Source organism: Quercus lobata, chromosome 3, assembly GCF_001633185.2.
Source record: "Quercus lobata isolate SW786 chromosome 3, ValleyOak3.0 Primary Assembly, whole genome shotgun sequence".
NCBI classification, from domain to species: Eukaryota; Viridiplantae; Streptophyta; class Magnoliopsida; order Fagales; family Fagaceae; genus Quercus; species Quercus lobata.
In genome coordinates, this window is record NC_044906.1 from 55,515,849 (window position 1) to 55,587,937 (window position 72,089).

At 35.4% G+C, this 72,089-nt stretch overlaps 1 protein-coding gene and 1 pseudogene across 2 annotated transcripts; both read right to left on the bottom strand.

Moving 5' to 3' along the window:
- Positions 1-27,748: 27,748 nt before the first annotated feature.
- On the bottom strand, positions 27,749-29,257 carry LOC115978940 (annotated as a pseudogene). Its single transcript, XR_004088897.1, has one exon. The product of XR_004088897.1 is annotated as a stemmadenine O-acetyltransferase-like (transcript).
- A 5,668-nt stretch (positions 29,258-34,925) lies between these two features.
- On the bottom strand, positions 34,926-36,245 carry LOC115981097 (stemmadenine O-acetyltransferase-like). The gene has a single exon (XM_031103283.1). It carries the CDS (start codon positions 36,231-36,233, stop codon positions 34,926-34,928), a length of 1,308 nt encoding a protein of 435 aa, XP_030959143.1. The 5' UTR covers positions 36,234-36,245.
- Positions 36,246-72,089: the final 35,844 nt, after the last annotated feature.

Sequence of the window (72,089 nt, forward strand, 5' to 3'; positions counted from 1 at the left end):
CGGCCAAACACCCTCCGATGGCAAAGTTAGTCTCTCACAGGAATGGAATTCCAACTTTTTGGGAGTCAAGTCTCAGAATGTTCTTACCTTCATTTGGTTTAGACCGGTCCTTTATATAGAGACCCTGGGGACGGTTATTTGTCCAATAACTTCCCCAAGATTTGTGGAAGTCAATGAGTCCGGAGATAACTTCCTCAACGGCTACTAAAGTTGTAACCGCTAACGGAAGTTAACTCATTTGAGGAATTCATGGCGATAGTTACGGGTTTAGTAACCGTTCCAAAGAGTCGGAAGTTTCCTAAGTGTTGCGTGTTCGTTCGTCCATTGTATGACGATTTGGTCGTCCTTGGACATCTGATAATCGTCCATGGACGACCTTTATGGACGAGTTTGTCGTCCATGGGAGTCTTCATTGTTCAAGAGCGATATTATCGTCCATGAACATCTTTTCTTCTTCTTGGGTGATTCTTGATCTTGCTTGCTCTATTGGCTCTGGAGGATCCTTATGGACGAACTGGAGTTGGACTAATTTTTCACTATCCCATCAGTTGCCCCTTTGTTTAATGTGTGTTTATGTGATTTTAACAAAATTTTACTTTTTTGTGAGCCACGTGTCGCAAAGCTGTTGGTTGGCCAGTCGTGTCGATCTCGTTTCCCAAAGGAACCGCCACGTGTCAATTTTTGAGTGGCGCGTGTTGTTTCACTGACCCTGTTTCTGGGGCCTATAAATAGTGCATTCTCTTTCATGCCCCTCACTTTCCTCTCGTTTTCCTTTCTGCCATCTCGTCCAAGAGCCTTGTCTAGCTCTCCTCCTAGTTCTATCAGGTATTTCCTCTTTCGTTTTAGGCTTTCATCTTAAATCTTTCTACATTTCAACCATGTCTTCGTCTAGTAGTTTAGAGAAGGAGATAGACGAGTACCAGGACGATTCTTATAGGAGTGAGGGTAGTGATGAAAGTAGTGTAGGTAGCTCGTCCTGTAGCGATTCCTCAGACGAGCATTATTCGTCTGGGGTTCCTGGCATTCCCTTGGAAGAATTTCAGGAACTACAACGTAGGATGGCTTCTGGATCTAGGGCTAGCTTGTCCAGACAGCCACCTAGTCCTCCTCAAGACGAGGAAGAGGACGAGGAGGATGTCATTTATAGTTGTGCCCCAGAGGTAGCATCCACCTTAGACGCTGCCAAGTTAAAAACTCTTATAGATAGATACCAGATTCCTAGAGAGCTTAACCCTCGTCTACCCAAGGCGGGAGAATGGTGTTGTTCTCCTTCCTCTGGTTTAAGGGTATACACTTCCTACCTTTTAGCTGGCCTTAGGTTTCCTCTAAATTCCTTCTGCAAAGACCTCTTCCAAAGGTCGGGTATTGGACCTAACCAACTCAACCCCAATGGTTGGAGGACGATAGTCGCCATGCAAGTGCTATGGCGTGAGGCACTGGAAGGGAACTGTCCAATTATGGTGGACAAGTTCCTTTATTGTTATAAGCCCTTGGAGATAAAGAAATCTGCTGGTTTTTACCAATTCTTGTCCAGGGGCTCTTATTACAGTTTAATAAAGGGTCGTAGCTCATCTGACTAGCTCTGGAAAAAAGAATTTTTTACTATTTCTGGAAATTGGGCTGGGGACCCAGCTGATGTGGGTAATCCCCCCTTCACACCTTTTACCAGCTCTCTAGGTCGTCCTCATCCTGAGGTTATGTTTCCTTTCCATTTTATTTTTTTTTCTTTACATGTTTTCTATCTTTCAATCGTCCAACTCTTTCTCTTGGTGATGCAGCTGTTGTCCGTTCACTTTTGGACAAATTTTACTTGGATCAGATAGATGAGGTTTGTACCTTCCCTGGGAGAACTTTTCACTATTTGGTCACTTTCAGTCATCTAGCAGCTTGGGGGCTTGGCCGAGTACCTACTGCTGAAAATCTCAGTCACGAAGAGACTACCCGCCGAAGTAAGTATTGTCCACTTTATTTCATTTAAAAAAAAAAAAAATTAATTTTCCTTGTCGCAGGGATAACTACAATGAGGGAAAAAAAAAAGAAAAGAAAAAACAATAACTAGTGGGGACGAGGATGTTATTGCACCCCTAACTGCACCACCAACCGTCCAAGTGACTTCCGTCCAGGCAGGGAAGAGAAAGTCCAAGTCGATATCTAGTGCCGTGGACCTGGATGACCTTTCAAGTCATCGAGGCCCCAAGAAGCAAAAGCCTGGTAAGACTTCTCTTCCCAAGGTTCCCAAATTCACACCTTCGACGGTGAACCTGGACAACCCTCCGATGGATGTGGAGCCTATCCAAATAGTCCATCCCGTCCAGACTGATCCTCCTCCCCCTCCAGTCAAAGCTTCTCGCAAGCCTAATTCATCAGAGCCATCTAATCGTCCTTCCAACGTGGTTCTGGACGAGGGCTATGCATGGAGGACGTTCAAAGGAATCGTCACTGAGCATGAAGTCAATGAATGCTACAACATGTCAGTGAAAGAATTTGAACGTTCTGGCATCCATGACCTTTTTAAGGTAAGTCTTTCCCTCGTCCTTGCGTGTCAATTTTTTTTTTTTTTTTTTTTGAATAGGATGTCTAACTCCCCTTTGTCCATACGCAGGCTATGTCAAAATTTTATACAGCAACCTGCCAGGCTAAGGAGCTCGCTACAGAGGCTAAGACTGCTAAGGACAAAGCTAAGGAGCTGAACAATGAGATTTTGCTAAAAAAGGGGGAGGTCCTTAAGTTGACTGAAGATTTTAATCGTCTATAAGAAAGTGAGACGAAGCTGAAGAATGATGTGGAAGAGCTTAAAGCTGATAATATAGAAAAAGATACTCGTATCGTCTATCTCGAAGGACAAGTCTCTGAGTTTGTCTCGTCCTTAGAGAAAGCACGTGAAGAAGCCATAGCAACCTTCAAGAAGTCTGACGAGTACAAGAATCGTCTAGACAGCCACCATGTAGCTGGCTATGAGGATTTTCGTGCTGACGCTAAGGAAACATATCCTGACTTGGACTTTGATTCTTTCAAGCTTCCACTTGCTAATGAAAGCTCCTTGCTGCAGACGAGTTCTGAGGACGTCAACATAATGGACGATGCTAACAATGAAGTGACTCAAGACGACCCCAAGACTAGCTTACCCAAGTGATTACATTTTCCTTAGAAAATTTATTTTACTTTTATTTGGAAGTGCTCGTTGTTTTAGGCTTTGTCCTTGCTTCTTTTATTCAAGTTTATCCAAGTACAATTATCTCTTCTAAGATTATGGACGAGTCTTATATACAATCAGTTATATTTTCATAACTTTTAAGGGTTTTTTGGACGTGGGTCTTCCACCCTTCTTTAAATTCTATGAACAAATGAATATTTTCTATTTCACCTTCCATTGTGTTTGAATACATACATTTCCAGCTTTATATATGAAATTTATTTTCATTATTCGTATCATTTTTATGGCTGTGCGGTTCGTCCACTCAGGAAATCAGTTTGCCTCATCTTGAGTATATGGGTAAATTTCTTATTACATCACCGAAATAGAGCAAATTGAATCCTTTAGCTATCAAGTGCAGTTCGTCTATGAATGACGTTCTTCTTGGCTAGCTTTTATTCGTTATTCAAATTTATGGATGATCATATTTCCGTCCTTGATAAAACTGTTCCCAGCAATTTCTCGTCCATGCATTGGATTTTTATGCTGGTTAGATTCGTTTATGGGCTTGTGCTTTTGCACAATCTTTGTTCGTCCATGTTTTGCACGATCATTTCTCAGGTTTCATCTCGTCTTAAACTTTAGACGGATATACCTTATTTTATTTTTCCTTTAAGGAAAGCTTATGGATGATACATCCTTGCGTCCAAGGATTTCATTCGTCCATGCTTGTTTGCTTCTTTGTGGATCACTCTGAATGAATATACAAAAATAAAGGATTCCCATACAATATACTTGAAAATACATCATACATATATATTTGAAAATCCAAACTTATGCAAACATTCGTCCACAGGAATGGCACATGCTTGAGAGCTAGTGCCTTAGGGAATTAAAAATACACACCAACTCATCCATGAATAGCACAAAAGTGAATACACTAATGTACTTTATAGGGGATTATTGAAATACTTAAAACACATAGTAGTAGTAAACAAACAAACACGAGAATACTTCCACTCGTCCAGGTATCTCGTCCTTGGCCACTTTCGTCCAAAGTCAGCACTTATTGATGGTATTTCCTTAAGTGCTCAACATTCCAAGGGTGTTCTAGCCTCCGTCCATCCAAAGCTTCCAAATAGTAGGATCCTTGCCTCTTGTAGTTGATAACCCTATAAGGTCCTTCCCAATTTGGCCCCAGTTTCCCGTAGGCCGGGTTTCTTGTTACCAAGGTAACCCTCTTTAGGACGAGATCCCCAATATTGAAGCGCCTGGGCTTCACCATGGCATCATATTGTTTTGCCATAAGATTTTTGTCCCTTGCTGTTCTCTGTTCTGCATCCATCCTCACCTCATCCATAAGGTCAAGGTTAAGACGGAGCTGTCTATGGTTTTCTTTAGCTTGATACTTCCTCACCCTGTGGCTGGCCATATGTACTTCTGCCAGTATAACTGCCTCACTTCCATAGGCTAGTTTAAAAGGAGTTTCCCCTGTGGGAGTTCTTACTGTCGTTCTGTAAGCCCACAAAACACCCAGTAACTCATTCGGCCATACTCCCTTTGCCCCTTCAAGCCAAGTCTTGATGATCTTCAAAAAGTATCAGTTTGCTACTTTTGCCTAGCCATTGGCCTGTGGGTGGGAGGGTGAGGAGTAATGGTTCCTGATTCCAAGCTGTTCACAAAATTCCCTGAAAGCTGTGTTGTCGAATTGTCGTCCATTGTCAGACACTAGTACCCTAGGTACCCCAAATTTGCATACAATGTTCTTCTAGATGAAGTTCTTGACATTCTGTTGTGTAATTTTTGCCAAGGGTTTGGCTTCCACCCATTTTGTGAAGTAATCTATTCCTACCACCAAAAACTTCATTTGCCAAGTTCCAGTTGGAAAGGGCCCCAAAATATCCAGTCCCTATTGCGTGAAAGGCCAAGGGGCCATCATTGGCGTAAGATACTCTCTTGGCTGTCTAGGAATGTTACTGAAGTGCTGACATTGATCACATACCTTAGCATATGCCTTAGAATCATCTTGGATGGTTGGCCAATAGAATCCATTACGGATGACTTTATGGATGAGTGATCTGGCTTTTGAATGGTTACCACATGCTCCTTCATGAACCTCCCTCAACATGTAATTTGCCTCGTTCAGAGCCAAAAAACTTAGGAGAGGCTCGGAAATACCTCTTTTGTATAACACTTCGTCTATAAGGATATACCTGGCTGATTTAACCCTGAGCTTCCTGGCTTTGTCCTTCTCCTCTGGAAGCCTTCCGTCCTTCAAGTATGACACTATTGGGGTCATCCAATTTTCATCACCCTCTATTTGCAGCATTTCTGGAAGGTCTATACTCGGCATGTATTGTACTGCATCCAACTCGTCCATTGCTTCATTCGCGGAGGCTTCCTTTGCCAGAGTATCTGCTTCCACATTCTCTTCCCTTGGGATTTGAATGAAATCAGCTTCTTTGAATTTCTTCACAAGGCATACTACCTTCTTTAAATATCTCTTCATTCTGTCTTCCTTGGTTTCACATGTCCCATTTACTTGGCCTATGACCAACTGAGAGTCTCCCAAGACAAGTATTGAGTCTGCTTCTATAGATTTAGCCAACTCCAACCCCTTTAAGAGGGCTTCATACTCCACTTCATTATTAGTAGTTTGGTATTGTAAACGAACCTTGTACTTTAATTTGTCTTCTTCTGGTGACTGCAAAACAACTCCTATACTTCCAGCATGCAGTGTAGATGATCCATCTACATGGACGACCCATTTTTTATTGTCCTCTCTTTCGCCTAAATCCTTATAACTTGGAGTGAACTCTGTAATGAAATCTGCTAGGGCTTGGGCCTTTATTGCATTTCTCGGTTAGTACCGAATGTCAAATTCACTAAGTTCTACCGCCCATTGAATCAGTCGTCCTGCAGTTTCTAGCTTGTTCATTGCCTTCTTAAGCGGATGGTCCGTCATGACATTGATGACATGAACTTGGAAGTAATATCTTAACTTTCTAGAAGCTGTTATCAGTGCAAAAGCCAACTTCTCTATCAGTGGGTACCTTCCTTCTGCTCCTCTTAGTGCTCGGCTAGTGTAGTACACGGGTTTTTGCACTTTTCCTTCCTCCCTGATTAGCGCTGAACTTATGGCATGTGGAGACACTGCTAAGTACAAATACAATTCCTCTCCTTGCACGGACGGACTTAATAATGGAGCTGTAGTGAGATAGTCCTTCAGATCTTGGAAGGCCTTTTGACATTTGTCCGTCCATTTGAATGCCTTTCTGAGGACTTTAAAGAAAGGTAAACATTTGTCTGTGGCTTTCGAAACAAACCTGTTCAAAGCAGCAACTCGCCCAGTGAGGGATTGGACTTCCTTGATATTCTTCGGTGGTTCCATGTCCAATATGGCTTGGATCTTGTTTGGATTTGCTTCAATTCCTCTTTACGAAACCATGAATCCCAGAAAATTTCCCGATGATACTCTGAATGCACATTTACTTGGGTTCAATTTCATCTTATATCGCCTAAGTGTTTCAAAGGTCTCTTGTAGATCTTCCAAGTGGCTTCCCTCGTCTAGGCTCTTCACAAGCATGTCGTCGACATAGCCCTCTACATTCCGCCCTATCTGTGGATGGAACATGTGATTAACCAACCTTTGATAAGTTGCCCCTGCGTTTTTTAGACCAAAGGGCATTACCTTATAACAAAACAAATCTTGACTGGTAATAAAGGAGGTCTTTTCCTGGTCAACTTCATCCATCTTTATCTGATTATATCCTGAGAAGGCGTCCATGAAGCTCAACAACTGATGGCTAGCTGTAGAGTTCACCAATTGATCAATGCATGGCAAAGGATAACTATCCTTAGGGCAAGCCTTGTTCAAATCAGTGAAATCTACGCACATTCTCCACTTGCCATTTGCTTTCTTCACCATCACCACATTGGCTAACCAATCCGGGTAATAGACTTCCTTAATAAATTGTGTTGTGGTCAGTTTCCGAACCTCTTCCTTGATTGCCTTATCTCGCTCGGGAGCGAACACCCTCCATTTCTTACAAAAAGGTTTAGAAAAGGGGTACACATTCAATCGATGAGTGATTACACTTGGAATCGATTCCTGGCATGTCGTTATGACTCCATGAAAAAACATCGATACTCTTTCTCAGGAACTGGATGAGGTCTTTTCCTACCTTCTCCTTCATAACTGTTCCAATTTTGGTGAATTTCTCGGGATCATCTTCTTGCAAAAGAACATTTTCCAGCACTTCCGTGGGCTCTGCAACAACCCTTCTTTCCTCAATACTCATTGTCTGCACCTGCTCATCCAAAGCCATCATGGCTAAATAACATTCTCTAGCTGCTAACTGATCTCCTTGTGCTTGTCCTATCCTGTACTCCGAAGGGAATTTGACTGATAGATGGTAGGTAGATGTTATCGCCTTCCAACTGTTCAGAGTTGGTCTTCCAATAATAGCATTGTATGAGGATGAACAATCCACCACGAGGAAATTGACTTCCCTAGTTATCTGCTGCGGGTATGATCCCACCACTACAGGTAATGTAATGGTGCCTACAGGTTACACCTTCATTCCTCCGAACCCTATCAATGGTGAGCACACTGGATGAAGTTGATCCCGCCTAAGCCTCATCTGTTGGAAGGAAGGGTAGTACAATATATCTGCTGAGCTTCCATTGTCAACTAACACTCTCTTGGTTGTATAATCTGCAATAAGCAGAGTAATGACAATTGCATCGTCATGTGGGTGATGGATCCTTTCAGCATCTTTGTGGTGAATGAAATAGCCGGCTTGTCCATTGATCTCATCCTTGGTGATCGTCTAGAGAGTTGGATGTTTTGCACCACTTTGAGATACGTCTTCTTTGACTTGGAAGATTGCCCCGTCGAGGTTCCTCCTATGATAATCCTTATCTCTCCTAGTGGGGGCCGGGACGATTCCTCCATTTTTCCCTTTAACTTCTCATCTTTATGATCCCTTCCAATGAAGTGCCTCAGCTTTCCTTGGCTAATAAGATTCTCGATTTGCTGCTTCAGGTCATAACATTCATCCGTGTCATGCCCATGGTCCCTATGGAAGCGACAATATTTATTCTTATTGCGCTTATTGAGATCTCCTTTCATCTTCTCTGGCCATTTTAGAGAAGGGTCATCTTTGATTTGCATGAGCACCTGATCAAGTGGAGCGTTTAGGGGCGTGTAGTTCTGACTTCTTCCTAAGGGACCCGTCTTCCTATTATCTCACTCCTTCTTATCTTCTGTCTATCCCTTCTTTGGACGAGGGCCTTGTTCTGAGTGGCATGCTGGGTGCACTTCCATCCTTTCAGTTCTTTTCCTCTTCTTGGCTATGATCGCATCTTCTGCATTCATAAAGTTCTGAGCCGAATGGACGAGCTTAGCCATGGATTGAGGCTCCTTCTCATATAGCTTGTGGATAAATAGATCAGAATTAATTCCATTATGGAAGGCCGCTAATAGAAGCTTGTCGTCTACCTCGTCCACACTCAGGGCTTCTTTGTTGAAGCGAGTGATGAATGACCGTAGGCTCTTATTCTCCCCTTGCTCTATGGTCAACAAGCTGGACGAGGAACGCTTGTATCTCTGTCCCCCAATGAAATTGTTAACAAACAACTTGCTCAACTCTTCGAAAGAACTTACAGAATTTGGGAGTATTTTGCTGAACCAGACTCATGCCGGACCTTTAAGGGTGGTAGGGAAGGCTCTACACATGATTTCATCAGGGACCCCTTGAAGGTGCATCGTTGTCTTGAAAGTAGCAATGTGATCAAATGGGTCACGCGTTCCATCATACGAATCCAGATAAGGCAGCTTGAACTTTGATGGTAGAGGGTGACCGTTGATGGAAGCCTTAAAGGGGGAATCAGTTCTGTGGACCAAATCTTCTATAGGATTCATCCTCCTCATGTTCTCTTTCATTTCCTTCATGACTTTCTTCATTTGGTCCATCTCTTCTTTCAAGTGTGGTACCGTTCGTGAAGTGGTGCCTCTTAACTGACTTCCAATTTCAGTATTTTCTCTATCATCATGACCCTGTGTTTGTCCTCCTCCTTCACATTCCTCACGTGTCTGCCTTATCTGATTAATCTCCATTCTTAACTCTTGGTTTTGGCGAGTCAACTCCGCCATTGCAGCCGCCATAGATTGCACATGTTGGACAAACGATGTCTGCATGACTGGTGCAGATTAGCGATTGCATTGGGGATCACTTGAAGCGCCTCTGCTTCCCCGATGGCCTGGGCTAGTAGCCCTCGATCTGGTCTTGACCATCCAACATTTTGTCATGGAAAAGAAAAATGCAAAACAATCTTCATTCCCACAGACGGCGCCAACTGATATCGCTTGGAATCAGTAGGTTGAACGCTCTAACTTCGGTGGGCTACTGAACTGTGGAAGGCCTACAAAAGTAAACACACTATCCAAAGGGGATCGGAGAAGATTGGCCAAACACCCTCCGATGGCAAAGTTAGTCTCTCACAGGAATGGAATTCCAAATTTTTGGGAGTCAAGTCTCAGAATGTTCTTACCTTCATTTGGTTCAAACCGGTCCTTTATATAGAGACCCTGGGGACGGTTATTTGTCCAATAACTTCCCCAAGATTTGTGGAAGTCAATGAGTCCGGAGATAACTTCCTCAACGGCTACTAAAGTTGTAACCGCTAACGGAAGTTAACTCATTCGAGGATTTCATGGCGATAGTTACAGGTTTAGTAACCGTTCCAAAGAGTCGAAAGTTTCCTAAGTGTTGCGTGTTCGTCCGTCCATTGTATGATGATTTGGTCGTCCCTAGACATTTGATAATCGTCCATGACGAGTTTGTCGTCCATGGGAGACTTCATTGTTCAAGAGCGATATTATCGTCCATGAACATCTTTTCTTCTTCTTGGGTGATTCTTGATCTTGCTTGCTCTATTGGCTCTGGACGATCCTTATGGACGAATTGGAGTTGGAATAATTTTTCACTATCCCATCAGTTTTAACATGAATGCCAATTTTTATGCCAATCGGATATAATTTACCCTTGATCTATAAACTCATCTTTTATGCATTATTTTTAACCACTAAAACTTGAATCTAGACAATTGATTGATGACATTGCTTTTAATCATTGATCTCCTTACAACTTTGTAAGCATAAAAATAAATGAGGATACTGTAATCTAATAGTAGATTTGTCAAAATTCTTATTAAATTAAGAAATATAGGGTTGGACTCGAGTTACACCTGATGTAACTATAAAAAATGTTACACCACCCAGAAATTTATTATTGAATTCATATTTTGGAAATCCAATTGTTAGATTATATGTTCTATATGTTCTTAACATGCGTGCCAATTTTCATGCCAATCGGATGTAATTTACAGTTTGTTCTACAAACTCATCTTTTATGCATTATTTTAAAATACAAAAACTTGAGTTTAGACAATTGATTGGTGACATGCCTATTAATCTTTGATTACCTATAAATTTTTTAACCATGAAAAATGTATGAAGATAATTAATCTAACGTAGATTTGTTAAAATTCACATCGAATTAAGAAATATTGGGTTGGGTTCAAGTTACACCTAATGTAACTCTAAAAAATTTTACACCATCCAATAACTTATTATTGAATTTGTTTTTTGAAAATCAAACCATTGGATTACATGTTGTATATGGTCTTAAAATGCATGCCAATTTTCATGCCGATTCGATGTAACTTCCCATTTTATGTATAAACTCATATTTTATTCATTATTTTAAACTACTAAAACTTGAATCTAGGCAATTGATTGATGACATGACTATTAATCTTTGATCAAAATTTTGTAAGCATGAAAAATATATGAAGATAATGTAATCTAACAGTAGATTTGTCAAAATTCACATCGAATTAAGAAACATAGGGTTGGGTTCCAGTTACACCTGACGTAACTCTAAAAAATGTTACAACAACCAATAACTTATTAATGAATTAATATTTTGTTAATCCAACCGTTGGATTACATGCTCTATGTGGCCTTAACGTGCATGCCAATTTTCATGCCAATCGGATGTAATTTACAATTGAATCTAGAAAAATGATTGATGAGATTGCTATTAATTTTTGATCACATTGAAATTTTGTAAGTATGAAAATATATGAAGATAATGTAATTTAATGGTAGATTTGTCAAAATTCATATCAAATTAAGAAATATGGGGTTGGATTTGAGTTACACCTGATGTAACTCTAAAAAATGTTACACCACCCAGTAACATATTATTGAATTCATATTTTGGAAATCCAATCGTTAGATTACATGTTCTATTTGTGTTTAACATGGGTGCCAATTTTCATGCCAATCGGATGTAATTTACCGCTTGTTCTAACAACTCGTCTTTTTTGCATTATTTTAAAGTACAAAAACTTTAATTTAGACAATTGATTGATGACATGCCTATTAATCTTTGATCAACTTGAAATTTTGTAACCATGAAAAATGTATGAAGTTAATTTAATCTAACGGTAGATTTGTCAAAATTCACATCGAATTAAGAAATATTGTGTTAGGTTCAAGTTACACCTAACTTAACTCTAAAAAATGTTACACCTCCCAATAACTTATTATTGAATTTATATTTTTAAAATCCAACCATTTGATTATATGTTGTATATGGTCTTAACATGCATGCCAATTTTCATGCCAATCAGATGTAACTTCCCATTTTATTTATAAACTCATATTTAATTCAATATTTTAAACAACTAAAACTTGAATCTAGACAATTGATTGATGACATAACTATTAATTTTTAATCAAAATTTTGTAAGCATGAAAAATATATGAAGATAATGTAATTTAACGGTAGATTTATCAAAATTCACATCGAATTAAGAAATATAGGGTTGAGTTCTAGTTACACCTGACGTAACTTTAAAAAATGTTGCATCACCCAATAACTTATTATTGAATTCATATTTTGAAAATTCAACTATTTGATTACATATTCTATGTGGTCTTAACATGCACGCCAATTTTTGATCACCTTGAAATTTTGTAAGCATGAAAGTATATGATGATAATGTAATTTAACGGTAGATTTGTCAAAATTCATACCAAATTAAGAAATATAAGATTGTGTTCAAGTTACACTTGATGTAACTCAAAAAAATGTTACCCCACACAGTAACTTATTATTGAATTCATATTTTGGAAATCCAATTATTAGGTTACATATTCTATATGTTCTTAACGTGCGTGCTAATTTTCATGCCAATCAGATGTAATTTACCATTTCTTCTACAAACTCATCTTTTGTGCATTATTTTAAAGTACAAAATCTTGAATTTAGACAATTGATTAATGACATGCCAATTAATCTTTGATCACCTTAAAATTTTGTAACCATGAAAAATGTATTAAGATAATTTAATTTAACTGTAGATTTGTCAAAATTCATATCGAATTAAGAAATATTGGTTTGGATTCAAGTTACACCTAACGTAACTCTAAAAAATATTACACCACATAGTAACTTATTATTGAATTCATATTTTGGAAATCTAATCATTAGATTACATGTTCTATATGTTTTTAACATGCGTGCCAATTTTCATGCCAATCGGATGTAATTTACCATTTGTTATACAAACTCATCTTTTATGCATTATTTTAAAGTATAAAATCTTGAATTTAGACAATTCATTGATGACGTGCCTATTAATCTTTGATCAATTTGAAATTTTGTAACCATGAAAAATGTATGAAGATAATTTAATTTAACGGTAGATTTGTCAAAATTCACATCGATTTAAGAAATATAGGGTTGAGTTTAAGTTACACCTAACTTAACTCTAAAAAATGTTACACCACCCTATAATTTGTTATTTAATTTATATTTTGAAAATTCAACTGTTGGATTACATGTTCTATATGGTCTTAACATGCATGCCAATTTTCATTCCAATCGGATGTAATTTCCCATTTTATCTAAAAACTCATATTTTATGCATTAATTTAAACTACTAAAACTTGAATCTAGACAATTGATCGATGTCATGACTATTAATCTTTGATCATCTTGAAATTTTGTAAGTATGAAAAATATATGAAGATAATGTAATCTAACGGTAAATTTGTCAAAATTCACATCGAGTTAAGAAGTATAGAGTTGGGTTCGAGTTACATCTGATCTAACTCTAGACAATGTTACACCACCCAATAACTTATTATTGAATTCATATTTTGAAAATCCAACTGTTGGATTACATGTTCTATATGTTCTTAACATGCATGCCAATTGGATGTAATTTACCGTTTAATTTATAGACTCATCTTTTATGCATTATTTTAAACTATAAAAGTTTGAATTTAAACAATTGATTGATGACTTGGCAATTAATATTTGATCACCTAGAAATTTTATAAGTGTGGAAAATGTATGAAGATGATGTAATCTAACAGCAGATTTATCAAAATTCACATAGAATTAAGAAATATAGAGTTGGGTTAAAGTTACATGTGATATAATTGTAAAAAATATTACATCATCTAATAACTTTTTATTGAAATTATATTTTGAAAATCCAATCGTTGGATTACATGTTTTATATGGTCTTAATATGCATACCAAATTTTATGCCAATCATATGTAATTTATCATTTGATCTATAAACTCATTTTTTATGCATTATTTTAATGGGAAGAAATTTTTATTCACTTTTGAGAGAGAGAGTACAGAAGGCTGAAATCCTTGAATTTTAGGCTATCATTTTGAAGTTGAAAGTTCTATAATTTTTTTTATGGATACAATTGTTTAGAAAATAAGGACAGACCTTTCTTATATCGAATGTATATAAAAGGATTTTTTTTAGACCGTAAACAAAACGTTCATCTAAGAAATACAAAGTGCTATATGTTTATATGCTTCTTTTTATTTTTCTTTGAATTTTAGAATAACTTTTATCTCTAAAAAAAATTAATATTTTAATGAATTTTTGAGAAGGTCAATCGTGGCTCTCGCAAATAATTTAATGTTAGTAAGGGCATATTTTTAACCCACACAAAAAAATAAACTTTTTACAAGAGATTTTTATTATTCCTCGGAAATAATATGGTGGGAACATTTCCCTCCCTAAATTTTGACATTTTAATGATTATTTGTGAAGGTCGATCCTAGCCCTTGCAAATAATTTAGTATTAGTGACGGATTTTTTTAATTGTCACAAATAATATACTTTTTGCGAGAGATTTTAATTGTTCCTCGCAAATAATATAGAGGGAAAATTTCTCTTCAAAATATTAGTATTTGTGATGGCTATAACACATAATTGCAACAGCTTTTCTTGTTGGTTACAAATATTTCACATTTTACTAAGTATTTGCGAGGGCTTTATTTTGCCATCGCAAATAAGATTTTTTGAGAGGGCTTTTTAGGTCCGTAAAAAATTCTTGGTTGCTAGAGCATACACAAAGACCAAATTATTTGCGAGAGCCATGATTGAACTTCGCAAAAAATCATTAAAATATTAATTTTTGGGCTTTTTGTGTATGCAGTACTCCAATGTTTATTTCTCATGCACTCACAATCACCAAAAGTTACTTAACTACAAACTCAAATGATCTAAAACAATAGCAATATTTATAAATAGATAATGGATATAGTGATAACTTCCAATTGGCATGCAAATTCTAAATTTTGTATTAAGATCATTAGAATTATATTCGAGATTATACCACCATATTTGCAACCACAGCATACTTGAATCTCAGCGTAGGACTTGCAGTGAAAAATAAGAGGGAATGCATCTTCAAGGATGGTGAAAATTTAGAAAAACAACTAGTAGATGTCCACTACAAACGTTGAAGGACACAAAAATCGACGAGAGACTGGCTTGAATATGTGCCAAATATATAAACGAGCAAGAAGAGTTATAAAAAAAAAAGAAAAAAAAAGAAAAAGAAAAAAAAGAGGGTAGATGACAAGTCTTTCCATATATGGTAATGCGAACACACAATCAGTACTTATGTGCGTTACATTTTTTTAAAGATTTGTTTCCCATAATTGAGGCTCGATTTGCATTGGCTTAGCCAGATTGCTCTGTCTTCGACAAAGTTCAAGCATACACAAAGACCAAGTTTGGTGAAGTTCAATGGTTTTAAGCTCGAAATTGACATTGCGTTAAGCTTTATGACCATTTGGTTCACCTTAGACCTAAAGCAAGTCCCCAAAGACCAAGAGCACCTTGAAGACAAATTTTTTACAAAATAGAAAATATTTACGTAGTATAAACTGGTTTTCTCTACAAAATCACTGTTTTACCCTTTGTGGTGCCTGGTGGGGAGATACCTTTGAGAGCTTTCTTGAGTAATTAATATAATATATAGAAGCATACTTTAACCTAAAAGACCTAAGCCCAATGGGTAGGTGATCAATTCTGTTATATTAACTACTCATTCTTCTTATTATTATTCAATATAGGACTTTACTCACACGTGTATACCCAACAATCTCCTCCTCACATGTGAGTCTCTACCTCTTTGTGGGCTTCAAGATCTCTCATTAGGCCATGAACAAGTCCTAGTTGCTTCCTCTTGCCTAATGGGCTTTTTTCTTCAAAAGTGCATCATCCATGGGCCTCCACATGTCAACCCCACATGTTTTTATCCTCCATGCATGGGAAATCTCGCACCTCATCGTTGCCTAGCATCATTGGCAATAATACTCCTTTGTAGGACCTTTTCCAAGATCGTTTATGTAGCCTTTATGGGTTTGCTTGGTGCAATATATTGTTCACATTTTAATTGCGAAAGGGACCCATCTTGCTCCATTTGCGAAAGGGCTTCAATTACATACACCCCGTTCCCACTCCAACTGTGAAAGGAACCTTGATAATCTTGCCACCTTTACCCCACACCACTATGAGCTCTGATACCACTTGTTGGGGAGATAAATACTTTGGGGAGCTTCCTTGAGTAATTAATGTAACATATAGAGACACAGTTTAACCCAAAAGGCTTAAGCCTAATGGGTATGTGTTTAATAATGTTATATTAACTATTCATTCTTCTTATCATTATTCAATGTGAGATTTCACTTACATGTATACACCCAAAAATATATTGTTCGAAAATTGCCTCAAATTCCAATTGTGACTTGTAAATTCAATTAGGTTTCCTAATTGAAGAAGGAAAAATTAATTTGGGTTTCCTTTATGGCGAAGAAATGACTATTTCTTGGTGTAGAAGGAAAGTCTATTCTCTTGTGTGAAAGGAAAGACTAATCCTTGGTGTGGAAGAAAAGTCTATTCCATATTAAAGAAGTAATGTATTCCTAGTTCAAGAGGGAATAAGAAAAAAGTCTTATAAATGGACAATGCTACAAAGAATTTGATAGTTTTGGACCAAGGGTCCTCCTTGTGGGTAGAGGGATAATAAAGTGTGAAACCAAGAGAGAAAAAGTGGATTTTCACTTGGGAATAACCAAGGAGGAGAGAGAAAAAGGTTGCCGCCTTTAAGAAGATAGCTAAGGAGGAAAGAGCAAAGGGTTGCCGCCTTCGAGGAGACAACCAAGGAGGAGAGAGTAATGTGTTGCCGCATTTGAGAAGATAGTTAAGGAGGAGAGAGGAAAGTGTTACCACCTTCAACACACAAAGAGAGTGTGTGTGAGAGCAAATAATAATAAGAAAAATTTTCTTTAGCAATGAGACATAAAGAGAGTGTATGTGAGAGCAAAGAAAAATAAAAGCCTTTTTTTTAGTCGTGAGATATACACAAGAGATATTGTAATAGATTTGAGAATAGTGAAATTAATTCGAAATTTGTCCCATGGTTTTTTTCCTTCAAGGAGAAAAGGATTTTCCATGTAAATATTTGTGTCCTTGTGTGCAATTGCTATTTGAGATTGATAATATTGGTGGATAATATTATTCGGGACCTAACAGTGGTATTAGAGCTAAGGTTAGAGTAGAATCGATGGTTGGAGAAGAAGGCAAGACTTCAGGAATCAAAAAGTTTGATGGAATAGACTTTGGATATTGGAGGATGTAGATTGAAGATTATCTCTATAGGAAGAAGTTGCATCTGCCTCTTTGGGGAAAAAACTTGATACTATGAAGGATGAAAAATGTAACCTTCTCGATAGACAAGTATTGGGAGTTATTCGATTAACTCTATCAACATCAGTTGCGTACAATGTTGTGTAAGAAAAGACCAACAATGGTATTTAAACTTGATTGATTTAGTGGATGACTCTTTATGTGAATTATGATGGAAGAGACGGGATTGCTTTGATTAAGGTGGAGCTTTTCCAAGAGGAAAAGAATGCTACTTGATTAAGGGGGAGCTATCCCAAGAGGAAAGAAGACAATTGATGGAACTTGAGTTAAGGTGGAGATTGTTGGGAAATTTCTTCAAATTCCAATTGTGACTTGGAAAGTCAATTAAGTTTCCTATTGAAGAAAAATTAATTTGGGTTTCCTTTGTGTGGAAGGAAGGACTATTCCTTGGTGAAGAAGGAAAGTTTATTCCCTTGTGTGAATGGAAAGACTATTCCTTGGTGTGGAAGGTAAGTTTATTCCTTATTAAAGAAGTAATGTATTCGTAGTTCAAGAAAGATTAGGAAAAGAGTCTTATAAATAGACAATACTATAAAAAATTTGATGGTTTTGGCTCAAGAGTCCTCCCTATAGGGAGAGGGAAAATAGAGCATGAAATCAAGAGAGAAAAAAAAGATTTTCGCTTGGGAGTAACCAAGGAGGAGATAGCAAAGGGTTGCCGCCTTCAAGAAGATAGCTAAGGAGGAGAGAGCAAATGATTGCCACCTTCGAGAAGATAACCAAGGAGGAGAGAGCAAATGGTTGCCACCTTTGAGAAGATAACTAAGAATGAGAGAGTAAAGTGTTGTCATCTTCGAGAAGATAGTCAAGGAGGAGAGAGCAAGGGTTGTCGTTTTCGAGAAGATAACCAAGGAGTAGAGAGTAAAGTATTGCCGCCTTTGAGAAGATAATCAAGGAAGAGAGAGCAAAGTGTTGCCGCCTTTGAGGAAATATAACCAAGAAGGAGAGAGCAAAGGGTTGCTGTCTTCGATGAGAATGTCAAGGAAGAGAGAGTAAAGTGTTACTGCCTTTGACATACAAAGAAAGTGTGCGTGAGAGCAAAGAAAAACAAGAAGGTTTTTATTTAGCCATGAGACACAGAGTGTATATGATAGAAAAGAAAAATAAGAGAGATTTTTCTTCAGTCGTGAGACATACAAAAGAGATATTGTAATTGATTTGAGAATAATGAAATTGATTTGGAATTTGTCCCATAGTTTTTCCTTTTAAAGAGAAAGGGTTTTTCACGTAAATATTTGTGTTCTTGTGTACGATTGCTATTTTAGATTTATAATATTAGTGGATAATTATTTAGGACCCAACAGTGCCTAGGTTTCTAGAAATTAAGTTGACTAACCATTCACACCGACCGGTTGTCAAATCATTAAATTTCATGAAAATATTTTGAGAACGTTAATTTCCACCATATTGGACTGAAAATTAGGCCATGTTTTATATTGCAGTAAATTCATCGTGAAGAGGGTGAAATTCTCTTTGATTAGATAATTCTCATGTCAAAATCGGCTTTGAATATGGTAAGATATTAGAAAATCAATTTATTGGTTAGATACATAATCTTTCCCTTTTTTTCGATTAAACGTGGAAAATGTGCAACATTAGTTTGAGGTGGTCAAGTAGGATTAAACAACATCGAGTTTAAGAAAATGATGTATCGTTGGGAAGTGTATGAAAATTTGAAGGGCCATGAACATGAAAATTCCAAGAGATTTTTTTCAAAGTAATGAAAGCAAGAAAAGTGGAATTTTTGCTCAAACACTGTCAACAATTGTTTTTATTAAATCTCGAATTAGCACTATTCATTATAATTTTCCGTTGAATAACATCATATAAGGGATAGTTAAGTGGAAAATAAATAAATTAAAGTGGTTTAGAATTAGATTATGGGCCTGTATTGCATTAGCACAATTATAAAAGAGCTTTAAGTACTTTAAAGCTCTCTAATTTACTGTTCATATTTTATAAATCTACAATTTTAGAGCATTATTTCCTATAATTTTTCGGACTCTCAAAACATTAAAAGTTTTCTTAGTTAACGCTTTTTATCGCTATTATTTTAGAACAAAAAAGCTATACTTCCTAGGTCAACATAAGATCGACACTATAAGTTTTTTTTTCATTGTTTCTAAACAAAGAGTTATATTTCTTCAATCAATATATAACTTTCGTGTAAGGTTGAATTTAATCAACCATCTTATTGGATTTATTCCATGCCAAATTTGCTTGTATTTCAGCATTTAGTAACCTTGTATTTAGGTGGGTTTGTTGTAAGGGTAGTGAGTGAGATAGAGTGTTGATTGCTCAAGAGTGTGCAAGAAAACAAAGACTCGCAGCTTGATCTCGCGGGTGACTCGCGGCAGATGCAGCATACGTGCCAAACATGCCAGAAGGTGAATAGTCATGCTAGCTGGAGCACTACAGGACAAAACAGGACAACTTGCCATACGATTATCTCGCGATTGGGTCTCGCGACTCAGTCAAGTCGCGAGGCCAAGCCGCGAGCCACCCCTATTTTGAAAAACCTGACTTTTCACATTCTCCTCTCACCCCAGTATAAATACCCCTAATACCCACAAATGAAAGAGAGCTTCCAGAGAGAATTTTGAGAGAGAAACCCTAGAGTAAAACAAGATTGATTCACCTACAATCTATACATTAGAGTCTTTTCAAATTCCTCAACTCTCTTCCTCTCCATTGTCAAACCCTTGAGAGGCATTTTACCAAAACCTTGTTCTCACCATATTCATTACTGTGAGAGGGCTGTTTGGTGTTCTGGGAAGCAGTTAGGAAGGAACCAATCTACATTAGTTGATACTACGGTCTAGTAGCGGAATCCAAGAAGTTAGAAAAGAAAAAGGTTCGGCATAACCTCGTTGGAGCAAGAAACTTGGAGGGCTTAGGTGCACTGGGTAGATTAGTCTTGGAGGGTCTATTGCTGTCCATGTATCCCAACTACATTTTCTAGTGGATTGTTTACTGCTTGGAGGGCGGTGGAGAGGTTTTACACTGAGAGTTTCGGTTTCCTCTTCGATAACACATCGTGTGTTGTCTTTGTGTTTGCATCTTCCTTCCCTTTTATCTTTGCCTTTTATTATCTACTGTGGGTTGTGATTTTAATTTGGCTTAGATAGTTTTTCCAATTCTATATTATAGCTTTTGTTCATTTTCCGCACACTAGTTGTTTGACATAAAGCTTGAATTGGTTAATTTGTAATTTGGGGGTCTAAACGTTCAAGGGTGTTTATACACATATTTGAACTTTCATTTGGTATCAGAGCGGGTACACTTCTAGTGGTTTCATTACCATTGTATGATCCTTGACTCCCTATTGAGATGGATCAGTCTCAATCCCTAAATGCACCTCCATATTTTGATGATAGTAATTATGCTTTTTGGAAGGTTCGCATGAAAGCTTTTCTGTGTTCCATTGATGAATTTGTTTGGGATGCTGTTGAGATAGGTTTGACCAGGCCTGAGGAAGCCAAATCTACATGGGATAAGGCAGCACTCGCTACATCTAATGCTAACAGTAAAGCACTCAATGCTATTTTCTGTGGTGTGTCTCCAGATGAATTTCACAGGATCTTTCACATTACCGTTGCTAAAGAAGCATGGGAGATATTGGAGACCACTTACGAAGGCACGAAGAAAGTAAAAGACACCAAGCTGCAGATGCTAACCACTCGGTTTGAGGAGTTAAAAATGAGTGAGGATGAGTCCTTTGACTTTTTCTATAGCAAGCTGAATGAGGTGATTATAAGCAAGTTCAATTTGGGAGAGAAAACGAAGGATTCTAAAATTGTAAGGAAGATCCTTCGATCATTGCCAGAAAGTTTTCGTGCTAAAGTGACAGCGATTGAAGAGAGCAAGGACCTTGATGACATCAAAGTCCAGGAGCTGGTTGGTTCTCTTCAGACTTATGAGATGTCGCTGCCCAATCAACGGAAGAGTAAATCTCTTACTCTTAAGATCATTAATGAGAAGGTGGAAGACCATGACTCATCGGGAGAAGATGTGGTTGACAAAGATGTCGCATACCTTGTAAAACATTTCCGAAAATTCTTGAAATTAAAAAATAATGGCAAATTTGGTGATAAAAGAAAATTTCAAAGTTCAGGAAGGGAGAAAAGAGATTTCAAAAAGAAAGATGGAAAAGAATCCCAATCTACACAAGGTGTCACTTGTTTCGAATGTAATGGGTATGGACACTTTAAGAAAGAATGTCCGAATTATTTGAAATCGAAAGGCAAAGTGTATGCCACGACATTGAGTGACTCGGATTCATCCGACTCAGATTTTGAAGAAAGCTGTGATGGAGAGGGGAACTATTCAGCTTTTATGACTATTGCCCATGTTGAGTCTTTAAACGAGTTGAATCTGCTTGTACGAGACCTTGGAGAACATAGTGATGAAGAATCACTGAGAGTTGTTGAAGAATCAGATGCTGAAGAAGATGAAAGCACATCCAATCTTCAAGAGAATTATAACTCACCCCTGGAGAAGTCGGGTGAGTACACAAGGGTGGCCAAGGCAGCTGTGAGAAAAATGAAGAAGGCAGAGGAGGATTATAAAAGTCTCCTAATCCGATATAGGGAGGCCAAATGTGAGATAGAAACACTGAATGGTGAGTTGTCAGAAGCTTACACAAAAGTGAGATTTCTTGAGCAAAAGGTTATGCAAGCGAATGCTAAAATAGAGAGGGTCACCACCAAGAAGCTAGATGATGTTATTTCATCTCAAAAGAGCTTTTCAGACAAATCCGAATTGGGATATATCAGAGGAAGTAGCTCATCTGGAAATGTTACTAAAGAAGTGAAGTTTATAAAGGCCAAAGAATCAGCTGATGTTGGTCCTACTGCTGAGAAGCCCAAGATAGAGGAGAAGAGAAATGTGGGGAACGAACGGTTGTTGAATTCACGTAATCAATCTGTGGGCAGGTCTGAATCTCGAGCCAAGTCTCATCCATGACCACAAAGAGGTCCTAGATCAAATTATGTGTGTCATCATTGCGGACTTCAAGGGCATACTCGACCAAATTGTCAAAAGCTGAGAGCAAAGAATAGTGCAACTCCTCAAAGGTCACGAGGACCTAGAAATGATAGAAGAAATTGGGCAGGTGAACCATCAAGAGATCAAAATGGTGATCCCGGAATGATGAACGTGATGAAGATGATTGGTGCATTCACCAACTGCTTGGAAAGCTTCACACGAAGGTTTGAAAGCCCTAACTCCCGTACCCAATCCTATGAGGAAATCACCCCAAACGCAAGTGACGTGTGGCTGAAAAAGGGTACTCATGCATAAGCATTACAACATGTCTATGCATTAATACTTCCTATGCTTTGTGACGATGTTTGATTGTTTGCTTGTTGTTTATGTTGATGGTTGTTTGTTTGTCTATTTGTGCATACTTTTGGTTTTCTTTTTGTTTTTGATCTATTTTTTCTTCTTGTGTCAAAAATCCAAAAATCACATAAAAATTAGAAAATCAAAAAGTTTGATTGACATAGTTGAGTTTTGTCTCAAAACTTGTTTTACCTTGTACCTTTGTGCTAATGGCTTTGTGCATTTTCAAGCATAGCTTGTTTCTTTGCACTCTTATCATTGTGCGAGAAATCTTGAAATCTATGTGATTGTTGTAAATAGATCTTCAATCTTGTCATGAATGATGAGTGAATGGTTATGTTGATCTTGAGACATGCATAGACTTGTGTTTATATATCTTCCCACTCTTTATTTTTTGTTTTTGCTAAAAAGAGCTCACCAAATGTAAATCTCCAAATGAAAAGAGATATTGAGCTGCAAAAGCCTGTCGCACATACTAGTATTCGACTAGGAAAAAGGGAAAGCGACCAAAAATTAAAGTGAATGTTTATTCAAAAAGCCAAAGGCTAGTTCATTAAAGTGAAATATCAAATATCACTCTCACAATGAGAGGTGATTGTCTCAAAAGGATCAAAAAGATCAATTGTTATGATTGAAAATGGAGTCAAATGTAAAGCTCCAAGTTATGCTATCAAGTTCTGTGGGAGGTCATATATGCATATTTCTATAATTGAGATGAATCAAATGATCTAGTGCTAATTGTGTATGCCTTGGTTGAATTGATCATTGAAGCTTCACATTAGACTAAGGACTATCTCATTGTTGATATCCACACACAACATACAAGTCTATGTTCAATAAATGCCATATTCATTTGTGTGATTGTACTTGATGAAATGTGTTTTCACATGCTCAATCTTTGTTGATTCAAGCACAAAAAGATTTTTGAGTGTTTTAGGTGTTTTTGGAAAGTATTTTGATCTTAAAATCTGAAAATTTCAAAAGTTCATTTTTGCCCTGTTTTGGCGACTCAGTCATAGGTAAGTTAAGTCGCAAGCCTCAGTCACGAGTTCGCGGGTCAATTTTGGCGACTTGTTCGCGAGTGGAAGGTCCAGTCGCGAGGGTTACTCAGAAATTTTCACGGCTCAGCTCTCGACTCTCTCGCGGGTAGACCTTCCAGTCGCGAAAAACACTTAGAAAATTTTTTCAAAATTTTGTCTTTGAGTGTTTTGGCGGCTTGACCTGGCGACTTGTTGGTGACTCACTTCAGTCGCGAAAACGCGTGTTTGGAAAAAATAGGGGTTGTTTTTAAATCTTTTTCAGTTTTCCCTCGAACTTTTTGTGACTATTCATCTTCTCTCTCAACTGTCTCCTTCCCAAATGCTCCGTGTAACCATTTTCAAACTCCATTGTTGCTTCCTTTCAGCTCAAAATCTTCAAGTAACAGGTATGAGTTTTCTTTCTTGAACTCTATTTTACTTGATTTTGTGTTTTTCCCTTTTGATTATTCGCATTTGTTTATGTTTTTGAAATGAGTTTTTGTTTCGGCTGTTGCTCTTTGTCCATGCTTAGCTTGTGGAAGCTATTGATTTAGTTTGAACTTAATTAAGTTGTTAGTTTTGTTCTTCATCATGTGCTTAGCTAGGGCTGTTATTTGTTGGTTACTCATCTTGTCTGATCTTATGTTATTGTGTTGATTCAAAATGTTCCTGTTTTGGCTGTGAGGTTTACTGTGCTGAATATGTGCCTGTTCATCTATTGTGTGCATCTGTCTTTTGTTCTTTGTGTCATGTCATACTCATAAATTTGTATGTCTCATTGACATATATTTGTCTTTTGGATGTTTTCAATCTCTGTTGCTTTAATACTCCCCTGCATTATACCAGTTGTTCTTGTGTATCCACTTTTAGACTTGTTCATCTGTGTGGTTGATTTAAGTAGCATGAGGTTTAATTGTTTTAAGTTCATATGTGTGGTTGCATTTTTGTCCTTGTTACTAACAAAGTACTGATTTGTTCTACACATGTATTGTACTATGTTGTTGTGGCCTCTTCTGATTATTCACAGATGGCTCCTTCATCCCCAAAGAAGAAAACACCTGCAAAGAAAGCAAATAAAAGAATGAAAATGGACCCTAACCTGTTCAGGTCTGTTTCCCACTTTGAGAGATACAAGAACTTCTTCTTAAAGGCAAGAATTATTCAAGAAAGGTTTGTGGATTTGAGAGGCACTTTTATCTCTAGCTGTTTTGAAGGAAGTGGATGGGAAAAACTTCTATGTGATCTCCCAGTTTTGTGCGAACCCCTGATTAGGGAGTTTTATTCTAATGTAGTGATAAGGGAGGATGATCTAAGCTGCTGGGTTAGAGGTAAAGAGTTTACTTTGGATGCACATGACATTGATGATGTGCTAGGTCTTGAAGGATTAGAAGATCAAGAGTTTGTCAATTACAAAGATATGATTTTGTCTATTGAAACTGTACAACAGAGGATAGGTGGACAGAGAGAAGGGAAATGTCTGAATACCAGAGCTTTTCTAGTGGACATGAGGTGCCTCACTATAATCATTATGTTTAACCTATATCCCATAAAGAAGTTGACTACAATCAACAGTGCAAGAGCAGTTTTTCTGATGGACCTCAAAGAAAAGACTTTCATTGACATCAGTTCCCACATATATGACACTATTGTGGATGAGACTAGAACCACTTCTAGACCAAAACTGATCTTCCCTAGTCTGCTCATGAGGATCTTTAGAAAGAAGGGTGTTCCAATCCCTCGAGACATCAGTCCCATGACCACACCTTCTGCAATTAACAAGCTAACCTTCAAAAGGATAAGTGTTCGGCTTCCAGGTGAAGAAGATGAAGGTGATGAAGGAGAGGGTGTCCCAATGGAGACTGAGGCAGAGGCAGCAGGGTATGCATCAACCTCAACACCCAAGAGGAGTGGCAAAAGGACTAGAGCATCAACTTCTTCAGATACACCTTCAGATGCATTTCAAGTCATTCTGGAACGACTTGATGGAATCAGAGGGGTCCAGACCGAGCACTCTGAGAGGATGGCAGCCATGCAGGACCAGATTGATATTTTGTCTGCAAAACTTGACAGCTTCACCACCCAGCATAGACAGTGACCCTTTGGCCATTTCGGTAAAAAAGGGGGAGACATATAAGTTTCTGTTTTGTTGATGAGAAGCAGAAAAGAAGCTCTTAAGGGGGAGTAATATGTTGAGGGGGAGCAGTCAAAATCAGACATTGTTTATCTGTGTTTATATTTTTATGGGTTTGATACACTGTGGTTTTGGTGTATTTTTGTTTCTAACTCATAACTTATAAACTTGGTTTACTCTTTTTATATATATTGTTGATGTTATTCAGTATATTTTGTATTTTGTACCCATGTTGCTTATGTAAGCTTTTGGGGTTATGTTTTATGCATATTTATAGGCTTTATGGTTTGTACCATGCTTTATGCAGCCTTTTATGCTTTGTTAAATCAGTACTTCTATTTAAATGTATTGCATTTTCTTTTAAGTACTGTCACTCTTGTGCCCTTGTAGGATTGTTCCTAGATGCATATATTTAGTGTATTATGCATTGGTTGAGTGTTAGGCATACAAGTAACTTGCTTTGTTCTTGTTAACTTGTATGTTCAAGTGTTCATTCCAAGTGTGAATGAACACTGTGATCACTACCTTGTGGTGATTACTTGGTTGATCAAGCCATGATTTGATACCTCACTTCATCTTTGCTTGATCACCTTAAGCCTGTTTCATATGCATTTCATACTTTTCTGCATACAATGATCATGGTGTATTGTTGTGTTTCAGGAGTTTCATGTTCTTATGATTCAAGTGCTTCACAGTTTCTAGAGTTAGGTGTGAGTAAGTTTTACTTAACTGTTCCCAACTCACATGTTAAGTTTAGAGTCTGTTTTAGGGTTTTGTCATGAAATAGTCAAAGGGGGAGATTGTAAGGTTGAATTTAATCAACCATCTTATTGGCTTTATTCCGTGCCAAATTTGCTTGTATTTTAGCATTTAGTAACCCTGTATTTAGGTGGGTTTGTTGTAAGGGTAGTGAGTGAGATAGAGTGTTGATTGCTCAAGAGTGTGCAAGAAAACAGAGACTCGCGACTGCAAGCCGCCAGATGCAGCACACGTGCCAAGCATGCCAGAAGGTGAACAGTCATGCTAGCTGGAGCACTACAGGACAAAACAGGACAATTGGCCATACAGTTATCTCGCGACTGGGTCTCGCAACTCAGTCAAGTTGCGAGGCCAAGCCGCTAGCCACCCCTGTTTTGAAAAACCTGACGTTTCACATTCTCCTCTCACCCCAGTATAAATACCTCTTATACCCACAAATAAAAGAGAGCTTCCAGAGAGAATTTTGAGAGAGAAACCCTAGAGTAAAACAAGATCGATTCACTTACAATCTATACATTAGAGTCTCTTCAAATTCCTCAACTCTCTTCTTCTTCATTGTCAAACCCTTGAGAGGCATTTTACCAAAACCTTGTTCTCACCATATTCATCACTGTGAGAAGGCTGTTTGGTGTTCTGGGAAGCAGTTAGGAAGGAACCAATCTACATTGGTTGATGCTACGGTCTAGTAGCGGAATCCGGGAAGTTAGAAAAGAAAAAGGTTCGGTGCAACCTCGTTGGAGCAAGAAGCTTGGAGGGTTTAGGTGCACTGGGTAGATTAGGCTTGGACGGTCTATTGCTGTTCATGTATCCCAACTACATTTTCTAGTGGATTGTTTACTGCTTGGAGGGCGGCGGAGAGGTTTTACGTCGAGGGCTTCAGTTTCCTCTTCGATAACACATCGCGTGTTGTCTTTGTATTTGTATCTTCCTTCCCTTTTATCTTTGCTTTTTATTATCTGCTGTGGGTTGTGATTTTAATTTGGATTAGATAGTTTTTCCAATTCTATATTATAGCTTTTGTTCATTTTCCGCACACTAGTTGTTTGACATAAAGCTTGAATTGGTTAATTTGTAATTTGGGGGTCTAAACGTTCAAGGGTGTTTATACACATATTTGAACTTTCACTTCGCTCCTAAGAATGATTTCTTGCTTCTACTTGTAAACTATACTTAATTATATAATTGATCAACAAGTTTGATTTCATCTCAAATACAAATTCATATCTTATTACACCCTGCCTAGAAATCATAAAAAGAGAGAGGAAGCATTTGTACATTAGAACCACACTTTGGGGAAAAATAAATTTCCAAACAAATCGTCACATTTGGTACGGACTATAGCCACACTAGATATACAATTATCAAGATAGGTTATGTATTAAAAATATGTGAATGGTCATATAAATCACCCTTTAATAGATTGGAGTGAAGTATCATCCTTCAAACAATTTGGAGCCAAATTCTATCCTTTTAGTATCGAGTTGGTGTAGCAAAGGCAAGTAACTCTTCATCACCTTCAAAGGTAGCCATGTCGGCCTCTTTTAAATTAACCCATGCTTCTATTCCATTACCCGATGCGGTATTCATGAAAACAACTAAATTTTTGAAGGTCAGGCTGCAAGAACCAATCCACAAAGGCTTTCCCCACCCAAAATTAGTTTCATATAGAGGAAACCTGCACAGACTAGTAAAGCTAAATGAAAGCACATCTCCTTTTGTAATTTTTTCAGCACGCTCTTTCATAAAATTCAAGTGCCCATTGCCTTCCTGTAGTTTTTTCACATACTCCCCATCTATTGTCTTAATCGCATCTCTCATTTGGTTCACGAGGCCATGACACTCCCCTTTCGAGTCCATGCAAGGTGTGGCTATGGAAAATCGGCTAATATTTCCGAAGTAACATTCTGACAATGGAGGGTCCATTCTTGTGCGTAGATTGACTGCATGAAGCACTGTGTACAACCTCTCTGGGTCCAGTTTCCCTTGAGTGGTAGCGGCCACAAATCGGCTCCATATGAAAGCCGATAAGGCCTCAATACGTGTGGGGCACCTTTTGCACTCCACGCTCGCATTGTCAATGTATTTAGCTTTAAGAGCTGCAATCATGGAGGCGTTGAACACAAACCTCTTTGTCACAATCTTGTCCATGATTCCAGTGCTTGGTTTAAACCCAGAAATGTTTCTAGGAGGAAAGAGGGTAGCCAAATCAAATCGTGGACAGATTGTATTGCTAACACCACGAGCTGTAGCAGCCCAACTATTAAGAAACATCGCTAGAGATAATGCATCAGCAACCTTGTGGGAAATGCAAACTCCAATAGCTATTCCACCACAGTCAAAAACATTGACTTGAATTGCCAAAACTAACTCTCCTACATTATCTAGCTCATATGGGAGTAGTTTATTGAGTTGGGCTGGTTCAGGTTGCTGAATAACTTGGGAAATTTGGCACTTGGCTTGGGCTTCAAAATAGTGGACACCCTCATCGTTACAGTTTATAAAGGAGTTGTCTTTAACCCTACCGGCTAGTGGGTAAAAGTTTGTCAAGGTTTCAGACACGGATTTCTTGAGCCTGTTCAATCTGTTGGCATTGATGGAATTGTTATCACTTGGGTAAAAAAGGATCATAGGCATGAAAACTGGTGTGGCAATTTGGTCAAGAAATGGAGATTACGAAGATGGTGTGGTGTTGGGGACAATGGTTTAATGGTATCACTCTCTACCACTACAACTTTCATCTTTGCTCTAGTAAGTAGAAGAAGGTTATTCAGTCACGGCTATTGCTGCCAATTCCACATGCCAATCCCATTTTATAACCAATGAGTTGCTTTACTTTTCTGCAATCGTGCAAGTTGATCATGATGCTATGACCAAAAAATGAAAGTTGGTGAAGAATATTGAACCTCTATCTAGAAAACGAAATCCAATCATGTGAAGTCTACGGGCGGTGAACCACGGTGATCATAATCATAACTCAAAAACCACGCTAAGATTTCATTCGTTTTACCAATTCAAAAGTTGAGCAGCGGACGCGGTTTTAGTCAGGAAATATTGCGCTAAATATATAATAAAATAAAACGAGATTTGACGAGAAAATGTGGGTTTCAATAATACATGCACTTGAGAGCATTATCATTTTTTCTAAAAGTGAGGACAGAAATGCGATAGGGTTGGTCCACAAAACAAAGGAATAGGTTAGGTATATATTCAGGTGCAACTAGGCCACTAGCTACAGCACTTTGCACAGTGTCTTCGGGAATACTTGGAACGAGTTATATTTTTCTCGTGCGCTTACATGACCGGCCCAAGGCCTAGGCAACTTAGGCCTAGGCGTAAGGCCCCACCACAAAATTTTTTTGCCCTTTACAATAAAAGGCTCATATCATTGTAAAAGAATCAAAATTTTATAAAAAATATGAATTTTTTTCAAATTATTGTGCACTTTTTATTATTAGAGATGTTAGGGATATTACAAATTTTATTATAGATTTACAAACTAACATGTTACTAATCACAACAAGGTATTTTAAATATTCATTAATTACATTATTGAAGCTCATCCTTCACTATTATTGTCACATTATATTGTGAACATTTTGTAGTACCTTTAGTATTTTCCTTTTTTATTTCTAACAAGGCTTTAATTTTTTTTTTTTTTTTTTTTTTTGCAAATGTGCTAGATCATCAATGATGATTAATCTCCCCTAATAATTTGAAACTTTAATATTAGTAAACTAATCTAGTACAAAGCCACACATCAATTAATATCATAGATTATAAATGTAATTAACTATATATCATTATATATACAGGATAAATTAATTTTCTTTTAAAAAAAATTCTTTTTATTAAATTAATTTTTCAACTATGATATTCAATTCTCTATATGAAATTAACCTTAATTTTAGTTAGTATTATTCATTAATTTATGTATTTAATACATCAAATTAACCTCAATTTAATTAATATTAAATAATTATATTTAATTTATATTTATATATAAAAGGCCCCATATATATATTCGCCTTAGGCCCCAAATTAGGTTGGGACGGCCCTGTGCGCTTAGGTATCAAATAGTTTTTCATAACTTATCTACCATATATATGATACAAAAAAAATTAGATTTTGGTAGCTTTTATGGTGACAAAAATCTAAAAGATAGTTTAGTTTTTAAGAAGTAAGTTTTGTTAATTTTACTTTTGTAAAAAAAAAAAAAAATTAAGACAAAAATAAAAAAGCTAAAAGCTATTTTTTTTTTTTTTAATAAGCTTTTTGGGTATTTTTTTAGAATTAAAAAAATACATTATATTTAAAAGAAAAATTAAAAATTGTAAATAAGTTATAATTAATCCAAGCTCACCTCTACGACAGGCTGAGGTTAGCAAATTAAAACAAGACTCCGATGACATACAACAAGCCATTATCATGTGCGTTTGAGAATGAGTAAAAAGTAAAAATAAAACGAAAGAATAAGACATGGTCGTTGCTACATACTATAATATCTTTTATAAAATATTGATCACATGTTAAATTTTAAAATTATTTTGACATATGGTGGGTTGAAACTTTTTTTTTTTTAATTTGAGAAAACATAGGGGTTGAAACTTAAAAGGGCCAAAAAAAGGTTTTCTTTACACCAAATGAATTAAATGTTTCCACCGCCAAAAATTATTAGAGTCATAGAATACATTTTTGTTTTTGCTTGAAGAATTTATATTTTATTCACACGTTTGTTTACCTTTATATTATAAATTAGGTTCATGTTAACGAATGTCTTTAAAACAATTATTAATTAATTATTTTAGAAAAATTTTAATATCATTTTCATTAGAAATATAAAAAGTCGTTAAAATAATTAATAACTTTTTCTCTTTTCTTATAAAAAGCTTCTAAAAATATTTCCTAAACTAATATTCTTAAAGTATTCATTAAATTTTCTTTATTAATTATTAACCAAATGTGTCACAGTCTCCGTCCTACCAAATACCTACTAAGTTGACATAATATATATAAGACCTATTAAGTTTAATTATCAAAGTCTGCTAATTATTAAGCTTATCTATTGCCTTCAGCTTGATGTTTGCATGATATATACTGTAGTTTTGATTATCTATTTTCTTTTATTAATAATCTATCCAAGAAGGTTACAATACAACGTATCTTACGTTTGAAAATACCAAATTCCTCTGAAAAAATAAGTGAGAAATAGTGAGAACTTAAACCAGTGGGTTGAGTGCCAACTGTGTGAAATTTTGGTTTTGAGATTTATGTGATATCTAGAAAGTCAGCACATCGATTCACCTCCCCTTAAAGTGTGCCCCGCTTTCAGTTTCATAGCCTAATAAGCTAACACAAGTACTGTATATATATTTGTCGAATTTCTGGATTTGATTGAGCAATAGTCACCGCAAGACTTACAAGCTAGTTACAACTTATGAGTACAGAGATCTAGTCAACAACGCCTTAGATATCTTTATAGATTTTTAGGATAAGTGCAAAGATGCCGTCTTATCTGTATTGAGAAATTGATGCAGTGATGAACAAGGAAACGTCCGTATCAGATATAGACATATAGTACAATTAGTGATGACTTTGATCACTTCAAACAATTCGAGAAGGATGCAGGTTGACTAATAATTAAAGAAGAGGAGCGATAATAGTACTCGCACCAATACTAGTATAATAGAAAAATATCACATTCTATTAAGACCAAAAATATATAGAAGTTAAATAACTGTGTAAATTTACACTCACACTATTCGTTTTGTATTTAATTTTTTATTTTTTCTTTTAGTGTCTTCAAAATGAATGAAGAGATGAGTAGATAATAGTTGTAATGTATGAAAAAAGAAAAATAATTTAAAAAAATTAAGAAAAATTAATATTTTAATAAAATATAGTGTAAAATAGATACTTTTATGTAGAGTAGACTGTTTTGAAAAGTAAATGTGTAAAATAGAAAAAATAAGATTATATATTAAAATAAACATAAATTTTTTATAAGCAAATAAGAATGCTCTAACACTAAAAATTTCTTGGGAATTAATGGATCCTGTATTGTGGCGGCGGCGAGACACTTATATAGGCGTAGCATATAGATGTCCAAACACAGGATACCCACAGGGAGGGGTAAAAAAAAAAACATTAACCTTTTTTTTCGTCTTTTGTTTTTTTTTGATCGAAACTAAATAACAAATTGAAATATTTTATATGTTATCAACTATTTGACTAAACAAAAATATATTTCTACCAAACAAATAGATACATACTTTTATCACAAAAAAAGAAAAAAGAAAAAAAAGCACTAGGTACCTACTTTTGCATTAGTTGCATTGCATTTAAATATAGTTGTATCAGATAGGAGCTTAAAACTTTGAACGAGAATTTTCTTTTCCTCACAAAAATTTAATAGAAATTTGACTAATGGCAACCTAGCATACATTTTTTTTTTTTTTTTAATGAAAGTTAGGTATCTTTATTTAAATTACATGGCATAAAGTGTGAGGACTAAAACCTTTAATTGTTTTCCTTTGAGTATTTGAGATAATTATTAAAATAATTATGTGTTCATTATAATTTTATATGTTCAATGAGATTGTGATTCTATTTTTTTTTTTCAAAAAAATTAGTCTTGTACTTTCTTTTAAAATTTAAATACTTTTAGAAAATAATTATATGTATAAATATATAATTTTTAATTGCTATTTAAAGTGTTAATTATAAGCTTAACTAATTTCCCATTTCATATGTATACTATTTTTTTTTTTTAAATTAAAAAATTAATGCACATGTTTAAGATCTTTATATATATAGAGTAATAAGTTTAGTGGGCGAGGGGACCCTGACCATTATGTGGTTCCTCCAACGCAAGTTTGTTACATAATCGTATAAACCCATCAGAAAGAACAAGAAACTTCAAGAATAACATGTAGTGGTCGGTCATTAAGTTTAAATGTTAATCTTCAATGCATAAATCTTAGATACAATACTTTTTATACAATATATTAGGTTTTTTAATCAAATTTAAACACACAATTGCATTGAATTTAGTATTCTCGAAAAAGTTAACATTTTTATACTTCATTGATTAATGTAAGTATATGTTTGAATTTAATTGGACAACCTTTAAATTTGATTGGAAAGTTTAATATATTGCTTCTAAGACATTGTATCTAAATTATACTCTTTTTCAATTTCACAAAATGACTCTACACTCTTCTGCTTGCTAATTGCTCCAAGTTGCATCACTTAAAATGTTGATTGTTCAAGCTTGCAATACCTCAATTTTACATAATTTTTCTTCTTTTTTTGTTGATCTTTTGATATGTCAAGTATGAAATGTATAAAGATTCTTAGTTCCAAGTTCCAATCTTAGCATTCTATTTTATACTCTACTAATCATAATATATTAATACTTTTTTTTTTTTTTTTTTTTTACGTTTATTATAAAGTAGTCAAAATTTTAAAAATAAAAATCAAATACATTTTAAATGATAAATTGTAATTGATGAAGTATAAAATGGAATATGTATCTTCTTAAAAATAAATAAATAAATAAAAAGAAAAAATGGTGGAACACTTTTAAGTGGGATCAATTATTTCTATCAATCATCCCATTGCTAGTCAATGACTGAGAGGAAAAGGATAGACAATGTCCATGAAATCCTAACTTCCCTGTTTGGAAGACCCACTTTTGGATTATTTTTAAGCTAGTCATTTTATTGGACTTATCCGAGCTAGTGCTCAAAGTTAGAAAAAATGACAATAAATTGTGAGTATATATCGCTTCATGCAGTAATCTTTTAGAGCCTATAGTAAGTCGATTCTGCTCATTCATGTTCAATTCACATGAGACAGCTGGGCTGCGCCCACAATATGGAGAGTATGTATGATTACATGCACCTGTCATCTCTACTGACAAAAACGCATAACGAGTATATAACCCAGATTTTGAAGTTCAATAAGTCTAATTTCCGAAGGGCTTATTAATCAAAATTAGAATTCTTTTCATACTCAGTTTATTTTATGGACTACCCTTTTTCTTTTTCTTTTTTAACTGAATAAAAAAAAGGGGTCATTGTGTGGTTTCATTGACTCCATCCCAAATAATGGCAATGAGTAATAATTTAAAAGCTGATCTGCTTGTTAAACAATTGTTGTTTATATTTAAGAAAATAACAACAGCAAAATTAATTACAAAGAAAAATCTTACAATTGTTTGTCCTAAATTTAGATTATGAACAAACTTATTTAAGACCGAAGCCAAAAGATTCAAAGCAATAAATAAATAACTTTTAAGCTCTCTTACAACGACTCCCAAATAAAACAACTAGTGAACTAAAGACCATATAGGATTCACTCTGAATAGTTAGTCCATAAGATTATAACACAATTTGATATCTTATAAGATCGTCTCGCGAGATAATTACTATTATAACACTGTAGTTTTCACATTTGGGGTCGATGAAACATACGTGAGGAATTCCTCATCCCTTTCAAATTTAGCCATGTCTTTTTCTTTCAAGTTTACCCATGCCTCAATTCCATTTCCGGAGTTAGTGTCAAAGAAAGTAACAAGATTCTTGAACGTCAACCTAGCCGAGCCAACCCAGACCGGCTTCCCCCACCCAAAATCAGCCTCATATATAGGGAACCTGCACAAGCTGGTGAAGCTGAAGGGTACTACCTCTCCCTTTGAGATGCTTGCAGCGCGCTCTTTCATGAAATTCAGATGACCCTCACTTTCTTGAAGTTTCTTCACGTAATCCACGTTCACGTCCCTTATTGAATTCCTCACTTGGTTAACAATGTCAGAGCACCTATTATCTGCATCCATGGATGGCACTGAGATTGCTATTCGGCTTATGTTCCCAAAATAGTTATTAGGAAGAGGAGGGTCAAGCCTAGTACGTAGGTTGATAGCATGGAGAACTGTGTAGATCTTATTTGGGTCTGATTTAGGTTGAGTAGAAGCCATGAAGCGGCTCCATATGAAAGCTGATAAGGCTTCAATGCGAGTAGGCCGTGTTGCATGTTCGATGCTTGTGTTGTCAGTGTATTTGGCTCTAAGAGCTGCTATGGCAGAGGCATCGAAGACAAACCTCTTTGCCACAATGTTTTCCTTCACAATCCCGGTCCTTGGTTCGAAGCCAGTCAAAGCTTTCGGAGGAAAAAGCTTGGCTGAATCGAGTCGAGGGCTAGCTATATCGCTATCGCCGCGAGCAATAGCAGCCCAAGTGTTGAGAAACACGAAGAATGACAAGCCGTCCGCAACTTTGTGAGATATGCCAAGACCAACGGCAATCCCTCCACAGCTGAACAAAGTGACTTGGACGATTGCAGGTAATTCGTTCCCATCGTCTAGTGCACATGGTAGAAATTTATTGAGCTCAGCAGGGATTGGATCCTCAAGAAATTCATGGAGCTGGCAATCAACGTTGGCTTCCACATAGTACACACCCTCATCATTGCAGTCAATATAAAGATTGCTCTTAACCCGTCCTGCTAGTGGATAGAATCGGGTTAAGGCATCGGACAAGGATTTCTTAATCCGATTACTTTGCTCTGATGAGTTAGTCAGATTAGTGCAATCTTCCTTAGGGTAGAAGAGAACCAAGGGCATGAAAACTGGGGGTGATATTTGATCAAGAAAGGAAAGCTTGTAATGGCGAAGATGGTGTGGAGTTGGAGAAGAAGGTTTGATGGTCTCGTTGTGAATAACTTCAATGTGAACCTTCATTTTCTGTGTAGAGTGATTTTTAACATGCAGATAGATGTTGACAAATATGATGGAAATATAGCTAGGGCCTAGGGAGTTATATAGATGTGATGACCGAACAGAAGTCAAAGAATACGGTGATACAGGATTTGCATATTTGGATCGCACATTGACAATAGTATAGTGTGAAAAAGTGTTGAATTTTGTGTGTGACAGCTGGCATTCTTTTTTGACCAAGAAAAGCTATTGTTTCACACTCCCACTATACATATTGCCGTTGAGTAATTGGTCTCCACACCGCATAGAGTGGGATTGTTTTTCGGTAGTGCGAGACAATGAAGGCCGTGTACCTAGCTAGCTAAATGCGTTATACACACGAAAACTGGCTTTAAAAATAAGTAAGCATAGCTTAAAATGATAAGTTATGATTGGTGGATAAAAATGTAATAATAGTAGTAAGTTTATATTCTATTAATGACATCACATTTCAATATAATATAAATAAAATTTATCTCCAAACTAGTTCGAGAAAAATCATTTAAACTTCTCTTAAATTTATTTTTTTATTGAATGTGAATGTTGAATATCTAATTGTCTGATTGCATTTTCTTTGTGTTCTTAACAGACATATCAAATTTTGTCCAAATCGGATATTATTTACTATTCGATCTATAAACTTATTTTTCATGCATAAATTTAGACAAATTTTTTTTGAAATTTAAACATTTAATTGATGATACAACTCTTTCTCAAATAATAATAATAATAATATAGTTATTAATGTTTAATCTTTTTGAAATTTTGCTAGTATGAAGGATATAATAAGAACATGCAATCTAATAATTAGATTTTCATAATTCACATCTAATGAAAAGATATAAGAAGTGTTTGAAGAGTGTTTTTCCAAAACAGTTTGGAGAGAAATATTTTCTTCATAATATTAAGGAAAAATTTTATCTCCAAATTGGTTAGAAGGAAAATTCCCCCAACCCATTTTGTGGCAATTGATAAAAATCATAAACCATATATTGTGTACCTTTAGTCACATAATATATTTAATAAGTCATCTAATTTGTTTAAACTATAGATATTAATGGTCTTATGAGTTACAATATGATGGGTTGAAGAAGATTCCTTTAAACTAATTTGAAGAAAATTTTATCCTAATATTAAAGAATTTAAAAAATATAGGGTAAAATATAAAAACCGACCCTAAGATTTGGATTGATATACCAAATACTACCACGACTTTCTAAGAATGCCCAATTTTTTCTCTATATACAAACAACACTTAATAACATTTGAAAGTTCTCTAATTCTCCAAGTCTTCTGCTTTTTTTATTTTATTTTATTTTATTTTTTTTCAAAAGTTTATTTTGAAAGTTTTCTGTATTTGGCATTTGCACAAGCTTCATGGAGGAATTTTTGTATATATTTGACCCTCAATATATTACATTCTTATTCTCTTATCTCAAAAACATCAGTAAAAAGGGAAGTTAGTCCTAGTGATTTCATCGTCTTGCGGTGTTTCGTATGTGCTTTCATAAAATTGGTGAGAGTTTGCACACATATTGTTTCGTACAGTGGGAGTGATGGGCAAACTCTTGGGCGTGATATAATCTCATTCCTCAAGGTTTTAAAAAGCTTCTTAAGTTGGTGAGGTAAAGGGGAACCAAATCTTGACTAAATCTCATATTGCCTAGGTAGGGGAGGTTCAAAGCTTCATATGGAATGCATTGGACTACCCAACTCTTCATTGGCAAGATATGGTTCTCCTAAGGAGTAACACATAGCCTTAACCCCCATGATTTTAAAATGCCTCTTACCAATCAGAGTCAAAGGCATTCCCTATAAGGCTTAGGATTTCCCTTAACCTTGGCAATGCGAGATTTAGTCAAAAGGGATAATTACACTTTACCCACCTGTGATTTACCTCTAATTTGACTTGCCTACCCATGGTTTCAATTTTGACACTTTACCCACCTGTGATTCCCTCTGTTACTAATCCATAACCCACCTCTCCTTAAGCCATTACTCTAACACATAATATGTCAAAAACAAAAGCCCAACAGATCAAAACACTCCTCACTCCCAAAACTCACTCTCATCCAACTTGCTCACTAAACTAAGATCCTAGATGCTACAATGCAATGCGCTTGAGACTATAGACCGAGAACCATGAACCGTGGGAGACTCTTGACTTTCCAAGCCATGTACTGATTTACATAGGCTCATTGAGCTATCCAGAGTATCATTTGTCCCAAAAAAAAAAAAAAAAAAAGAAGAAGAAGAAGAAGAAGAAGATGCTAGAGTCCATGAAAGAAACCAATGCGAGTTTGAAATTTATGATAGACAGAGAGAGCCAACGAGTGCTTTTTGCTAAAGCAGGCAAGGAATTCATTGATTTCCTCTTTCAAATTCTGGCCCTACCCGTCGAAACTTTCATTTCACTTTTTGAAAAGCAAGGAATGCAGGGCAGCTTCAAGAATATTTTCGAGAGCATTGAAAATTTAGGTAGTATTTACCTTCAACCAAGCGTGAACAAAGAGATTCTCTTGAAGCCCAAAGTCCACATCTCTGGTGGTGGTGGTTCTGGGCTCCCTCCCTTATTACAAAAAGTTGAATCATCACCCAAGCAATAGATGAACCCAGAATCAAGAGAAAACAAACAGATCAAATACAAAAAATCAAAAATATAATTATTGCACAATGAACTCACCCAAGCAACAGATGAACCCAGAATCAAAATACCATCGTCATTGGTTGTTGTGGCCTGAGATGAAAACATTTGCTTTCTCTGGGACCGATGGACAGATTTCAATGGATCTCTTCTAATAAATTTGAAGTCACATATGTTCTTATGTAGAATAGGGAGCCATAACATTCTGTTATAGTACTCATAGCTCTTCTTGAGCTTACGCCTTGCTATCCAATTACCAATATAGAAAATCCAGCTCATTCGATTTGTTATTTTAAGTATGCCATCCATGTCTTGTAGTAGTTCAAGTATGGTCTCCTCCACAAGCTTCACCCAGGCCTTCTCCGTTTTAGTGTCCATTCTAAGCCCATCTAAATCTTCCAGGAAAGCAAGCAGTAGCTTCAGCGGATTTGTGTGCTATTCCTTTACTTTGTTCTTATAGAAGTTCTTAAGCAATCAAAACCCTATGCTTTTTGATCTGTTTAGGCTTTTGTTTTTGACATATTATGTGTTAAAGTAACGGCTGAAGGAAAGGTGGGTTACAGATTAGTAATGGAGGGAATTACAGGTGGGTAAAGTGTCAAAATTGAAACCACGAGTAGGTAAATCAAATTAGAGGTAAACCAAAGGTGGGTAAAGTGTAATTATCTCTAGTCAAAATTTGATTCTCCCTCACCTCACCCTACTTAAGAGGTCTTTTGACTTTTTTGGTCTTCATAGTCTACTACCCACCATTTGGCAAGATATTATCTTTTTTAGAAGTGACATAGCCTCATTCCTTAAGATTTTAAAAGGCCTCTTGTGAGTTAAGGATTACGCATCAGAAGTAGGGTGGGGTCTAGTTTCATTGCATAACCCTTAACTCACAAGAGGCCTTTTAAAACCTTAAGGGATAAGATTATATGTCACTCCCAAATAGGAAAATATCTTGCTAATAAAGAGTTGGGGCATGACACCCACACCAACTTAATCAAGTATATATCCTTCATGTTGGTTTTTTCTCAAAATTATATACTATATAATAAATTTTGGCTTTTAGAAGTTGTGGTTGCACTGAGTGGATATTTCCTCATCTCTACGACAAATAGTTACACACTCATTAATTATTAAATTGGTTTTTCTTATTAACTAATATATTTCCTCCAATTAAATGATAAGATTCAAGTATAGTTTAATTTAGGTTAAACTCTACTATCTAAGTTTCAAAAATTAAAAATTATATTCCAATAAAAGTTATTTAAAAAAAAAAAAAAGATAATGCACACAACTTAAGTATCTATAATACGTATCCTTATAAGGTAAATTATCTCTTCATTCTAATCAAATTTATCTCCCATCATATGTAAAATTTTTCATCAAACATTTTTTGTCAGGATTGATCGTTATCACAGTTTCTGTTACATTCAATCACTGATCGTCCAGGTCGATTATGAATTATATATTATTATTATACATGACCAACTTTTTGTCATATATTCTCAAAAGTTAAAAGATCAATTATTGTATTTTCAAGCAGAGCTCCTGTAAAAGAGACATATATCACGTACTAATATAATACGAGTTTGGTCCTAGAAACTATGGTTATGCTAAGCAGGGCCGGCTTAACAACTTTTGGGACCTTAGGCGAAAATTTTAAATGGGGCATTTTTTATAATTAAATATTAATCAAATAATATATATATATATATATATATTGAATTTTTTTATTTAAAATATATTTTTCTTGCTTTTTGAGATGCAAAATTACTAATTAAGTTTTTGTATTTAAGTTTCTCTAACATTTCTTTTTCAATTGATAATATAACTAATCCACTTAATCTTTCTTGTGACATAGTAGATCTTAAATAAGATTTTATTAATTTTAATTTTGAAAAACTTCTTTCTACAGATGCAACTGTAACATGTATTGTTAGTAATATTCTATAAGCAATATATGCATTTGGAAAATAATCTAGTCTTTTTAAATAATTAAGTACATTAATTGGAGTATTTTCATCTATTTGCACAACTTCTTTTAAAACTATTAGTTCTGAACATAAATCTAAGCCATCAATATCATAATAAGCATTATGTTTGAGAAAACTTTCAAGATTAAATAAAACACAATTTATAATTAAAAATGATAATTTAACTAAAAATAAAATTTAAAGTATAGAACAACAGAACCTAGTTATTGCAATTTTTCTAAAGCCGTGACCACTTTAAAGTTTAAACCTACACAAATAAAAATTAATTTAATACATGATTTAATAAATTTGTATCACTATAATACAAATGAGTTGATATGATACACGTCAAATTATTAATTAGTATAATAATTTATAAGAATAGATAAAGTGTTAGATAAAAAAAAAAAAAAAAAAGTGTGAGAAACCAACCAGCTTGTACTCCACTACTCCTAAGTCCTATCATCCTATGCCTATGGCTAAGTTTTAAAGAAAAAACGTGTCCTACTCCTATCAATTATCATGGTAGAAAAGGGTACAAAGAGGGGCTGCAAGGGCAGAAAAGCTATCGTAGCAAAAAAGAAAAAAATGTGTCCTGTCCTATCAAACAATTGTGCAGTGAAAATGTGAAACAAACTAAGTGTACATTTGGTACACTGAATGTGGATTACAACAGGAATGGTAATCTTTATTACCGGGAATAAAATGTGTTGTAATAGAATAACTAAACTTATTCATTAGTTTGGTTATGAGTTGTAATATTAGAATAAAATTTATAATCTATTTTAGGAAATATCTCATTCATACAATTATATTTCCTAGAAAATAATATATTTTAAATTTTAGAGAGATAAGTTTTTTTTTTTATGATTTTTTATTTCTATAATTGTTAGGTGGATATAGAAAGTTTATTTATTTGGAAATATATCAATGTTAGAAATTATTACATCTACTAAGGAATAGCTATTACAACCCTTTTAGAGAGGAATAATTATTTCTTATTATAAAGAATAGTTATTCATAAGGAATGAATATTCCCTGTAATAAAAATATAACCAAACTATTGAATAGCTAAACCATAGGAATAACTATTACATTACAGTGTCTATCACAGTCTACCAAACATGCCCTAAAAATATATATAATTTAAGTTCTGAGCCTTCATTTTTGGAAAGACAAAGTCACAAAGAGAAAGAGGGGAAGAAGTGAAGAAGAATACCTCTAGTGGTGATTGCAGACTGGTAGACTAGTACGTTGGAATCAACAAAGAAAAATTTCAAGCTAGACTGACTGACTGACTGAGTTTATGGAAAAAGATCAAGAATGAAAAATCAAGATGAAGATGAAGAAAAGAAAGGTAAGACCGCCAGAATATAGATGGAGAGGCAGAGAGATAGAGATGAGAGGTTTTTCTTTTGCTTTTGAAATTTATAATCTCTATTTCAAGACAATTATGTTGTATTATTAATGGATTTGTCTAGTATTAATTTTGATTTTAGCATATTTCAAGAATGAGTTAATAAACTTGTCTCCTAAAATTTAATTTTGTTAGTTGAAGTTTGACTATATTTATTTCTTCCTTTTTAATCTTTTGCATTTTAGGATCCAATGGGGCCTTTTTAATGCATTTTATTGACCAATATAAGTGCTTAAAATATATAGATAAATATATATATATATATATATATATTTACAAGTGGGGGCCTTCTTTTATTTGGGGGCCTTAGACGATTGCATCAATTGCATCACCTATAGAGTTGGCCCTGATGCTAAGTGGATACCTAAACTCATAATTATATTGCCACATGTGCTGCACCTTTTAATTTGTATTTTAGATAAATATAAATTAAAATTTTCCTTTTACATATGATTCTATATTTAAAATAACATTTTCCTTTAATTTATAATATATTAAACTTTTAAAAATATTTTTTATTAATTTACATATGACCCTTGATAAATTGTGTATCGCACATACATAATACTAGTACGAAGCAAAAGATATTAATAAGGTAATAACTAATATATATCTTCAACTAGGTGGACCAAACATATAATAAACAAAAAATAATTAAGGGAATAGCATTTCATAAACTTTGAAAGACCATTTTCATATCAATTTTCAGATTTTTTATATATTTTTAGAATTTTAGTCTATGAAGCCTACTTAAGATCATTAAATCAAGACACCACTAATCGATTTTTGGTGTAAAAGGCAGATGATTAACTACAAATCTCTTATTCAATTACAAGAAATTTTACTAGTTGAACTAACTATTGAAACCTACCATTTTTTGGAAAGTATGTTATAGTTGAAAGGATGCAATGATATCAAATATTCATTTTAATATGAAACCACACTATATAGATTATATAATATTTGATGTCCTTACTCCTCAGCGGCCTTTTATGATTATTCCCATGCTCATCTTTCTAACATGTTCAAACCAACTGATGGGCCAGTGGTAAGCCCAAATATTTATCCCCATTATGGGTCAAATCAAAACAAAACTAATAGTTCAGCTCTTAAAAAATAATCAACCCATTACACGCCATATCCGAATCATATTTAACAAATTCAACAATGAAAAAAAAAAAAAAAAACGTTTTAAACTAGTTTAATGAAAACAAAGTCATATAACTGTATCATTCAAATTAAAAAATTTCAATAAATAAAAAAATAAATAAATCTCATTCAAAACATGTATTGTATATTCCTTTTCCCCTTCCCCTACATATTATGTATCGTATATTCCTTTCCTTTTCTCTTTTTATCTCTCTTAAACATAGTATTTGTGACGGAAAATTTTTAATTACTATTACAAGTTTGTTTTAGATATCTACGATCAAAGGTACCTCTCTCTCTCTCTCTCTCTCTCTCTCTATAGCAACAATCTTTTCTGTTAGTAAAGTAATTTCAGTAACATTGCTCAAAGAACCAAAAACTATTAAACACGGAATTACTACCATAAATATTTTTCTATAGGACAATAAATGATAAATGACTATTGGGTTGTCTATTTTTCTTTTGGGTGATGATGCTGGTATTACTAATCAAATTCTTTAACATTATTTCACTTTTTATAACTAAAATTTTGTTTACTTTCACTAGGTCACACTTCCATATATATATATATATATATATATATTCATCTACTTGGATGCCCTTCTCGGCAATTCTACAGTCAACAATGCATTACTCTTGCAATATAACTTATAGTTTATTACATTGATTGTTAACACATCATAATTTATAATTCAAGATCTTTCTCTCTTCCTTCTTACTGGGATGTATTTGACAACTATTATCATATTGTACACCACAATATGAACTGGATATGTAGTTATTTATTTATTTATTTATTTATTTGTTTAGGCTTGGTGCAATACAAACAATTCTGTTCTTCTTCGAAGCTTTCTTTTGTTTTCTTCTCCTACTATTTTCTTGGTTGATTTGTTAAAATTTAGAAATTGTGTTTGGTTTCATCTTTCTTGGTTCTATTTTCATAATCATTGTTTTAAATGCTTTGAGTGGGGCTAATGCTGAAGACTTGGGAGAGTTCAAAAAATAAAAAGTGAATTCTAAATTAAAGTAGATAAATATGTAAAGGTAAAATTATATACAATGTTAAAACTGCTCAAGATGAATGTGTAAAGTCAATAATCTATTTATATATTTTTTTTGAAAAAAAAAAAGGAATAAAAAATAAATAAGAAAAACAATAATTATGTGGCGTTGAGGTGGCGCAACAGAAACTCAACAGCAATAATTGCTACGTTTCAACGTTTAGATATATATAGATTAGTATTACGCTTCAACGTTGCACAGTTTAATTAAGTATGATACATAAACTACAAAAAAATATTTCAATAATTTGATTAAAATTTCATAAATAAATTATCTAAATGATGATGGACCATATAAACTTGATCTTCACATTCTTTGATTTTCGCCCATCAATCCCAGCCAATTCAATAGGGATCTCAAGTATCACGCACCCTGTTCAATTCTTATCAATTGTCACAAAAAATAAAAAAGAAGGGTTCAATAATTTCAATTCCTATGATCCTTTAATATAAACTCTTTCATTTAAATCTGAATAGTTTTGGAACTGTACTTGTAATTTTTTTTAAATAACTAAATAGTTATAGCAAGAGGAACATAAAAAAGTATCAAAAGAAGAAACAAAACATTACTGCTTAGTTGTGTATTAAGCAAATATTATGTCTATAAACAAAATATAAAGGTTGATACTAATTTAAATATCGGAGGTTTTCCCACCGGACACAATCCGGTGGTCTTTTCAATTTACTCTCTTTATCTTGTAAATACTACAAAATCGTTAAAAGCTCTAGATTATTGGATGAGTGATTCAACTGACGATTTTTGGCATCATCACATATTATTAGCTATAACATCATATTCATCGCAAGCCTTGTATTTGATAAACCAATCATTATTTCAACGAATATGAAAAAAAGTATGTAAAAAAAACGTAAAAATTGCATGTATATAACTAGATTAATACCTTTACTAACATTAGAAGTGTTTCAATTATCTTAGTCCCTAATATTTGTTGTTGCAATTACCATCAGGGACACACATTATTCGCATAAACTAGGGACTACAGAAAACGCCGATAAGTGCAACCTCATGTTAGAGACCGTCAAATACCTTTGATGTAACCCATGTTGCATAGACATTCATTCCGAACCCATTTAGGACCACGGAAAACCTCATAATATAACCCGAGTTGGCCACACACACATTTCACACACTTTAGGGATTGTTGAGAGCCCCTGAGTACAAAAGACTATTGAAAACCTCTAACATAAGTCATGTTGCCCATACACACTTCACACGTTCACTTGGAACCATCGAAAACCTCAAGTGCAATCTAATGTTAGAGACTACCGTAAACCTCTAACTCCTCCAACTTAGCTTGTATTACCAGACACAACTCATGCACACTACTCTCGGGACTGCCAAAATCTTCAGTTGCATCCGTGACACATTTGTCCACATAGTGCTACGGTTTAGCTATGCATGCAGCCCTCCAATGTTTATTTCTCATGCATACACTCACAATCACCAAAAGTTACTTAACTATACACTTAAAGGATCTTAAAAAATAGTAATATTTATAAATAGATAATGAATATAGTGATAACTTCCAATTGGCATGCAAATTATAAATTTTTCATAAAAGATCATTAGAATTGCATTCAAGATTATACCGCCATATTTGCAACCACAGCAAACTTGAATATCAGCGTAGGACCTGTAGAGAAAAATAAGAGGGAATGCATCTTCAAGGATGGTGAAAATTTAGAAAAACAACTAGTAGAAGTCCACTACAAACGTTGAAGGACACAAAAATCGACTAGAGAATGGCCTGAAAATGTACCAAATGGATAGGAACGGGCAAGAATAGTAAAAAACAAATATGGAAATGCGAGAAGTAGTAGAAACCCAGTTGAATTATAACAAATTATTGAATTATAACAAGGATGAATGAAGTATAGAGACCCAGTTGCATTAAAAGGAAAAGATTGGTCCCTTATGAAAGTATATTTGAAGAAACGCATTTGTTTGAACACTCGGGGCTGTGTAGTACTAGCAATTCAGGAAGAGGAGATTTGAAGAAGTCTCTATTAGATACACTGGAAAATCTAAGAAGAGCTAGAAGGCTCTTGGCTTGTATTAGTAATAAAATTAAATTTTAGAAAGCTGCAAATCTTTGCTATATTCACAATGTGTAAGCAATAATTCAATTTACTATATATCATCCGGTCTGTAATGACCCTTTTAGTTAGTTGAATATCGATAGCCATCAATAGTTCAATCCCATTTTCATCTTAAAAGGGGGATCTTTTAAATTTTAACGAGTGCCTAAAGACCTATAATGGTTTGTCAAGTTTATCCAATAGTTGATAGGGTTAGTGATCACAATTGCTTGGAGTAATACCGCTTAACCAGGAAAGGCCAGGCAAAAAAGTTAAATTGGTAGCCAATTTTCCAAATTATTGATAGCAGATAATTATATGAGAAGCAGAGATTTCAAGGGACAATAGGCCCTCATACTTAATGAGAGGACCTAATAAAAAATGTTTTACTAATTTGCAGAATAGTTTTAGTTCCAACGGTCCAAAATTATAGAAACAAAGAAAATGCAGAACTTGTTACGATATTAGGTGCTTCAATGCTTGTGCTTATGAGATAGAAGGTCCATTTTTTTACAACTATTTATAACTAAATTGTAGTAAAAAGTTGTAGTGCCTATAGCAATTTATGTCTTAAAATGATTATTAAAAAAAAAAAAAAATCATGTAGAGTCCGCGAAGGCAACTGCTTGTAATTTAATATATGAAAAACATAATTCAATAATAAGATTTAAATTACATAATTATAATTTTTTTTATATAAATGTTGAGGAACATCATATACGAAAATTTCAATCCAGCAATAATAAAAAGAATGAGTCAAATTCTATCTCTATCTACAACTTTCAGAGCCTTAATCTTGAAAGATAATATATTGACTTTAAAGACTGTATATATTAACTAGCTTTTGTAGAAGTCCTCTTGACAAAATATTTTGTGAATGTAATGAAATCCCTGCTCAATTTTCTTGGTTAAGTTTCCCTATCAATATTCATACCTTCAAGCTCCTTGCATTTTAGGAGATTCTTTCATTGTCGTAATTGAGTCATTGGTACTATGAATGGACAGAAATTTGTTAAGTGTAGGAGACGGAAATTTGAGTTACGGGTACTTAAAATTGGTAACCAATTTCAAAATTCTTGATAGCAGATAATTACATGATAAGCGTGGCTTTCAACGAAAAAGGGGACCTCATACTTAATGAGAGGACCTAATCAAAACAATGTTGTATTAATTTGCAGAATAGTTTTAGTTCCAATGTTACAAAATCATAGAAACTCAGACACAAATTGGAACTTGTTAGGAGGTTAAGGTGATTCAATGTTTGTGAGAGATAGAAATTCCTTTTTAATTACCACTATGTATAGGACCTATGCAATTTCTGTCTTAAGATGATTATCAAAAAAATAAGTCACATTAACCAATAATCATTGGCAAATAACACCCCCCCCCCCCCCCCCCCCAAAAAAAAAAAAAAAAATTCTTTTTCTCTTTGGCCAATCCACTTTCAACTTTGTACTAAAAATTCCAAGCGGCCTATTAATTAGTCGGCACGAGCATATTTCCACTAATCTACATATACATTAATATATTTTCATAAATAATATGTTGAAGATTAAATTTCAATGAAGGAGAACACCTAAAATTGCTTAATAAAAGTTTTTAAAACTTAAAAAACATAGCTACCTAATGGAAAATACTTTTGCCACATGTGATAAATATATAATTATTCTAGAATTTTTTGTTTTAGATTTTATGGTATTTTTAGGGTTTTAACTTATTATACATGATATATGAAGATGCATTACAAATTCTTATAATACAGTCATCTTTAAGATTTAGGAAATGGTATGTTTTACTCTATCTTACTAAACTAGTCCTTAGTCCTTATACCAATATTATCTACCAAAATCCCATCTAGGGCAAGTTTCTCTACATACACACACACACACAAAATGTTGAGGAATATCATATATAGCTATTGTTTATGAAAATTTTAATCCAACAATAATAGAAACAATGAGTCAAATTCTATCTCTATCTACAATTTTCAAAGCCTTAATCATGATAGATAATATATTTGACTTTAAAGACCATATATATTAACTAGCTTTTGTAGAAGTCCTCTTGTCAAAATTTTTTGTGAATGTAATGAAACCCCTACTCAATTTTCTTGGTTAAGTTACCTTATAAATATCCATAATTCCAATGTGATACCTCAATTTGATTGATTGTGTGATGTGTGTGGATGTGTGATGAGTTCCACATCGAGTATTTACTGGGTAGATCTGGGCTTTATTAACAACTATAAGGAGTCTTAATTGTGACTAGTCCTTTTGAGGTATAGCGCAGATATGACTAGCGTTTTTCCTTAAGTCGTTACATATGGTATTAGAGCCCGCCCGGTAATCTCGTGTGGGCTCAGAGGCACTACCCCACAAAGTGGGCCCTAACGAGGACGTTAGGGATTTAAGTGGGGGAGATTGTGATACCCTAATTTGATTGATTGTGTGATGTATGTGGATGTGTGATGAGTCCCACATCGGGTATTTTCTGGGTAGATCTGGACTTTATTAACAACTACAAGGAGCCTTAATTGTGACTAATCCTTTTGAGGTATAGCGTAGATGTAGCTAGCGTTTTTCCTTAGGTCGTTATATTGTCACGCCCCGAACCCAACTATAAAGACAGGCACGTGACAACCGCTGCACGCCTATAAAGTAAGCACCCTATAAGTGTGCAAGGCCTTCTTAGCATCTAAAATTTATCCTCAAAAATTAAATCAAATAAATCTAAAATACGTCAACAATTTCTTTATGAATAGATCTCCAATAATTTAAAAGGAACAAAATCCAAACCTCATGTACATAATGCCAATTGGCCAATAAATATAAAACTATTAGAAGACCATCCAATCCCAAAATCACTAAGCTTCCTTTCTGCTCACAACACTACATCAAAACTCTCAAAACTTGCTATTCTTCACAATCTGAAACTGGAGGGGAAAAAGGGAGTGAGTTGACAATTCAACAAGTAACTAAAGTCCTAATAAGTTCTATCAAGCAGTAGATCTGTAAAGTGATAAGATGTAATATGAGTCTTCAAAAGTTATAATATACTATGAGTTTTCAAAAATAACTAAGGAGTTTCATAGTCTTAAAATAATAAGTTGCTAATAGATCACATACTTTAATCTGACAAAGATATCATAGATGGTTTAGAAAGTAGTCAATTTTCCTTATATCAAAGCTATAACTTACAATATGTTCCAAAAAAAAATACATAAGCAGTTTTAATGACTCAAAATTGTTCAAATACTCAAACATTTCCAAAATCACATATGTAGTTTTAAGGACTCAAAATAGTTCAAATATTCAAACGTAATTCATATTCTTAACAATCTTATGACTATGGTCATGCTATATCCCCGTAACTGGGCATCAAAGTACCAATGAATAACCTCTATTGGTTGGGTATTAGAGTACCAATGAATAACCCCCATTGGCTTGGGTATCAAAATACTAATGAATAACCCCCATTGGCTGGGTATTAGAGTACCAATGAATAACCCCCATTGGCTGGGTATCTGAATACCAATGAATAACCCCCATTGGTTTGGGTATTAAAGTACCAATAAATAACCCCCATTGGCTGGATATTTGAATACCAATGAATAACCCCCATTGGCTGGGTATCAGAATAAATTCATAGTCAAATTGTTTATAATCATATATATGAAATCATAGTTTCTAACAAAATATATCTTATTCAAATACAGACACACACACACACACACACACACACACACATATATATATATAATCATATATTCAATATTCAAATCTATTTGTGATATTTCTATAACTCTTTACTTTAAATCAATATAGCTAAAAAAAAAATTAAATAAAATAAATCTTATATTTAATGCTCATATTTATTGGTGGAAATTCTTTATTCTTTACTTTGAATCAGTATAGCTAAAAACAATTAAATAAAATACATCATATATTCAGTAATCAGATATATTTGTGATAATTCCTTACTTGAAATCAATAATACAATAGAAATAAATTGTAACAACTGTAAACAATTTTCAGTAGTTAAAATACGCAAAGATAAAACCAATTAGGATAAGGTTACTTACCTCCAAAAACCATGCCAAAAAGAACTTCTCCCTAACACTTCTTCTAAAATCCTTAGATCCCACCTAACGATTTACAAGCACCATTTACTCAATAATCAAATAATTAAATAAAGACTTATAACGGTATCCAGCCAGAAGAAAGACTATTAAAAATATCTCATAATTATCTGCTTATCTCACACCAAAATTCCACCAAATCATAATATTTATATATATATATATATATATATATATATGTGTGTGTATGTATTCTGCCACCATTTATAACTTAAAGGATAAGGCTATAGCACCCAATAGTAGTACTATGTCACTAGGAAAGTCAAGGACGGGTGCTACACTTACTTTACAGCTTTCTTCCTCTTCATTTCATTTTTTTTTTTTCTTCATGATGGCATGTCAGAACTCAAAACTAGGCGCAACAGGTTTTTTCTTTTTCATCAAATACCCTACTTCGGCACTGTTATTTAAAGAAATTCTGTGCAAAAACACCTAACCCTTAAAAGAAAATTTTGCGGTTTAACAACGTAAATTTTCTGCAGTAGCAGCGTCTAGTTTGCTGAAAATAAATCCAAACTTTTTCTTCGTTTGTATCATTAAAATTCTTGAATAATTAAATAGTTTTACTACTGGCCAAAATACCTACGTGAGAAAATATTCTAATACCACATAAAGTCTAAATTTGATAAAAGAACAAAATTTCTTAAACTCTTACCTCAATTCCAAGTTAAATCAAAATCCTTGCAGTTTTCCAAAACCAATCCAATGCTAACCCTTTTGGAAAAGTAAATAAAGAATTTACTCCAAACAAGTTTGTCACTTAGATCCTTGGACCTCAAATCTCAATGCCATCCAACACCACAGTAACAACAAGGCAAAGATGCTTTACACAAGAAAAGACTAAGTCCTTGGAAATCTTCAAATAATTGGTATTAGCTTCATCTTTTATCCATCAATAAGGAACCTTACAGGACAAATCAGTAATGCCTATAATGGCTCACAAGCATCTAGTTACGTTGCCCTCAATAAGAATCATGGGATAAAGTGTTGTGCTTTTAGCGATGAAATTTTTGCTAACTAGATGCTAACGGGTTGGCTTCTTAGAAAGGAGAAAGGGCGAGAGGAAGGAGGGGGGGGGGGGGTGGACGTCAACTCCACTTAGAAATCTTAGGCGTGAAAAGCAAAATCCTTAGGGTGGCTAGGGTTTACATGATACAATTAGGTTATAAATATTGCTAACTTCAATACCAAAAATTACTAAGTTACCCCTATAAAAATAAATCTCCTTTTTATTTATTTGTTTATTTTGGAACCGGGTATTACATCCAATGACCAACTCCTTGCATTTTAGGAGATTCTTCTTGAGTGTTCAAAAAGTGTGTAAAACACCTATGAACGTTTAGACCCCCAAATTACAAATTTCCAATTCAAGCTTATTATCAAACAATGTATGTGTGGAATATGAAAATAAGCTAAAACATAATTGATAAAGCAATCTAACCCAAATAAAATCACAATCACAACAGAAATTAAATGGCAAAGATTAAGGGAAGAGAGATGCAAACACAAAGATAACACAACGATGTGTTATTAAAGAGGAAACTGAAGTCCTCGACATAAAACCTTTCCGCTGCCCTCCAAGCGGTCAATAATCCATTAGAGAATAAAGTTAGGATACATGAACATCAAAAGACCCTCCAAGCCTAATCTACCCAGTGTACCTAAGCCCTCCAAGCTTCTTGCTTCAGCGAGGTTACACTGAACCTTTGTCTTCTCTAACTTACCAAATTCCGCTATAGCCCATAACATCAACCAATATCAATTGGTCCCTTCCTTATTGCTTCCCAAGCACCAAATAACCTTCTCACATATATGGGTATGGTGAGAAAAGGATTTGGCTAAATGTACCTCTCAAGGATGTAACAATGGAAAGGGTGAGAGTAAAGGAATTTGAAGAATCAAAGGATGAAGATTGTGGATGAGTTAATCTTATTTTTCTCTAGGGTTTCTCTCTCAAAATTCTCTTTGGAAGCTCTCTACAATACGTGGGTATAAGGGGCATTTATACTGGTGTGTGTTTGGAAAGCGAAAGGTCAGTTTTTCCCAAACAGAGTGGTCTAGCAACTTGGCCTTGCGATTGAACTGAGTCGCGAGTCTAAGTTGCGAGCTAACTACCTGGCCAGACTGGAAGTTTTGTCCTATAGTGCTCCAGTTGGCGTGACTCTTCAGCTCCCCTACATGCTTCACACGTGTACCTCCTTTGGCAACTTGCCAGCTGTGAGCCAATCGCGAGGCCTTGTTAAGTGCACACTCTTTAGCTTTTCTTCACACTCTCTCACACACTACGCTTACGTGATTCCCACTTAAATACAGGGTTTCTAAATGCTGAATTACAAGCAAATTGGCACGGAATAAAGCCAACAAAATGGTTGATTAATTTCAACCTTACATTTCTATCTTCATAATTGAGTCTTGGGTACTATGAATGGACAGAAATGTGTCAAGTGTAGGAGATGAAAATTTGAGTCATAGGTACTTAAAATTGGTAAAAAATTTCAAAATTCTAGATAGCAGATAATTACATGATAAGCATGGCTTTCAACGAAAAAGGGGACCTCATACTTAATGAGAGGACCTAATAAAAACAATGTTGTATTAATTTGCAGAATAGTTTTAGTTCCAATGGTACAAAATCATGAAAACTCAGAAAAAATTTGGAACTTGTTAGGAGGTTAAGGTGCTTCAATGTTTGTGAGTGATAGAAGGTCTTTTTTTAATTATTATTAGGAAATATGTGATTTAATGTTAGGAGCATATGTCAAATTAGAATTGGCTAATCCTTTGACAAAATGCACTTTACTTGTAATTGGGTAGATCTAGGATGTGTTTAATGCTTCAAGGAACAAGGTTTCAAGTTCAAGTGGTAAAGCCATGCAAATCTGTCCCAGAAACAAGTGAAGAAGTGCTAGATTTTAAATCTCGATAGCTAGTATCTATCGAGGTTTAAAAAGCTGCTGAAGCCCGATGCTTGATAGATAGCTCGACAAATATGCTATCTATCAAGGTTTATGAAAAACAGATTTTCAGTTCTGATTTTCATCCAATCCATGTGTATATGTTTGAGCTTTCTTTTCTCACAAACCTAAACATATAAGGATTATTTTAAGGGCCGTCAAAGGTTGCGTGAGTGTAAAGCAAAGATGTGTTCATGTAAATTGTGATCGAAGACAGAATTTGCCCTAATTCATCTTTCTTTTGACAAAGTTGTTGTGTTTGTACACCGTATGGTTTTGTGACCAAAGAGCTTTGTGATCTTCATCATGTGATGAACTGAAGAACTTTGCTGCCAACATCTTTCTCAAGTTAGTGAGTAAGTTGCGTATTGGGATCCATGCATTGAATTGGTTAGTCACGTACTGGAAGCCGTGCATTGAAAAGGAGAGATTGTCACTATAGAAACAGTCCAATTGGGTATTGGGGTAAGGGTTCAACTGTAGGTTGGTATAAGGTACTAGGATTTCTTTACTTATAATCTAGGATTTCTTTACTTATAATCACTTGTTGTGATAATAGTGAATTCTCGGGAGTGGTGACCTTAAAATCACCCAGTGGGGTTTTTGCTATATAGGTTTTCCCCATTCATAAATAAATCATTGTATCAATTTAATTTCCACTGAATTTAGTTAATTGGTGATTTGTTTGTGCTATCATTTGTGTTGCATGCTAATTGAATTAATTAATTAACTTGGCTAATTGTTTTGTTAATTCATTACAAGGGGTCAATACATTCTTAGCCTATCAAGTGGTATCAAAGCAGGCACACTCTAATTAGGTTTTAATCTTTGTTGCATGATCCATTGATCCCTGTTTGTCATGGATAGAGGACAGTCTCTTATTATACCTCATTTATTTAATGGCACTAACTATGCATACTGGAAAGTACGCATGAAAGTTTTCTTGTAGTCATTAGATGAAAAGGTGTGACAAGCTGTGGAGATAGGCTAGACCAAGCCTACCGAAGCGCTGGCCAACTAGGTTGATGCTGAGATCAAGGCGGAAAACTTCAACAGCAGGGCATTGAATGTGTTATTTAGTGCAATCACGAATGAGGAATTCAAGAAGATTTCCTCTACTGAAGTTGCTAAGGAATCATGGACCATTCTCTAGACAACCTATGAAGGAACTAAGACTGTTAAGGTTTCAAAGTTTCAGAGGCTTACTATAAGCTTTGAAGAGATTAAGATGGAGGAGGATGAGTCATTTAATGAGTTCTATACCAAGCTCAAGGACATAGTGAACTCAGCTTTTAATCTTGGGGAAACCATTTTCGAACCCGAGATTGTTAGAAAGGTACTTAGATCTCTACCCGAGAGATTTCATGTCAAGATCTTTGTAATTGAGGAATCGAAGGATATTGACAAAATTCCTTTGACAAAGCTGGTTGGCAATCTGCAAACTTATGAGTTGGATTTGACAAGGATAGGGAAATCAGGCAAGAGCAAGAGCATGGCATTAAAGGCCAAGAGCAGTGACATTGATGAGTCTTCAGATAATGAATATTCTAAGATGAAATCCTATATCACCCAGCAATTCAAAAAATTTATGAAGAATGTCAATACTAAAGGATTTGACAAAGACTACAAGCAGTCCAACTTGTCTCAGTTCAAGAACCAGGACAAAGGAAAGAAGGATGCTAGGGATGGCAGTTAGTTCACTGTTCCCTCAGAACCAAAATGCTTTAGATGTCAAGGCTTTGGACACATGAAGTAAGAGTGCCCTACATATCTCAAGACCATTGGGAAAAGCAAGGCACTTGCTGCTACCTTAAGCAACACCGAGCTTGAAGATGATTTCGACAATGAGGATGATGAAATCCTAAATGCTTTCACTGACACTGTAAATCCTACTGAAGGGATTTTTGAAGATGTGGATGAAGAAGAGGAATTGGTGGAGTCTAGGTTTGAAAAAATGGATGAGTAAGATGACATCCACATAGCCTATGCAAAGTTATACAAGGTCTTGGAAAAGTATGAGAAATTGTATAGGTTGGCTACCAAAAAGCTTAGTGAAGTGGAGCTTGAACGAGAAGAAATTTCCACAAAGTTTGATAAAGCCAATCAGACCATTAGAGCACTGAGGTTTAAGAATAGTTTCTAGCCTGAAAAGACCAAGAAGCTTGAGGCAAAACTGTTCCAAGTCAGAGCTTAGTTGGAAAGGACTTCAAGTGCAAAGCTTGATGAGATGTTTAATCTTCAAAAATTTGTTTTCGATCGAACCAGTTTAGGGTATGATTTTTCTTCTCCTAGTATTGCTACTTCTAGTACTACTGTTTTTGTTCCTCCTGCTAATAATGTTGAAACTGAGAACAATGATATTAAAAATGAATTAGCTAGTGAGAACATAGACAAGGGTAAATCTATCTTAGGAGCACCCCTTAAGATGGATAAGAAAGAGATTAAGAACCCTAGGGCTAAGAAGGAAAATACTCAAAAGCCCAAACAGAAAAAGCAGCGTTTTTGTCATCACTGTGGAATAGCTAGACATACTCAACCTAATTGCTATAAGTGGTTAGCCACTCAACAGAGCAACAACATGATCTTGTCGGGAAACTAGAATCAGCTTCCATCCTCCTTTGCTCCTCTTGGATATCTTCTCAAATGTTCATTTCGAACTTTAAAGGTTTCAATTCTTCCCCCTCACTGCCGGATCAAGGGTTTGCTAAATGGAAAGGTTCTTCTAAGGTGTGGAAGGAAAAAGGCTCCAAGTGATTCTGTCACTTTTTCTCTCTCTCCCCTTCATGTTTTTGTTTTTGCATTACTTGTGTGTTTTGTTTTCGTGTTTTGAGTTAGCCTAGCTTTATGCATTGTTTTGTTTAACATGCTTTGTTTGTTTATTTTTTCAGTTTTGCTTTATTTTGCTTTTCATAAAAATAAAAAATTGAAAAATTAGAAAAATACAAAAACAGTGTTTGTTTGTGTACACTCGTATTAATACTTGTATCACTCTTTTTGACGGGAAGGACTAGAACATCCTTAGAGAAAGGCATAAATAACCATCTCACCACTGTTGCCTGCCAATCATGAAATGACATTGGTATGCTTTGGCATAGTAAAAGTGGAATGTCAAATGCTTAACATCATTGAGTATTTCTTTTCTATCTGTTATATGCCCATTGAAAGTTCAAAAACATGTATAAACACCCTTGAACGTTTAGACCGCCAAATTACAACTTAACCAATTCAAGCATTATGTCAAATAACAAGTGTGCGGAAACTTAACATAAGCTATAATATGGAATTGGTTAAAAACTATCTAAGCCAAATTAAAACACAATCCACAGTAGATAATAAAAAGGCAAAGATAGAGAGAAAGGAAGATGCAAACACAAAGACAACACGCGATGTGTTATCGAAGAGGAAACCGAAGCCCTCGACGTAAAACCTCTCCGCCACCCTCCAAGCGGTAAACAATCCACTAGAAAATACAGTTGGGATACATGGACAGCAATAGACCTTCCAAGCCTAATCTACCCAGTGCACCTAAGCCCTCCAAGCTTCTTGCTCCAACGAGGTTGCGCCGAACCTTTTTTTTTTCTAACTTCCCAGATTTCGCTACTAGACCGTAGCATCAACCAATGAAGATTGGTTCCTTCCTAACTGCTTCCCAGAAATCCAAACAGCTGTCTCATAGTGATGATGATGGTGAGAACCAGGTTTGGTATAATGCCTCTCAAGGATTTGACAATGGAGAGGAAGACAGTTGAGGAATTTGAAGAGACTCTAATGTATAGATTGTGGGTGAATCAATCTTGTTTTTCTTTAGGGTTTCTCTCTCAAAATTCTCTCTGGAAGCTCTCTTACAATCGTGGGTAAAAGGGCTATTTATACTTGAGTGGGAGAGGAATGTGAAACGTCAGGTTTTACAAAACAGGGGTGGCTCGCTGCTTGACCTTACGGCTTGACTAAGTCGCGAGATCCAGTCGCGAGATAACCGTATGGTCAGTTGTCTTGTTTTGTCCTGTAGTGCTCCAGCTTGCATGACTGTTCACCTTCCAGCATGCTTGGCACGTGTGCTGCGTCTGGCGGCTTGCAGTCGCGAGTCACCCACGAGGCCAAGCCGCGAGTCTCTGTTTTCTTACACACTCTTGAACAATCTTCACTTTATCTCACTCACTACCCTTACATCAAACCCACCTAAATACAGGGTTACTAAATGCTGAATTACAAGCAAATTTGGCACGGAATAAAGCCAATTAGATGGTTGAATAAATTCAACCTTACAATCTCCCCCTTTAGCTATTCCGTGACAAAACCCTAAAACAGACTCTAGACTTAACATGTGAGTTGGGAACAGTTGAACAAAACTCACTCACACCTAACTCTAGAAGCTGTGAAGCACTTGAATCATATGAACATAGTACTCCTGAAACATAACAATACACCATGATCATTGTAAGCAGAAAATCATAAAATGCATATGAAACAGGCAATATGTGATCAAGCAAAGATGGAGTTAAGAAATAAACCATGGCTTGATTAACCAAGTGAACACCACAAGGTAGTGATCACAGTGCTCATTCACACTTGGAATGAACACAAGGACATACAAGTTAACAATCCCAAGGCAAGATACTTGTATGCTCAACATTCAACCAATGCATAATACACAAGGTATATGCATCTAGGAACAATCCTACAAAGGCACAAGAGTGACAGTACATAAATCAAAATGCAAGACATTTAGATATAAGTACTAATATCAACATAGCATAAAGGCTGCATTAAGCAAGGTACATACCATAAAACCTACAAACTATGCATAAAACATTAACCCTAAAAGCTTACAAAAGCACATGGGTACAAATCACAAAACATCCTGAGTAACATCATCAAAATATATAAAAATTTAAACCAAGAGTATAGGTTAAGAGTTAGAAACAACTATACACCAAAACCACAGTGTATCAAACCCATATAAACATTAAATACCCAAAACATAAGCATATATAAACAAAGTTTCTGATTTTGACAACTTTGACAACTCCCCCTCAACACATTACTCCCCCTTAAGAGCTGCTTTTCTGCTTCTCATCATCAATGTCATCAACAACAGAAAGAAACATCTCCCCCTTTTTGACCGGAATGGCCAAAGGGTCACTGTTCATGCTGGGTGGTGAAGCTGTCAAGTTTTGCAGACAAAACATCAATCTGGTCCTGCATGGCTCTCATCCTCTCAGAGTGCTCAGTCTGGACTCCTCTGATCCCATCAAGTCGTTCCAGAATGATTTGGAAAGCATCTGGAGGTGTATCTGAAGAAGTTGATGCTCTAGACCTTTTGCCACCCCTCTTGGGTGTTGAGGTTGATGCATGCCCTGTTGCCTCTGTTTCAGTCTCCATTGGGACACCCTCTCCTTCATCACCCTCATCTTTTTCTCCTGGAAGCCTAACACTTATCCTTTTACAGGTAAGCTTGTTAATTGCAGAGGGTGTGGACATGGGACTGATGTCTTGAGGGATTGGAACACCCTTCCTTCTAAAAATCCTCATTAGCAAACTAGGAAAGATCAATTTTGGCCTAGAGGTTGTTCTTGTCTCATCCACAATGGTGTCACATATGTGGGAACTTATGTCAATGAAATTCTTTTCTTTGAGATCCATCAGAAAAATTGCTCTTGCACAGTTGATTGTAGTCAACTTCTTTATGGGATAGAGGTTAAACATCATGATTATTGTTAGACACCTCATGTCCACTGGAAAGGCAGTGGTATTCAAACATTTCCCTTTTCTCTGCCCACCTATCCTTTGTTGAACTGTTTCAATAGAAACACTCCTATCCTTGTAATTGATAAATTCCTGATCTTCTAATCCTTCAACCCCTAGCACATCATCAATGACATGTGCATCCAAAATGAATTCTTTACCTCTAACCCAGCAACTTAACTCATTCTCCCTTATCACAGCATTTGAATAAAACTCCCTAATCAGGGGTTCACACACTACAGGGAGATCACTCAGAAGCTTTTCCCATCCTCTTCCTTCAAAACAGCTGGGGATAAAGGATTGTCTTAAGTCCTCCAAATCTACAAATCTTTCTTGAATAATTCCTGCTTTCAAGAAGATATCCTTGTATCTCTTAAAGTGTTGAACTGACCTAAATAGTTTAGAATCCATTTTCAATCTTTTGTCAGCCTTCTTTGCAGGAGTTTTCTTCTTCGGAGGTGAGGGAGCCATTTGTGAACAATCAGAAGAGGCCACAACAGCATAGAACAATATATGTGTAGAACTAGTCAGTACCATGTAATTAACAAAGAAATTTCAGCCACACAGATGAACTTGAACACTTAAACAATAAGCTACTTAGATCAACCACATGGATAAACAAGCCTAAAATAGGAAACACAAGAACAACAGGGAGAATGCAGGGGAGAATAAAATCAGCAGATATGGAAACTATCCTAAAGGCAGATATATGTCAATGAGACATATAATGGAAAAATGATATGACTCATAATCAACATTGTGAAACTAACAGATGCTCCCAATAGATTTACACAATAGAACATGCACATTCAGCACAGTAAAACTAACATCCTCAAACGAAAAATTTTGAAACAACTTAACAGCTCAAGTTCAGATAAAATAAAAGACACACTTAGCTAAGCACAGGATGAAGACCAAAAAGGAAACAACCAAGATCAAATCAAACTCTAGTAACAGCATCCGCAAGCTAAGCATGAACATAGAGCAATAGCCGAAACACAAACCCATCTCTAAAACATAAACAAATGTGAAAAATCAAGGGGAAAAAAACACAAAATCAAGTAGAAATGAGTTCAAAACTGAAAACCCATACCTGTGACTTGAAGAATTTGAGCAGAAAATATGCAACAATGGAGATTGGAAATGGGAGCACGGAGTGTTTGGGAAGGAGATAGTTTAGAGAGAAGATGAACAGTCACAAATGTTCGAGGGAAAACTGAAAAAGATTTAAAAACTACCCCTATTTTTGCCAAACACGCGTTTTTCGCGACTTGATTGAGTCGCCACAAAGTCGCCAGTTCAAGCCGCCAAAACACTCAAGGACAAAAATTTGAAAAATTTTTCTAAGTGTTTTTCGCGACTGGAAGGTCTACCCGCGAGTGAGTTGCGAGCTGAGCCGCGAAAATCTTTGAGTAACTCTCGCGACTGGACCTTCCACTCGTGAACAAGTCGCTAAAAATGACCCGCGAAGACGCGACTGAGGCTCGCGACTTGACATACCCGCGACTGAGCCGCCAAAACAGGGCAAAACTGGATTTTTGAAATTTTCAGATTTTTCAAACAAAATACTTTCCAAAAACACCTAAAACACTCAAAAATCTTTTTGTGCTTGAATTGACAAAGATTGAGCATGTGAAAACACATTTCATCAAGTACAATCACACAAATGAATATGACATTTATTGAACATAAACTTGTGCGTTATGTGTGGATATCAACAATGAGATAGTCCTTAGTCTAATGTGAAACTTCAATGATCAATTCAACCAAGACATACACAATTAGCACTAGATCATGTGACCCATCTCAATTATAGAAATATGTATATATGACCTCCCACAAAACTTGATAACATAACTTGGAGCTTTACATTTAACTCCACTTTTAATCATAACATTTGATCTTTTGATCTTTTGAGGCAATCACCTCTCATTGTGAGAGTGATATTTGATATTTCACTTTAATGAACAAACCTTTGGCTTTTTGAATAAACATTTTCTTTAATATAAAGTCGCTTACCCTTTTTCCTAGTCGAATACTAGAATGTGCGATAGGCTTTTGCAGCTCAATATCTCTTTTCATTTGGAGATTTACATTTGGTGAGCTCTTTTTAGCAAAAACAAAAATAAATAGTGGGAAGATATATAGACACAAGTCTATGCATGTCTCAAGATCAACATAACCATTCACTAATCATTCATGACGAGTTTGAAGATCTATTTACAACAATCACATAGATTTCAAGATTTTTCCCACAGTGATATGAGTTCAAGAAAACAAGTAATGCTCGAAAATGCACAAAGCCATTAGCACAAAGATACAAGGCAAAACAAGTTTTGAGACAAAAGCTCAACAAAGTCAATCAAGCTTTTTGATTTTCTAATTTTTATTTGATTTTTTGGATTTTTGACACTAGAAGCAAAAAGATTGATAAAACAAAATTAAAAATATGCACAAGTAGACAAGCAGACAACCAACAGCAAAAACAGCAAGCAAACAAACAAGCATCGTCACAAAGCATAGGAAGTATTAATGCATGGACATGTTGTAATGCTTATGCATGAGTTCCCTTTTTCACCCACACGTCACTTGCGTTTAGGATGATTTCCTTATAGGATTGGGTACGGGAGTTAGGGCTTTCAAACCTTCGTGAGAAATTTTCCAAGCAGTTGGTGAATGCACCAATCATCTTCATCACGTTCATCATTCCGGGATCACCATTCTGATCTCTAGATTGATCACTTGGCCAATTTTTTTTATCATTTCTAGGTCCTCCTGACCTTTAAGGAGTTGCACTATTCTTTACTCTCAGCTTTTGGCAATTTGGTCGAGTATGCCCTTAAAGTCCGCAATAATGACACACATAAGTTGCTCTAGGACCTCTTTGTGGTCGTGGGCGTGACTTGGCACGAGATTCAGACTTGCCCACAAATTGATTATGGGGATTCAACAACCGTTGGTTCACCACATTCTTCTTCTCCTCCATCTTAAGCTTCTCATCAGTAAGGTCAACTACAACTGGATCTTTGGCCTTTACAAACTTCACTTCTTTAGTGACATTTCCAGATGAACTACTTCCTCCGGTATATCCCAATCCAGATTTGTCTGAAAAGCTCTTTTAAGATGAGATAACATCATCTAGCTTCTTGGTGGTGGCCCTCTCTATTTTAGCATTTGCTTGCACAACCTCATTCTCAAGAAATCTCACTTTTGTGTAAGTTTCAGACAGCTCACCATTTAGTGTTTCTATCTCACATTTGGCCTCCCTATATCGGATTAGGAGACTTTTGTAGTCCTCCTCTGCCTTCTTCATTTTTCTCACAGCAGCCTTGGCCACCCTTGTGTACTCACCCGACTTCTCCAAGAGTGAGTTATAATTCTCTTGAAGATTTGCTGTGCTTTCATCTTCTTCAGCATTTGATTCTTTAACAATTCCTAGTGATTCATCATCACTATGTTCTCCAAGGTCTCGTACAAGCAGATTCAACTCATCTGAAGACTCAACATGAGCAATAGTCATAAAAGCTGAATAGTTCCCCTCTCCATCACAGCTTTCTTCAGATTTTGAGTCAGATGAATCCGAGTCACTCAATGTCATGGCATACACTTTGCCTTTCGATTTCAAATAATTCGGACATTCCTTCTTAAAGTGTCCATACCCGTTACATTCGAAGTAAGTGACACCTTGTGTAGGTTGGGATTCTTTTCCATCTTTCTTTTTGAATTCCCTTTTCTCCCTTCCAGAACTTTGGAATTTTCTTTTATCATCAAATTTGCCATTATTTTTGAATTTCAAGAACTTTCTGAAATTTTTGACAAGGTATGCAACATCTTTGTCAACCACATCTTCTCCCGATGAGTCTTGATCTTCCACTTTCTCATTAATGGTCTTAAGAGCAAGAGATTTACTCTTCCGTTGATTGGGCAGTGACATCTCATAAGTCTGCAGAGAACCAACCAGCTCCTATACTTTGATGTCATCAAGGTCCTTGCTCTCTTCAATCGCTGTCACTTTAGCACGAAAACTTTCCGGCAATGACCGAAGGATCTTCCTTACAATTTTTGAATCCTCCGTTTTCTCCCCCAAGTTGAACTTGCTGACAACCACCTCATTTAGCTTCCCATAGAAAGAGTCAAAAGACTCATCCTCACTCATTTTGAGCTCCTCAAACCGAGCGGTCAACACTTGCAACTTGGTGTCTTTCACTTTCTTCGTGCCTTCATAGGTGGTTTCCAAAATCTCCCATGCTTCTTTGGCAACGGTAATGTGAGAAATCTTACGAAATTCATCTGGAGACACACCACAGAAAATAGCATTGAGTGCTTTACTATTAGCATTAGATGCAGCAAGTGCTGCCTTATCCCATGTGGATTTGGCTGCCTCAGATCTGGTCCAACCAATCTCAACAGCATCCCAAACAGATTCATCAATAGAACACAGAAAAACTCTCATGCGAACCTTCCAAAAAGCATAATTACTACCATCAAAATATGGAGGTGCATTTAGGGATTGAGACCGATCCATCTCAAAAGGGAGTCAAGGATCACACAATGGTAATGAAACCAATAACAGTGTACCTGCTCTGATACCAATTGAAAGTTCAAAAACGTGTATAAACACCCTTGAACGTTTAGACCCCCAAATTACAACTTAATCAATTCAAGCATTATGTCAAACAACAAGTGTGCGGAAACTTAACATAAGCTATAATATGGAATTGGTTAAAAACTATCTAAGCCAAATTAAAACACAATCCACAGCAGATAATAAAAAGGCAAAGATAGAGAGAAAGGAAGATGCAAACACAAAGACAACAAGCGATGTGTTATCGAAGAGGAAACCGAAGCCCTCGGCGTAAAACCTCTCCGCCGCCCTCCAAGCGGTAAACAATCCACTAGAAAATACAGTTGGGATACATGGACAGCAATAGACCCACCAAGCCTAATCTACCCAGTGCACCTAAGCCCTCCAAACTTCTTGCTCCAACGAGGTTGCGTCGAACCTTTTTCTTTTCTAGCTTCCCGGATTCCGCTACTAGACCGTAGCATCAACCAATGAAGATTGGTTCCTTCCTAACTGCTTCCCAGAATTCCAAACAGCTGTCTCACAGTGATGATGATGGTGAGAACCAGGTTTGGTATAATGCCTCTCAAGGATTTGACAATGGAGAGGAAGAGAGTTGAGGAATTTGAAGAGACTCTAATGTATAGATTGTGGGTGAATCAATCTTGTTTTTCTTTAGGGTTTCTCTCTCAAAATTCTCTCTGGAAGCTCTTTTACAATCGTGGGTAAAAGGGTTATTTATACTTGAGTGGGAGAGGAATGTGAAACGTCAGGTTTTACAAAACAGGGGTGGCTCGCGGCTTGACCTCGCAGCTTGACTAAGTCGCGAGATAACCGTATGGCCAGTTGTCCTGTTTTGTCCTGTAGTGCTCCAGCTTGCATGACTGTTCACCTTTCAGCATGCTTGGCACGTGTGCTGCGTCTGGCGGCTTGCAGCCACGAGTCACCCGTGAGGCCAAGCCGCGAGTCTCTGTTTTCTTGCACACTCTTGAGCAATCTTCACTCTATCTCACTCACTACCCTTACATCAAACCCACCTAAATACAGTGTTACTAAATGCTGAATTACAAGCAAATTTGGCACGGAATAAAGCCAATTAGATGGTTGAATAAATTCAACCTTACACCCATGCATGGTTTGCTTAAAAGAAAAATATGCAAAGAAAAATAAAAAGAAAAAAGAATCAAAATACTTTATATATGATTGCAAGTGTGTATTCTAGGAGATGTGAGAGTTATAGGATGTACCTCTAAGGCGATAGTCCCAATCAAACAGTTATGATTGTGTGTGAGTTAAAGTGATTTTATCATATCTCAAATTGTTATAACATGTAGACACTTATGCAATCTTGCGATGTTTTCCACACACAACACGCAGTATTCTTTGCTACTTTTGATACATGTGCAGGTACAATGTGATTTGGCCATCACAAGGAATACATGTGCTAATGTATGCTCACTAAACTGTTTTAACTTGTTTTTGAAATATAAAATTGGTTAGACTAGTTTAGTTTATGTGTGTGTGTTTTGGATCCATGTGCTTAACATTTTTCTTGTTAAGAGATGATTTTGAGAGCTTAAAATGTTGTTTGGATCTTTGGTTGTATAGCATGCTTGATTACATTCATATCTGTGTTTTCTTTATCTTGAAAAACTATTTTTAAGCAATCTCGACAGCTTCTGGACACCTCTCGATGGCTAGGCTATCTATCGAGCCCCTTCAACTGCTTTTTATCGCATTCTCGATAGCTCCTCAATAGCTACTTGATCCATCGAGAAACTTTCTAGATGCTCAACAGATTCTCGATAGCTTCTCGATCCATTGAGATCCTCTAGCTGTGGACACCTCTCGACAGATCTTGGACAGCTCTTCGACAGCTTTTTCACGTGTTTTAAATCTCAGCACCTCTCGATCCCTCCCGATAGTTTTCGTCTTCTCATCTTCCCAAACCTCTCGCTCACACTTCAAACCTCCAACCCAAGTGTTCTTCGGTCTTAGTGTGAATTTTTTGTTTGGAATGTCTCTTTTTCACTCATTCATCATGCATTTCACATTTTTTACCTAACTTTTGGGTTTTTTGTTGAAAATTTGGGGTTTTTCAAAATTTTTGGGTTTTTCACAAAATTTTTGGGTTGGTTTTTGTGAAAATGGTTTTAAATCATCATGCATTGCATCTCATTGCATTATAACATTGTTTCATGCATTTTAGATGTGTGTTTACTTTTTTACAATGATTTTCTACTGATAGGTTTGGATTGGGCTGAGCCCATGATGATTTAAGTTTGTATGTAACATGTTCATGCATACGTACCTTCAAGTTTTATATTCTTATATATTGTCTTATTGGTGCTTTTCTGATTGTCTCTTTGTCCCTCTCTCTCTTTCTTGCATTAGTCTGCTCTATGGCACCCAAATGCAAATCCAATCCATCCCAGAACCCTCTTCGTTCTGGGGCATCCATTTCTTCTTCTAACCCTACACCTTCTCATGTATGGTTCTGTGATGATAAAGCCCGAAAGAACTTTTCGAAGAACTTTTCTTGACGAGGCATTCATTTGAAATGCCAAGTCATCTTATTAGATTTTTCCTATACTGACCTACCCATTGTCATCTACAATAGGGGTTGGGGATCACTGTGTGACATCCTGGTCGCTTGTCCCTCCATGATCATATAGGATTTTTACTCCAATATGCACGGATTCGATACTTCTGTACCTCATTTCTTCTCTCGCGTTCGAGATACACACATTGTAGTTATTCTGGATATTGTATCCGAGGTACTACACATTCCTAGGGTATCGCATCCTGACTACCCTGGCTGCGATCATCTAAGGACTATGTCCAAAGACGAAATCTCGTCTCTCTTTTGTGAGACACCTTCATCTTGGGATGATTGTCAAAACACCCTTTGCTCAGGCTTTGCAAAAGGTCCGAGTTTCCTTAACATGGTGATGACATTCATTCTTCATCCTTTGTCTCACTATAACTCCATTACAGAGCCTCATGCTCGATTTTTGTTATCCCTCTTAGAGGATATCTCTATCGACTTCCCTTCTCATTTCATTCTATCCCTTATAGATGTCTATAGGGATATGACGACCTGTGATAAGCTCATTTTTCCTGCGGCTATCATGCAGATCCTTCACCATTTTTCTGTCTCCATTCCCGAGTCTCCTCACTTCAAGGCTATAAGTGTCATAGATGCTACTACTGTCAGACGGAGCGAGGCACAGCTTAGACCAAGGTAGGCCCAAACAGAGACGGCAACTCCTCTAGCTTCTACCGCTTCATCCACCTCCATTCCTTCGTCTTCTATGGGTGGAGTGATTCTTGAGGCCATCATGGCACAGCTTGTGCGCATGGATGCTTGCCTTGACACACTTAGTGATGAGTTGTGTCAGGTGAACACCCGTGTTGGTCATATCGTACGACAACAGGCTGTCATGGTTGGTTTCACTGTTGCTTCTCCATGTCCACCAGCTTTCGAGGATAAGAGTGATGATGGCTCTAGCAGTGATGATGCTGATGAGGACAATGGTGCTAGCTCGCCTAGTGATGATGAGATGTTTACTTGATGTACTTACCATTTGTCACTCGTGACTAAAAGGGAAAGTAGTTTTAATATGAGAGTAGTCATAACATTAGGGGAGGGTTAGCATTGGAGATTTTTGTGATAGGGGGAGTGTTTATGAGGGAGGTAGTGAGGACTTTTTGTATCTTTTCTTTTCTTTCTCTTTTAGATACATTGTTTTTGTACATCGGTCTTGTGACCACTTAGTGATAGCAAACCTTGTACTTATGTTGATATATATATTGAGGTTGTTATTACTTTCTTTCACCTATCTTTACATGTGTTGTTTCTTTTCTCTCTTTATGCACATGATTCTTATATACTATATGCAACCTATTATTTCTGTTTCACACTAAGATATCGTGATGGGTTTTGTTTAAAGTGTTTCAAAAATACAGGTTGTCAAAGTCTTCTTGCCATAAACTTTCTTCTTGCAAAGTTTTTTCAAGAGTTTATGTTAGGATAGATTTTATTGTATTCAACAAATGAGTATAAGTTGAGTGATTTATGACTTCTCTCATATGTTCATTTGTTTGTTGTGGTTTTGTCACGGATTGCCAAAGGGGGAGATTGTTAGGACATATGTGATTTAATGTTAGGAACATCTGTCAAATTAGCATTGGCTAATCCCTTGAAAAAATGCACTTTACTTGTAATTGGGTAGATCTAGGATATGTTTAATGCTTCAAGAAACAAGGTTTCAAGTTCAAGTGTTAAGGCCATGCAAATCTGTCCAAGAAACAAATGAAGAAGTGCTAGAATTTAAATCTCGACTGCTTGCTCAACAACTAGTATCTATCGAGGTTTAGAAAGCTGCTGAAACCCGATGCTTGACAGCTAGCTTGACAGATTTGCTATCTATCGAGGTTTATGAAAAGCAGATTTTCAGTTCTGATTTTCATCCAATCTATGTGTATATGCTTGGGCTTTCTTTTCTCACAACCCTAAAAATATATAAGTATTATTTTAAGGGCCGTCAAAGGTTGCGTGAGTGTGAAGCAAAGATGTGTTCATGCAAATTATGACCGGAGACAGAATTTGCCCTAGTTTATCTTTCTCTTGACGAAGCTACTATGTTTGTACACCGTAGGGTTTTGTGACCAAGGAGCTTTGTGATCTTCATCGTGTGATGAATTAAAGAACTATGCAGCCAACATCTTTCTCAAGTTGGTGAGTAAGCCGCGTACTAGGATCCGCGCATCGAATTGGTTAGTCACGTACTGGGAGCCGTGCATTGAAAAGGAGAGATTGTCACTACAGAACAAGTCTAATTGGGTATTGGGATAAGGGTTCAATTGTAGGTTGATATAAGCTATTGAGATTTCTTTACTTGTAACCGTTTGTTGTGATAATAATGAATTCTCAAGAGTGGTGACCTTAAAATCACCCAGTAAGGTTTTTACTGTGTAGGTTTTCCCCATTCGTAAACAAATCATCATGTCAATTTAATTTCCGCTGCATTTAGTTAATTGGTGATTTGTTTGTGCTAGCACGTGTGTTGCATGCTAATTGAATTAATTAATTAACTTGGCTAATTGTTTTGTTAATTCATCACAATGGGTCAATACATTCTTGGCGTATCAATTAACACTATTTATAACTGAATTGTAGTAAAAAGTTGTAGGACCTATAGCGATTTCTGTCATAAAATAACTTATTTATGTTATTATTCATTTATTTTTAGCTATTGAAAAAGTAATGGTAAATATCACAAGATTAAACCAAGTTGTAGGACCAAGTCGTGAATCAATTAATGCCGCTGTATTTGCAATTAGAGAATCAAAACAATGTAAGACAAATTTACCACATTAGAGGTTATTACATTGGGTAAATCATAGTAATGAATGTAGACTTTTTTTTTTGCTTCCTTTAATTATTCAATAATTACAAGTAACAACAATCAGAGAGGAGAGATTTAAACTCTAATTCTCCTAGTAAAAATGAAAAACTTATTCCACTAAATTATAAGACTCTTGACAATGACAGTAGTGCATTAGGAATATCAAATAAAATGTTTTCTCAAAAGGCTTAAAGTCTTAAACAATCTCATTTTTGTTCAAAATGATATTAGTGGTGACATTTTTTTTGTAGGTGACAAATTCCATATCAACAAACCCATTTAGTAATGATTTTTTGAAAAATTAGTAATTTAAGAGGGCTTGCTGCAGTTAAAGTGGAGATTTTTTGCACTAATCAAACCTAAAAATTTTGAAAGGCATACTTTGACACTCAATTATTATTTCACATAAGTTCCACTCTTCCAATTTGCTCACTTTGTCAAGATCATATTAGAGAATAGAGAACACCTAATAAATTTGTTTGATTAGGTTGAATATAATCGCTTAGTAAAAGTTTTATAAATTTTAAAACATAACTAGCCAATGATAAATACTTTTGCTACATGTGATAAATATATTAAATATTATATAAATTTTAGTCTTTTATTTTATGGTATTTTTAGGGCTTTAACTTATTATACATGAGAGTATGAAGATGCATTACAAAATCTTATAATACAACCATCTTTATGAATATTTTTTTTTTTTTGGGGTAATTCGATAGTTACAGCAGGTGAGGGGTAAGGGAGATTGGAACACTTAATGTCATGGACAGACAAGAAGTTCCCAACCAATTAAACTACAACCATCTTTAAGATTTTTAGTTTCGAAAAATTCCGCTGATGGTTTTCCAACAGAACATGTGATTAAGGAATTAGTATGTTTTATATCTTAGTAAACTACTCCATGCACCATAATTATTACTTAAATCACCTTATCTACCAAAATCCCATCTAGGTTAGGTTAAAAAAAATAAAAAAAATTGAGGAGCATCATATGTCAGCGGTAAGCTATTATTGAAGAAAATCTCAATCCAGAAGAAGAAAAAGAAAAAAAAAAAAAGGCGAATTAAAAAGAAGAATCAGCTTAGAAAATTTCATGGTACTAATCTTTTCCTAGTCTTATTATTTCATCTAAAAAGAATAAATAGTGAATTGTAAGAAGATAATATTGGAAGGAACGTGAACAATGCTACACATAAATAATATAAATTTTAGTCACCAATAAACAATAATAGAAAGAACAAGTCAAATTATGTCTCTATCTACAATTTTCAGTGCCTTAATCTTGACAGATAATGTATAGACTTTAAAGACAGTATTAACTAGCTTTTCTGCAAGTCCTCTTGACAAAAGCTTTTGGGAATGTAACGAGAGTCATGTTAACGGATGCCCTTAGGGCAATTATTAATAAACCACTAGGAAAGTTTTTACCCCACTTTTACAGAAAATACAAAAAAGCTATCAAAAAATAGATTTACTTTATTATTTTTCTTTAAAATGTTTCTAAAAATAGTTTCTAAATCAATGCCTTAAGGTATCGTTAGCATTTCCCAATAAATATACCTTGTTTTTAATGGGTGCCCTTTGGGCAATTATTAATAAATCATTAGGAAAGTTTTTACCCCACTTTTATGGGAAATACAAAAGAGTTGTCAAAAAAAAAAAAAAAATGAATTACTTTATCATTTTTCCACAAAATGTTTCTAAAAATAGTTTCTAAATCAATGCCTTTAAGTCATCGTTAACATTTCCCATTTAATATACCTTTTTTTACACTCTTTATTTTGCTAGAAGTTTTAGATTGAAGAGCTTCCATTAGAGGAGTTTTAGAGCTAGAAAGGTAGGATATGTGTTGATTGACCTAGAAAAAGATGAATAAATAGGAAAGCCTTCAACCTTGGTTTCAAAATCGAAATAATCTACCAAATCATATAGCAACATGAATAAGGGAGACTTAGGGTTTGTTTGGGATTCGCTTATTTTACTGAAACTAAAAACTTTTGCTGAAAGTATTGTAGATAAAAGTAAAAGTTAGCTGAATTAGTACAGTAGGACCCATGAATAGTACTAAAAAGTGCAATAGGGCTTATAAATAGTAGCAAAAATAAGTTAAATAGTAAAATAAGTTGACAAAAAAAAAACTATCCAAATGCAACCTTAACATGCCTTGCAATCTATAATATCTAAAAGCTAAAGCATAGTACACTCCTTTTGAGCCACAACATGTAGTATTTTGGTCTATTTGGTCTAATTCAACCCACTTTGGTCCAATTTTGTCCATTTTGGTAAATACTATCCATTTCGGTCTAATTCAGTCCACTTCAATCCCACTCGGTCCATTCTATCCAAGTTGGCTCAATCTTGTCCATCTGGTCCACTTTGTTTCAATTTAGTTCATTCAATTCATTTTGGACTAAGTGAGCTTTGAATTGATTCTTTTTATATATTGTCTTTTCAATTTTGAGCTCAATTTTTTTTTTCTTAGTTTTTGGTTTGAAAAGTATGAATTTTTATTCTAACTATGCTAAACTCTTTAGTTTTGGGATAAAAAATACAAACAAAATAGGTATTGCAAATTAGAGATAAGAGCCCTAAAAATGCAATAGGCTAAAATCCAAAATCAACCTTCTAATTAACTTCACTCTTGTTCTTTTTTTTTTCTTTTTTTTTTGATAAGAACTCTCTTGTTCTTTT

Coding starts and splice junctions, on each gene's coding strand:
- LOC115981097 (XM_031103283.1), bottom strand. CDS start 36,233: ATGAAGGTTCACATTGAAGTTATTCACAACGAGACCATCAAACCTTCT.